Genomic DNA, 72089 nt, shown 5'->3' with positions numbered 1-72089 from the left:
TGTGTGATGTTGAATGTGCTATTAATCTATAAGTGGTAATTGTTTTTCTTTCCATTTTCATGTCATCCATCTTGCAGTTCAGTTTTAGGAGAGAGTTAGAGATTTAATTTTGAAACAAATAAAATATGTATCTTATATAAATCCAAGAGGAGTTATCACTAACTTGCCCACTTCAGCTTGAGAATTTTAATATCGCTAAAAATTTATAAAAATTTTAACAAATAGCCAATAAGCTATAGGCTAATGTGGCAGATGATTTATATTCTCATTACCCTTATTAATTAGATTTTATTTTTGAAATTTAAAAAATTCAATTTATTATTCAAATTCCTAATTATTAAGATCTTAGCTCTCTCTCTCTCTCTCTCTCTCTCTCTCTCTCTCTCTCTCTCTCTCTCTTTCGTCAACTTTTTAGCCATGAAAAAAGTAAAAACAACATCATTGTTAATTTTCGGTAATAACTGTTAATATATTTTATGAGTTTTCAAAACAATACAAAAATAGTCGATAATAACTGTTAATAGGTTTTTGGTTATATAATATTTACTAACAGGTATTACCGACTATTAACTACACTGTTGTTAATTTTGACCTCTTTTCATATCTAAAAATGAGAGAGAGAGAGAGAGAGAGAGAGAGAGAGAGAGAGAGGGAGAGATGTTAAGCGTAATATTTGTTTTTATTCAATTTAATTTTCGCAAGGAATGAGGGGAAAAATAAAAGTAATGTTGTCCTATTACATCAGGTAATAGATTAGGCTGACTAATTACCAAGTATTACTAAATGTTGGCTATTTCACAATTTTATATTTAAAAAGGACTCAGTAGCTAATTAACCTATTTGAAACTTGATTTTTCCAAATAGCCAAAGTTGCGTTAACTTTTCATTCTAGCCATTAACCACAGATTAATGATGATGAATTAACACAAATACCCTTACTTCATAATTTGGGCACATGTCACAAATTTAACACTGACTGAATTTAAAATTTTAAAATGGACATTTTGTGTGTTGACCAAGGATTGAAGTGTCGGTTGCCCATTTCGTGTCGTTGGTCTCAAAAATTCGAAATTGCGATGAAAATAATATGAAAATTTGAAAAAAATTGTGGTGACCGACGAAAATTGCGATAAAACACAAAAATTGTGACGGAAATAATGTTGCATAATTTTAAATATAAAAAATAAGTTCCATACACATATAAGAAGTTCTAAACATCATAAATAAGTTACAATATCAAACACACATATAATACTCAACCATAATATGTTCAATTGTAAAGTCAAACACATAAGAAACACACATAATAAATTGAAAAATATCAAAGTCAAACACACATAATAAGTTCTAAACACATTATAATTTCACGAACTCCCCAAATGTGAAATTAACTAACAATTTATCATTTTTCATATTTTCAAATACTTATTTACAAATACATATATTAAATTATAATTTCCTACAGTTAACTTCCACTTAACATCAATTTAAAATTTGTAACCTCTCCAAAAAATTAAAACAACTATATGTTCGCCATGAAACAAGTACAAACAACATCCAATAAAAATGAAAAAACATTATAAAATTACAATTTATAAGCTGAAAGAGACAAATTTACACAAATAAACGCAATTTTCATGCAATATCCCGAAATATTGTTGAATTTGCACTAGTTTGATCGGCTTTTGGACGAAGCGATTGAAATTGTGGTGTGAAATGCTTCGAAAATTGTGACGAAAATGATACTTTTTGTGTCTTATACCATGAGATAAACGACATTAATGGACACAACGACATGAAAATCTTAACATAATTACGATGCAATACCCGCGATACAAAATGACGAAATGCACATATGGTTGTAACCGCGTCAAACCTCTCAAAATACCGCAATTTCGGCGCAATTTTCACGCAAATTTCCAAAATTTTAAACCCTCTTGTAAACCAAATCCAATGTAATCGTGCGAAATAAACAATTAAAATTAATACAAAGTATAAGTAATTGATATAGCAACTGACACACATATGAAGAATACCCTACACATATCCATTGACGAGTCTGACTTGAAATATGGTATTACAATTAATGTTTGTAAATTTCAATAAATAATGGTTCATTTAAGAAATAAAATTAAAATTTTTATTAACTTTTAACTTAATTATGTACCTTAAATGATATTACTTATTTAAGATGAAGGAGGATTTTCTTTTAAAAAAAATGAAAAATAAATGGAGATATTTTTTTTTATATAAAATGAAAAATAAATAGAAGATCCTATTGAAGATATTATGTGCATTTCATATATATTTTTTTAATTATAAAGTCAATTAAAAATTATAAAAGTGGTTATATTTGATTCAATACATTTTTTTTAGGTATAAACATGTTATTAATCTGAAGATACATGTGATATTTCAATTAAACAAGAGAAATACATATGATATTTAATGAGCCGTTTTTCTCTATAATAATCTGTTCGCAAAAAAAAAAAAAAAAGACGTTTCCTCGTAAACATTTATGGAAGTCTTTATTTAATACCAGTGACCAAAACACAGTCAGACGGAATCCCCGCAAATTTATGAATCATAACCAGAAGACCTCAAATCATCCATTCCGGTTGACCGATAATTGTGAAGAAAAAAAAAACATTTGTTCATAGATTTTTCTTTCTGGACTACACATGACATCGTGCATAGCGTCGTATGTTTCAAGATTGAAATTGAACATCAATAGTGGATAAAGAATCCACCATTTCTTTCTTTGTTATTCTCCGTTTGACAATGAGATATCGGTTGGGCAACAAGTATTCTGATTCGCATGGGATTTTTTTTTTTTTGAGGTGGAAATTAGTTAACTGATCTAGGCCTCCCATAATCGAATAATGTTATAGAAACGAATAGTTTCGAATGTTGATGTGAACAAGTCCCTATAAAAGCACAAGAAAAATACTCTCCTTCCACAAAGAAAAAAACAAACAACTTAGTATTACTAGAGAAAAATGGCTCAAATGGCAAAACAAGAGTTTGAAGTGGAAATCAAGTCCTCAGCTGAAAGGTTCCACAAGGCCTACTCTTACCAACAAAAAATGATACCAAAGATGTGCCCTGAAATAGTCAAAGATATTCAACTTGTCAAGGGTGACGGGCGATCTCCTGGTTCCGTTTTTAAATGGACTTATGTTACATCTGGTGAGTCCATATTATTTTCTATTTCTATCTCCAATTCAGAAACATAATGCAAAATTTACAAATATATATATATATATATATATCAATGACGTTATATTAAAAAAAAGACAATTAAACTAATAGTACAATAGTTTACTCTCCTTTTAATAAATAACCAAATTTTTATTTTATTAAGAAAATAATCCATCATACCGAAGTAAATTAAATTAACTGTTTTATTAATTTAATTTACTTCAATCCGATAGATTATTTTTTAATAAAATAAAATTTGACTGAAATTTTAAAAAAAATTAAAAGATTGTCTAGTTGCAACAAATTCTTCGAAGAAAAATATATATGCTTATGCACTTTTTAATACTTTATATTATTAGTTATGTGTATATTTCTTATAGAGTCTCATTGTTTCTTCATATTTGTAAGCATCTAAAAAGCAAAAGAAATTATTTAACAAAATGAATTTAGCTCCCCACAAATTGATCGGATCTTGTTAAAATAAAGACTGGGAAAATTTTATTTTAATTCAACATAAAGAGTATGAATAATATATGAACGTGGTGTAGTTATATCTTCTTCCTAGCTAATAACGACGATTACCATTATAGTTTCCATTGACGTGGTAGAAAAACATATAAAATGCCACTAAAGAAAATACAACTTTTGAACAGGTGATAAACCAGGTGAGGTGTCTTTTCTTTTAACTGAAGCCATTGATGATGAGAACAACTCGATCACAATCAGAGTTATCGATGGGAGTGTGAACAAGACGTACAGCTTTTACAAGTTCACAAACCAGATGATCAAGAAACCCAACGGCTCGTCGCTGAAATGCACTCAGGAGTATCAGAAGGTCAGCGAGGATTTTCCGGACCCTTATTTGTACTCGGAATTCGGGACTGTGCTATTCAAAGCTATAGACGCTTACCTCGTCAACAACGCGTAGTGATGAATGGTGGATTAGGGCATGGCTGGTTTTCCCGGCATGCGTCACTACTATCGATGTATGCATATCTATGTATTGTGTACGTGTGACGAATAATAATAAAAGCTATATATGGAAATGTTAAAGAAGGGTAGCCATATGAATCTATGATTATGAAAGTATTAAAGAGAAGGGAATCTACAAATAATAATATGATTATTTATTGACAAACTTGTCAATAAATAACTGTGTTTATTGACAAATATGTTGATAAAAAAAATGGTTTTATTGATAAACTTAGTCATAATTTTTTAATTAGAAATAATTAATGGATTTTGGTAATAAAAACGTTTTAAATAGTTATATTTTTGGAACTATACTAAAAGATCGAAGGTGTATAACCGTTGTTGCAGAGGCTACATAATTTTGAAAAAAATTTAAGGCCCACTTTGTTATGTCTTCAGAGTAGTTAAAATTACACGAGCCACCTAATTTTTAAAGCTTTTGGAGAGTATCTTCCTTCCGAATGTCCCATTAACCTACCATGCTCTGGTTTTTGTTTTTACAGTTTTATTAGACATATTGTTTATTTTTAGGATTTACATATCTTTCATTTCAGCTTTTATTAGTTGTTTAAAATTTTGTTAAGAATATCGGAAAATTTATCTAAAAATAAAAATAAAGTATTCATGGAAATAGCCTACAATTGAAAGTATTTAGGGAATTACTATCTTTAATCGGGATATTTGTGAAATGTCACCTTAAATAAAAAGCCTATAGAATAAAAACAATAAAAATTAGAAGATAAGGGGAAGGGAAATGGCCGGATGTAGTAGTGTTTTCAATGATTTGGACCAAAATATAGGGTAGCATGTTTTTGGACACTTTTAGTAGTATTTTGAGGAGAGATAATAGTTTGATACCGAGTTTGCCCTTTAATTTGTAATTTTGTTCATTCAAGCCCCCAAACCAAAACTTGCTCAATAATACGGTCTTGTTTATTGTGCCATGTACAGCTCTCTCTCTCTCTCTCTCTCTCCTCTCTATTTCTCTGCGTGTGAAGGACGTTTCATCTTCCTTTCATCATCCTCCATGAGCTGCGTGTCTATGAAGTGAAGCTCATCTCTCCGGCCACCTCATCCTCGTCTAAAAGTAAGCTTCTTTCGGTCAACGTCATCGTCGTCTTCTCTCCTCTCTTTTTGTTTCTGAGTTTTCGTTCATCCTCGTCGGGTTTCTGAGTTTCTGGGTTTCGGAGAACATGTTTGTTCAACGTCATCTTCGTGCATCTTAAAAGAAAGCTTTTTTTCGTCGGTCATCTTTGTTTTCGTGTGCTTGTTGTCTGGGTTTTAGGTCTTTGTCGTTCTGGGTTTGTTGGTGCCATTACCCGCCGTCTCTGTGTTGTTTGTTTCTGGGTTTGTTTGTGTGTTGTTCTTTGTGTTTTTGGACGTTTGAGTTTTTTTCGCGTTCTTGAATTGTAGACATACATGTCTACAGTCTCTGAAATTGTAGACTGTCCCTGTTATACGTCGTTATTGTAATTGTAGATATACATGTCTACAATTCTTGTAAATGTGGACATATCGGTGTACACCTTCAGCTGTTGTAAACTAATACGTTTATTACAACTGAAGTTGTAGACCTATATGTCTACAATTACAAGAATTGTAGACATGTATATCTACAATTGGGTAGTTATAGATATACATGTATACAAATAGTCTCATCGTAGACATTTAATTTTTTTCATACACGATAATAACAATCAGATATGCGTTTTTGCTATGCAGGAATGTTAGTTGTAACAATTGTAGATATTATAGATCTACAGTTACTACAACTGTAGACGTCGATATCTACAATTGTTGTTAACTGTAGACTTATAAGTCTACCGTTTATTACAGTTTTTATTACAATTATACATATCAAGGGGAATTGGCGGCATAAATCATCAAAATCTTTCTCTGGACTCAATGAGAAAAATAATTTGAAATCCCTAAATAAGAAAAGGACCCCAAATTGCTTCTTATTTCTCTCGTCTGCTTAACTTCAAGTCGCGATCTTGCAGTCATGGGAGAGCTTTGCTACTGTGGCATTCCTGTTCGTGAGTGCGCTTCGTGGACAATTTTGAATCCTGGAAGGAGGTTCCACGGTTGCATCACAAAAAAGGTAATCTCTCGAATCACGATTGTGAATCGCGTCTTTGTTTTCGCCAAAAAGTCACCTCTTTGTGTTTGTTTTCTCAGGAAGATGGTGGGTGCGGGTATTTCAAATGGATAGACCCAGAAATGTGCTATAGATCGAAGCAAATCATTCCCGGTTTGCTGAGGAGGAAAAACATGTTAGAATCCGAGAATGCGGGACTTCGAATTCAAATTTTCAAGCTGAAGATGGCTCTGTTCGTTGTCATTGTCATTGTTGTAGTTTTTTACATGCTCTGAATAAGTTTGGTTAGTCAGATAATAGCTGCTCGAATCAGATTTTAAGGTATCTGTTTTAAGGGTTTTGTAATGATGTAATGAAGATTATTTCAATGCAATGCAATGACAATTTTTGGTTTGAACTGATATTTTTGAAGTGTTATGGTGGTGATGAATTTACAATGTTATATTTCAGTGAGACAGGGTTAATGATAGAATTGAATTATTATAGTTGTATGTCTTTTTTACGTCTTGAATGCATTACATGATAGAAGTTGTTCAAATTGTAGACATCATTGTCTACAATTAAACTGATTGTAGACATTTATGTCTACAATTGTGGTGATTGTAGACATTTAATGTCTACAATCAGTTCAAATTGTAGATATGTATGTCTACAATCATCACAATTGTAGACATCACTGTACACATCTGTAGACACAGCCATAACAAAACAAGAGCATACTGAAGCCATACAGTCATAATATAAAAAAAACAAAAACATACGAAAATATATAGCGATGTTTAGGCATTCAAACTTCAAATTGTCATACAAAACCATACAAAAATATTAAACATAGTTTTAAAAGTAACTTCATAGTTTGAGATTGGAGTTCATGTAAACATAAAAATCCCAACCCAAAGATGTCGGAAACTCGTCGTCAGATTCGTAGCCGGTCGCAAGTTTCACAGCCACATGGTCTCCTCAAACTTGTCCAATGCGCCGAAGAACATGAAGTTGTGGTCCACAATCTCTTCTTCGGGGACAAATCTTACAAATCCCTGCATATGTCAAGAAAAAAACATAAAACTCTACAAACAGTCCTCATATCACCAGAACTATATCTACACAAACATGTAATTGTAGACATTTATAATTATAGTCACTAGACATAAACATCTACAATTCTAGTGACTATAGCTATATATGTCTACAACATAAATTATAACCTATGAAATCTTCAACACACAGAAAATGCAAATAAAAGAATTCTACAATCACATAAATAATAACCCAAATTCAGCTTTGCATGCCATCAAAAAGTTACCCAAAATGCTCAAAGTGAAGAAATGTACCTCATTTATAGTTGATTTTCGTTTTCGGAGCTCAAATGGCGATGTCTCATCTTAATTTGATGCCGGCAATTTAGTGACTAGTTTTGGTTTCTTCACTCGACGAGACGTTGTTGGCTTCTTGGCGGAAGACTTTTTCGCTGGAGAGACTTTTCTTCAGCGGCGTCGGACCTTTCTTCGCCGTCCTCGAATTCTTCCGAACCGGCGCGCATTTTTTGGCCGTCATTTTCTGCAATCTAGCGTTTGAAAAAAGGTGATTCGTAGAGATTTGAAAGAATAATGAAGATTATAAACGAACCTGAGATATTTAGGAGAGATTAGCAACGAATCTGGAGATTTCGACGACGTGGATGAGGATTTCCGCGATTTCGGCGAAGTGGGTGAGGGTTTTAGAGAGAGAAAGAGTCGGAGGAGAGATGAGAGAGCGTGAACCAAGAAGATGAAAATGAGTTTCATTTGAGTTTTGAAATATTAACTGACGCTATTGTTTAATGAGGTATTTTTAAAACAAAAAATAAAGACAAGGGCAAATATGTACTTGCTCACTTAAGCAACTACTAAAAGTGTCCAAAACAAGAAACTCTATATTTTGGTCCAAACTATTGAAAACACTACTACATCCGGCCAAACTCTATGCAGATAACAGTATCTTTATGCTCATAAGGGGCGGACCCACGTTCAGCGTAGGAGTAGCCTGAGCCATCCCAAATTTTGAAATGTTTTTCATAATACTTCTTTTTAATATCTGGTTATTTCTTAAATATCTAAAATTTTATAAAATTCTATAACTACCTTATTTCTTTTATAAACTTTCATAGCTACCATATTATTATATAAGTATAATAATGAGGTTTATTGTTGAAAATTAGCCTAACGATTTAAATCAGTTAATAAAATAAATCCAGTACTATTTTTGTAGTAGTGTACGTGAATAATAATAATAATAATAATAATAAAAAAACTATAGAATCATGGAATTATATTAATGTATGATGGTACAAATTTAAGTACAGGTGGTGTTAGCTAATTAAATAGCATTTGCAAAAATACGTAGACAATTTGTAATAATTTTAGTTTAAATATATAACAAAAAAAATATAGAGCATTTAAATCATCTATAAAAAATAATTCTTTCAATCGGTGATGATAAATTACACTAACTATTTTGTTTGAACATTTTGAGTGTAGATTTTACCAGTCCTCTTACAAGTTATATGCGATGATTAGTTAAGGCACACTTTTCATTTTTTTATTAAGTGTTTAATTAATCGTTTCGATTAAATTATCAGACAACGAGATAAAATTTTAATCCTAAATTGGTGTCTAAATTTTTTTGGACCATTAAAACTATTTGAAAAATAGAGATTGAATCGTACAAATATAAGAAAAAAAAATTAAATAAGATTAAATCGTACTCTTAGATCCGTCTGGTTCAATTTAGTCAAAATGCAGACTGTTTTGGATATATATTTGTTTACTTTATAAATTTAAATAGATAAATATATTTTCATAAATGTTCGATTTAAAAATCAGACTCAGACTTTACATACACATTTATATATTCACTATAAAAATGCAATAATTTTTATTAGACAATTTACACATTGTTTATAAACATGATGTTTTATATTATTTATATATATTTGGCCCCTGACTCATAAGAACACTAACTTCACAAAACTTATCCATAGTTTTTTTTCCAGTTAAAGTCCTAAAGTTTTTATTCACATAAAAGGCTAAATAAAATTGTAAACAACAAATAAATATAGAAATTTGTAACATACTAAGCCATTACAAACATCACGTTTGTGATACAGCCAACGTTTGAAAACTTATTAAGAAATAGCCAACAGATAAGGTGACACCTGAATAAACCATTTAAATTTTCCATTTTGTCCTTTCAGCTTTTTTTTTTCTACAGTGATTCGTCACTTTCTCTCTCATATAATTTTTTTTCCCATCAAAACTTCAAAAATCCACATATTCCTCATATGAACTCGAAATTGAGTGATTCCAAATCCTACGGATTCGTAGCGAGGAGGGCTTCAAAAATAGACTCATTGTGTTGTTGGATGAAAAATCTTGTCTACTACTGTAGAATTTCTTCGGAGTTCACCATTGGTACATTAATTGTCATTAGTTGTCCAATTTTTAAGTTATTTACATTTTTTTGTTAATTATAACATGTTTAATATAAGGATATTTAAGTCAAATATAATTTTCATTGGTTATTTTTCTAAACGTTTGCAAACGTTGGCTACATAACAATTTTATAGATACAAATCTACAACACCCATAAATATATAATCTGTAAACATTAAGGAAAATAGCGATCTATAATGCCTTAAGTTACTTGTGGCATCAGATTCGATCACGAAACTATATGTTACATTTGTGTATCATTTATTTATATTTATGTGAATCTCAAGAATTCGTCGTATGAAAATTGAATGAAATTGAACAAATCGACGTATAAACAAAGAAGAACTGAACGTAAATAAAGAACGAGTCAAAAAGGTGATTTTAGTGTTAATCAAAGAATACAACTGAGGTCAAGCTCGACTTACTGGAAGGACGAGCTCAAAAATATTTCGCGTATAATTTGACTATAACAATGATAATGCACGTGATACATTTTTGGCTAAAATTAGTCATTTATAGCTGAAAGTCACGTCAATCTCGAGGACACATGGTCAGACTAAAAGGCCTTGAGGAGCTACGTGAGTACTGTTGACTTGAGCTGGTGAAGACGATAAGATCAGGCAAAGAGCACTTCTTCCAGGGTGAGTATGTGGTCAACTTAGACTTATTCTTGGTGTGAAGTTGAATTCGTAAGAACGAGGTGGCCCTGGATTTGTAATGAGGTCGTCATTCTTGTTGTCAGGTGGGTCGGGCTGGAATAAACGTGCAATATTTATTATACACTTGGACTTGGGCCCAACTAAATTTAAGTGGGGAGGTTGGATCCTACACTCACAGTTACCAATTACTAGAAGACTCAACTTTTATTTTTCATAAATCAGGTAAAAAAATAATTAAAACAATACAAAAATTATTTATACCTTTAATTTTTTTCAATGCCAAATGTAACAAGCCAACTCTTAAATAAAAAATCTAAATAAAAAGGCGCTCTAATTTACTAGCCTTTTAAAAACTTATAATTGTAAAATAGCCAACATTTTAGTAATATTCGATAATTAACCAATCTTTGATGCAATAAGACAGAATTACCCTTATTTTTTTCCTCTCATTCTTTGTCAAAAATAAATTAAATGAAAATAATTTATCTATACCTAAATACTCTCTCTCTCTCTATCTCTATCTCTATCTCTCTCTCTTGTTACATTTTTAGCCATGACGAAGGTAAAAAAACAACAACATCGCATTTAATAGTCAGTAATAACTGGTAATAGGCTTCTGGTATAAACCTATTCACAGTTATATAACTATCTGATGCGACACAGTCGCACCTGAAAGTTTCAACATATTTTCAGGTGCGACTAGTCGCATCGGATTGTCAAAATCAAAAGACAATTTGAGCGAATTTTTTCGGCTTCTGATTGACTATCCGATGCGACTAGTCGCATCTAAAAGTTATTTAGATGCGACTAGTCGCATCTGACAGTCTTGCGCATCAGAAAATCAATTTTGCAGTAGTGTATTACCGATTATTTAAAGCAAAAACTTATTAATAGTTATTAACGATTATTAATTGCGCTTTTAATGTTTTTGACCTTTGTCCATGGCTAAAAAATGTGAGGAGAGAGAGAGAGAGAGAGAGAGAGAGAGAGAGAGAGAGAGAGAGAGAGAGAGAGAGAGAGAGAGAGAGAGAGAGATAACTAATAATTAGTGATTTTGAATAATAAATTAGATTGTATTAATTTCGAAAATAAATTATATTAACTAATTAATAAAGGTAAAAATGGTATAAACAATGTATCACATAAGTAGAATGGCTAAAAAAAAAAAAAAAAATCTGAAACGTATGATAAAATGAAACTCTTAGGTTTGAATAGGCTTAGTCAGTTACAAATCTCTAAATAAAATAATTACTAAATGTATAATGAGATTGTTGTTCAACTACTTGGGTTAACAGCAAGTTGAATGACTACTTATACATACAAGATCAATAAAGCAAGCAAATAAAGCAAGTAGTTAAGCAGTAATGGACATAGAGAATAGGTTGCCCAGTCACCAGTAAATCATAACCCTAAGTAGGTTTTGTTAAACCCTAAATCATAACTTCGTAGCTAAGTCGATGTCTGACTAACCGTGTTAAACCTTAAATCATACCCTAAGTAGGTTTTGTTCGAATCGATAAATAAAAATTATGTGAATCATTAGACCAGGTAATAAAGTTCGTTTGTATCTCCAATAACATGGGAACAAAAAACATAAAGATATTTTTAGTTCAATCGCACCGGAAAGAACATGTGACAATAGTAACTCTGAATTCTTGAACAAGTAATTGCACGAAATTTGTTGAAGTTGGAAAACCGAAATCAATAGTCACGAAAAGTTCGATTTATTATATTATTCGGGAGCCTCGAATTCACGTTGATGATACGCAGATTCAAGAACAGATAACAAAAAGATTGGAAAGAAAGTAAGAAACAGATGAGAACAAGGTGTTTTTTTTTTATTGATTGAATTTGGTGTAGTACAATGGAATTTTGAAACCTGTATGGGATGCTAGATAAAAAAAAGTTACCTCCAAATCATTACTTGTACATGCTATTTTTAGGTAAATAAGGACATTCAAATTCTAAGATCTTCCCATTGGGGAAGGACGTGGTTGTAGCCGTTGTAATTGCTTCTCCTCTTCTCGCTCCACGTTCTTCACTTTGACTGAATTTGCGGGATTGACTTGACTCCGCTCTTCTGCATCCTAATCGGGTTTCCTTGGCCATTTCGTGGACTTCGTTGCTTGGTCAAAAGTCTTGAACAAATATATGATTTGTCAAAAACTAAAACAAGCCACAGAACAAGTACACTCACGTCGTTTCCTCTGGTTCAACTGATTCCTTTTCTCTTCCAAAGAATAGAGCGAAACACTAAGTCTAAGCTTAAAAGAAACTTTACTTTGGCTCCATTTACTAAAGCCCATTAGTTTTTTTTTTAATAAATAATGGGATATTTATCTTTAAAAAATATATTGAGAAAATTACAAAAATACCTGTTTAAAAAAGGGTCCATTAGAAAATAACCAACTTAAATATTTGACATTGCTAAATAGCCAACGATTAGTAAATCTTAGATAAATACCCACTTTCATATATTAACAGACGTAAATCTTAGGTAAATAGTCACTTCTATATATTAGGCAATGTCATCATTTACGGTTATTACCTAAAATTTACCAAACGTCGGCTATTTAGCAATATCAAACGTTGAAGTTGACTATTTTCCTAATTTTCTCAATAGCGACTATTTTGTATCTTTCAAATACAGTGTTTTTTCAAACAGTGAAAAATTACCATTTCTTATAAATGAAATTTTGAATAGCAAATAAAATTTAAGAGCCCAAAATAGTAAATATTTAAAAAAAAAATTGTAGTCATGAAAAAAATCAAGAAAATTGACTGTTTTAAAATTAAAAACAGCTATTTTGGATTACAAATTTTAAGCACAATATTTTTGCGCTAAAAAATAAAAATAACTACCAAAAGCAATGACCACAAAAACAAAAGTATTTGGAAATGCAAAGAGGTTCAGTTAAACATTTCAAGACATATCATTGTTCTAAATTTGTCCCATGAGTTATGAATTCATCCTTGGGGACCCTGGTCATTAACAAGTCTATAAGAAGTGTTTCACTTTAAAATTGAGATAATTACAAATATATCATTTAGCTTGTGACATTAAGACTTCGAGCTTCAAATGACTTCCGCTTCTACTCCTGAAATGTCAATATCTTTGTTCAAGATATGCAGAAGATCTTTAAAATGTTTCAAACCATATCACGCCATATATCATAATGTGACTGAATGAATGGCATGTTCATAAAAATCAAGAGCGAGATCTTATATCTCCAACTTATATATATATATACACACACACACACACACACACACACACACACATACATATCCAGTCCTCGTATGTGTTTACAATGCATGTTTCTAACTTTTCGCTACTTAGTGCATGAAAATGTTTGTTATCATTGCAGTGCGTTTTTAACTTTTAGGGACTTATTAATGCATGAAAATGCTTAATATGATTTTTTTTTTAATTGTATATCCCCTCCTCAAAAAGAACACATAAGAATGAGGGGAATGGATTCCTGTGAATTAACAATTGTTTTGGCTTTATGGAATTTAGTATAAAAAAAGATTCGATTTTTTTGCAGTTGCAATGGCTTAGCTTAATAATACCATGAAAAGTCCACAATGGACATGAACGACTTCGAATATTGTCAACCCTGGACATAAAACTGCCGTTTTAGTAGTGAGCCAGCTTTCATTGCCAATTTCTGAAACTATTTACTAATCTTAGAAATTACTATAATTAAATTTAATAAACAAAAAAACGAAGGAAACCAAAGCCTGTGGATTTCTGTACACAAAAAAAGCGTAGCCTTAAGATGATAACTAACAAATATAGAGGAAGTCCTATAACTTCTCTTCAGCACACAATATGCTTAATTGTAACTAAGGAGATAGAAACAAAATTCTAAACATCTCACACAGACACTCACACGGAATTAATATAATAAATATATAAATAAACACCTAAAAAAAGGCGAACTGAAAAAAGAAGACAGTAATTTCTGGTCTGTGATGAACCAGCACCAAATTGCAAAATCCAAGCTATTGATTCCCAAAAATCTATGTAACCCTCCCTATAATTAGACACCTTCTTTCAAAAAAACAGCCACGAAAAAACAAACAAACTAATCTACCATTAAAAAAGAATAAACCTTATTTGTGGTCTCAATAGATTAAAAAAAGAAGAGAGAACCAGAAACCAATTTCCCACAATAGGTTTCTTAAAGTGCAAAAAAGAGAGAATTTTGCACAGCCTTCCAAAACCCATTTATAAAACACCTTCGATTTCGAAACCTCTCTCTCTTGGCCATCAAATCCGTTTAGGCCGATACAAAGGTGGCGAAGCCGTGCTACTCATAATGCGGGCCTCAGGCTGCTTTTCCCTCCTCTTGATATCGACCATTTCCCTTTTTGCCCTCCTCTCACCGCTCTCTCTCGCCCTCTCGGACGCCGAGGCCTCCCTCATCACCCACCGCCAGCTACTCCACCTCCGCGAGCATGAAGACCTGCCCTTTGACTTCGAGTTCAACATCGAGTTGACCGCCAGCGTCAAGTTCCAGAACCCGAGGCTCAAGCGCGCCTACGTGGCGCTCCAGGCGTGGAAGAAGGCCATCTACTCCGACCCGCTCAACGTGACGGCTGATTGGGTCGGGTCCGATGTCTGCTCCTACAACGGCGTGTTCTGTGCCCCGGCTCTCGACGAGCCGACCGTCGAGGTCGTGGCCGGGGTCGACTTGAACCACGGAGACATTGCCGGGTATCTCCCGGCCGAGCTCGGGCTTCTGGCGGAGCTGGCGCTCTTCCACATCAACACGAATAGGTTTTGCGGGGTCGTCCCGAAGAGCTTCTCTAGGCTCACGCTCCTCCACGAGCTCGACCTCAGCAACAACCGGTTCGTGGGCAAGTTCCCGGAGGTTGTTCTAGCGATCCCGAATCTTAAGTACCTTGATCTTAGGTACAACGATTTCGAAGGGAAGTTGCCTCAGGGGCTGTTTAACATGGAGCTCGACGCCTTGTTCTTGAACAACAACCGGTTCACGTCGACGATCCCGGAGAACCTCGGGAATTCGCCCGTCTCGGTTTTGGTCATCTCGAACAACCATTTCTACGGATGCCTTCCGAAGAGCATTGGGAAGATGGGGAACACTTTGAATGAGATCATTGTTTCCAACAATAATCTCTCGGGGTGTTTGCCCGTTGAGATTGGCAACCTCGGGAACTTGACAGTTTTCGACGTCAGCTCCAATTCGTTCAGCGGGACCTTGCCTAAGACCTTCAGGTCCCTCGGAAAATTGGAGCAGTTGAATCTTGCGCGGAATACTCTGACTGGGTTCGTTGGAGTGAGCATTTGCGAGCTGCCGACCTTGATGAACTTGACGTTCTCCGACAACTACTTCAACGGCGAGGCCCCGGAGTGCTTGGCTGCTAAACACAAGGAACGCGTATTTGACGATGAATACAATTGCGTACCTGACCGGCCGAAGCAGAAGACGGCGAAGCAATGCCATCCGGTTGTTAGCAAGCCAATCGACTGTTGCAAGGCGAGGTGCGGATGGCCTTCCACCCCGGTTGAGAAGCCGACACCATCTCCCGTTCCCACACCAAAGACCCCATCGCCCGAACCCGTGTCCACACCTCCTAAGCCTCAACCGAAACCAGAAACCCCAAAGTTGCCAAAGCCCTCACCAGCTGAACCAGTTGCGGCACCTCCCCAACCACATCCGACTCCGACTCCGACTCCGACGCCTCCAAAGGTAGAGTCTCAATCACCACCACCACAACAACCTTCCAAGCCAAAGCCAACTATCCCACCACAAGGAAATCTTTCTCCTCCGGATCCGACTAACCAATCCCCAGTTCCCGGGCCATCACACCCACCACCGCCACCAATTATCTCCTCACCACCACCAATTGTCCATTCCCCCCCGCCCCCAGTTAGCTCCCCACCACCCATTGTCCATTCTCCACCACCACCAGTTATTCACTCTCCTCCGCCCCCGGTCCACTCGACACCACCCCCAGTATCAGATCCCTCAAACAAATCACCAATCGGAGGCCCGGCCCATCCACCACCAACAATTAACCCTCCACCTACCCCTTTACCACCAATGTCATCGATTCATTATTCATCCCCGCCCCCACCACCATTGGTTCCTTCTCCACCCATCAAACAAATTTTCCCATCACCGCCCGATCCCCATGATGAATCACCGGTACCAGGACCAGTCCATTCTCCTCCGCCACCAGTCTCCTCACCTCCACCACCCGTCCATTCTTCCCCGCCACCAATCTCCTCACCTCCACCACCCGTCCATTCTCCCCCGCCACCAATCTTCTCACCTCCACCACCAGTTCACTCTCCTCCACCACCGGTTTACTCTCCCCCGCCGCCTGTTCACTCACCACCACCACCAGTTCACTCTCCTCCACCACCGGTTTACTCTCCCCCGCCGCCCCCGCCGCCTGTTCACTCACCACCACCACCAGTTCACTCGCCTCCACCACCAGTTCACTCACCACCACCACCTGTTCACTCTCCTCCACCACCAGTTTTCTCGCCTCCACCACCGATTTACTCTCCTCCTCCCCCACCTATCCACTCTCCTCCGCCTCCAGTTCATTCTCCTCCGCCACCTGTCTACTTTCCTCCGCCACCGGTTCACTCGCCCCCACCACCTGTCCACTCGCCTCCACCGCCGGTCCACTCACCTCCGCCGCCACCAGTTCACTCTCCACCACCGCCAGTCCACTCGCCCCCTCCCCCAGTACGATCTCCTCCACCACCGGTTTACTCTCCACCACCGCCCGTCCACTCTCCACCGCCACCGGTCCATTCAGCGCCTCCACCCCCCGAGGATGACTTGATCCTCCCACCAATCTTCGGGTCCCAGTACGCGTCGCCACCTCCACCAATATTCCAGGGCTACTAATTGTCAGCGCAATGATTATTAAACACTCTGTATTGTCTTTATAATTTATTTCTGTGTACAAGTTTCGCAATCCTGCAGTATACGCCCACTTTTGTTAGCTGGTAGAGTTTGTTATTTAAGTAATATGGAATTATAAATTTCCCCCAATTCCTTTCATGCGACAAAGGATTCCATCGACTGATATTATGTACTTGTGTGTTTAACATCGATGCCATCAATCTTCATTCAAGTCTTATCAGCTCAATATTTATGTGTTTTATGATGATAAGAAATTCTGACTCTCTGTTCAACCTTTAAATTTCTTTTTTCCCCTTTTTTATTTGGCAGGAGAGTTAGAAGATGAATAGTAAATTATAATTTACAGTCCACAACCTACACAAACTAGTAAAGAAAAACATAATCTGGACTTGCTCATGAATACACACAATTGAATATCAAGACCTTCCCGAGATATATTTCCTTTGAACTTTCAAACTATCACTTGCATAAACAGCTGAGAAATCATAACCTTAGAAAGAAATAAAAATAAGCAATACCCATATCATATATTATAGCAGCACTGAAAAGGCTAAGAACAAAGAGTGGAACCAATAGCCTCTTGCTTTACAAGCATTTCACATGACTACACCGAATCTATACACAATTCTCCAAGACCCTTCTCGATGATTATTTACATTTAAAAGCAAAAAAAAACTCAGCACGTTGGATCTAAGTACACAATAAGCCTAACCTTCACCGAGCCTAAGAGCCAGCCACGGAAGCAGCCTCGATAGCCCTCTGAAGCTCGGCCTCTAAATCGCTCGGCTTCTTCACCTCTCTCTTTGCACTCTTATCTTCTTTCCCGCTCTTCTTCCTTTTCTTCCACCCCTCGAAATCGCCGGAACTCTCTCCCGGAGTAGCTTTAGGCCCCACGGAACCCATGCTGGGCTTCGGCGGTGGTGAATCGTTCCGGGGAGGAACTCCGAGCCTCTTCATCTCCGCCAAGCTCCACTTCATCTCCCGATTCTCCCTCTGTATGACCTCTAAGTCTCTGCTCATCCACGCACATAGCCCTTTCAACTTCTCCGACTCGGAATCCCCAGAAACACTCTCGATGATCACCTTGTTCCCGGCCTCGGGCTCAGGCTCAGGCTCAGGCTCGACCCTCTCGATCCCGATCTTGTTCACCGTCAAGTACGGCATTTTCGTGCCACCCAAATCAGACGGCAAATTCACGCCCCACCTCATGTTCACCACCAGATTCTTCCTCACCGGAAAAACCGTTCTCGCCATCAACGCAATGCCCGTGAATAACCCGCTTCCCTCGGCCTCTTTCGGACCCGAAAACCCATCGACGCCATTGCCGCAGGGTTCCAGCTTCACGTCCTGCCAAATCGACGACGACCCATCACGCAAACAACCGTTTTCGACCGACGCAGAACCCAAATTCAGCGCCCTTATGGGTTCAGAGTCAGACCCGGTTCCTTGGTTCGAAAGGGCGGTCTTTTTCAGCGCGAAGTTGCCGAATTGGGGCTTGAAGTGGAGAGAGAAAGCAGGGTTCTGAGAGGAGAGAGAGAAGTGAGCTTTGAAGACGAGAGGCGAGCGATCGGGAGAGCCGAAGAATCCGAGACCCGATTTGAGAGAGAGGGAGATCGGAGGTTGGGTTTGGGCGGTCGCTTTGGAGGTGGGAGCGTAAGAGAGCTTGAGGGAAGGGCCTGAAGAGAAGTTTGAGGAGAGAGAGAATGAGAGGTCGGAGGAGAGGGAGTTAGTGGAGATTGAGGTCAGGAATGGGTGGTTAAGTATGGAGATTGGGATTTTCGCAGTGATGAGAGGGTTGAGATTGTCATTGTTGTTGTGGTGTTGGTCGTCACGGTGCTTGAGGGAAAGCTTCATGATCCAGGCTCTTTTGATTGTTTATTGATTTTGAGGGTTTGTTCGCCGTTTGCTATGAAAATTTCAATTATGTCAGTGTCTCTCGTCTCGTGAAATTCTGGGAGTTTCTTCGTCAGATATGGATTTTAGGAAACAAATCCATTTTTTAAAAAGGCTTCTTGATGGTATATAAGAAGAGAAATTTCATTTTCTAGACTCAAAAGTTATGGAAATATCTCAATTAGACCCGCTAGTTAAAAAATATCCAAAATTGGACTTTTGTACCAATTTTGGACGAAAATACCCTTAATTCAAAAATAAACCCTCTCTCCATCTCTTTTCATCTCTTTCATTCTCACTCTCATTTTCTCTCCACACCAAAGAACACCAAATCCGACGTGAGCCCCATTCCGACGCCCAACCACACCAAATCCGACGAGTTCCAACGCCCACCACACCAAATTCGACCGAATTGGAGGTTAATTTTTTTTTTTAAGGTTGATTTGAATGAAATTTAGAGGTGAATGATTTTTTTTTAAAAAAAAAAACTGGGAATTTCCGATGAAGATCATCGGAATCCATCGGATTCGGTCGGATCCGACCGAATCCGATGGATTCCGATGGTCTTCATCGGAAATTTCCGATGGATTCCGACGAAGACCATCGGAATCCATCGGATTCGGTCGGAATCCGATGGATTCCGATGATCTTCATCGGAAATTCCTAGTTTTAAAAAAAAAAAAAAAAAATCACCTCCAAAGATGGATTCCGACACGTTCCGACGAGTTCCGATGGATTCCGACACGTTCTGACGAGTTTCCGAAACCCTCAAAAACTATGGAATTTTTTTCAAAAACGATGCGAAACCCTCAAAATCGAAGCTAAACATATACCCAAATCGACCACCGAGAGTTCTAATCCTAGCGCAACCAATTCGAAAGTGACAAGAATTGTGATGAAGATGATTTGAAAATGAGAGAAGAATATGAGTTATTTTGAATTAAGGGTATTTTCGTCCAAAATTGGTACAAAAGTCCAATTTTAGATATTTTTTAACTAGCGGGTCTAATTGAGATATTTACATAACTTTTGGGTCTAGAAAATGAAATTTCTCTATAAGAATTAGGGAATAGGGATAGATATTTCTCAAGCGTCCCATAAAATATATAAATCCATTTTGTAAGAAGGCTTATCGATGGTATATATAAATAGGGAATTAGGGATAGATATTTCTCAAGCGTCCCATAAATATATTCTTTCAGTACTAATACTATGTTATAATAAATGATAAATTTCATTTTCTAGACTTAAATTTATTCAAAATATCTTTGTTGGATCTCTTATGTTCATAATATTTAAAATTGGATTTTTGTCTATTTTTTTTTTTTTTTTTTACAAAAAAAAAATACCTTTGAATGAAATTTAAAGACCATATTCAACTTTTTTTTTTTTTTTTTTTTTCATTTGACCACTTGTCTTGACTAATTATTGGATTCTCTCTAAAATCATGGATTAAAGTTTTAAAAAATGGGTAAATTCTCTTGTTTTACATTTTGAATCATTTTAGATTAGTTTGAAATGATATTTTGACTTATGTTAGATTTAATGTTAAATAGTATGAGAATTTTCGAAATTTTTTTACGGTTTGCGATGGTTAGAGATAATATTTTTTTGTTTTTGCGACAATATTCATAGAAGGGTTGCGACAGTTAGAGATGGTTTGAAACAGTTTGAGATAGTCTTCACGACGAATAAAGATGGTTAGAGACAATTTGTGATTGAATTTTTCAGTTTATGAATATTCATAGAAAAGTTGCGATGGTTAGAGATGGTTTGTGATAGTTTGAGATAGTCCTTGCGACGAGTAGAGATGGTTAGAGATATTTGCGACGGGTAGAGATGGTTTGCGACTAATAGAGATGCCTAAGATGATTTTTCTATTTTTGTGATTAATAATCTATTTTTTCAGTGTTTATCTTATTTAACGGGACCTGGATGAAAAAAAGATCACAAGTGGTTGTTTACAGATGCTGTGACATTCGCGTTTGATGTTTCCAAAGACGTTAGCTATGTTTAATTGGTGGATACGCTATACGAGATGATTGAAGTTGATAGATTTACGTTTGACTTGAAGATTGAAGTTCCTCATGCAATGGGGACTATTCCAATGACTCCTGCCATAGTCAAGAACGACGTTCATGTTGCCTATTATATGAAGCACAAACATCGAAAGAGATTTCCATTATGTGTAAGCTTGATGAAGAAAGATATTGCAGCTTTGGGAATTTCATATCACGATGCAAGTAGAGATTATGAGATGATGATTGCCGCGTTGGGTTCTAACCCAAGCGTAGCTAAAGAGAACAAAAGAACGATCACATCATTGACTCGCTTGGAGCACAACTATGATGAACATGATGATGTGCACAGTGGAAACGAAAATGATAGACAAGATGTTGAACATGATGATGTGCACATTGAAGACGGAAATGATAGACGAGTGATGAATCTGATGAAGTGAACAGTGGTGATGAAGACGTTGAAGATGTCGGATGCACTGATGATGAGAAATATGATTTTGTTGGAACCGAGGAATATAAAGAATACGTGGAAAACTTTGTAGTACATTCACCACCACGTAGTCAATTGTCATGATTGCCTTATCGGAGAGCAACAATAGTGGAGTTCAAGCCTTTTTCATGGAAGGCTCCAGAGTTCAAAGAGGATGAGATCTTGGAAGAAGGATCTAGTCAATATCCATCGTCCTCTACAGGTATTTATTAGGACCTGACACATTCATTGTTATATTTTCAATCTTATTCAATTAACATTTGAAAAATATATTTGCTGACAAGAAAGAGTTGAAGAATGAGCTCTGCATACATGATCTGAAGAATAATTTTGAATTTAGAGTGAAATCTTCATCGAAAAAGCGTTGGTATATCCTTTGTAAAAATGTGATGTGTACTTGGAAGCTCATGGGAGTGAAGCTTGGGTGGTCTGAAATGTGGCAGATTTTTGCATACGTGAGTAGACATTCTTGTTCGTATGTAGTTCAAACAGATGGACATCGCGGAGCTGCATCGTGGATCATTGGTCATGCACTGGAAGATAAATTTGTAAGCATAATTTATACAATTATAAAAGCCAATATCTTAGAACCAGATGATTTTCACAGATCATTAAGGATTGAGGAAAACCTATCTCGATCTATGACAAGAGTGACAGTGACGTCAACGGGTAATCGCCGAAATTAGTTTCTCCTTCGTGACCCTTTGGACTTGAGAGCTTTCTTTTGATGGCTCGGGAAATCTACGTAATAGGTTGAGAAAAGACCAATCTCTAGGGTTAGTTTTATATAGATCTACCATCAATGTATATAGGAAAATTACCTTTTATTTATTTATCAATAGAATTTATCTTATTTATTATTATATTAATATTGTATATACATGTGAGCCATACTTATTCTTACGTACATAAGTTGTGGGCTTCAGATTATAAGTCCAACATTCTCCCACTTGGCCCATGTGTCATTTCATACCATATAGATTAATAATAAAACATAAGTGCGCATAGTATAAGATAAATTCATCATAATATTGGTTATATCATAAAGTCATAATCAAGTATGAAAACTAATAAGGATCATAGCGGTTGTACGTCAATTTGTCGGTATAGTCCATTGCATGTATCACAATACCAGTTTTACACTTAACATGACACATAATAAGGTATTCATAATGGTCCGACAATAATGTCTTTGTCAGAGATAAAACGAATCTTGATCATATAATCATTCATGTATATCCTAATCATAAAAGAAAACAAGATTCATTACTTCATATCGTAAAAAAAATAAACGAGCTCAAAGTGTCAACCACATAAAACCATAAAACATAAAAAAAAAAAACATCAACGATGACATCAAATGATCCCCATTCTTTCGACATGTTCAGTAAATGCATTTGCGGACAATCCTTTCGTCAATGGATCTGTTGTTGTCAATGGTGCCCATAAGAAGAGTAGTAATGTCTATTTATGTACATGTGATGTCATATAGTCTTACGAAGACTCTTGCTTGTAACTGCTGAATAATCAATAAAAGTTGAAACGTTTATTCATTCTTCCTTGTCTGTTTGAAGCTTTATGATAATCTATAGTCTTTAGTCCTTAAACAAACCTAACAACACATGAAGAGACAAATGTAGATTTGCATGAACAAACTCATCATGGTTTGCTTAAAACAATATATTTGCAATCTAAGGATCAAAAGACTATTGATCTCAGTACGATTGTTAGGAGTATCTATGATGTGTGGTTATGGGACATTGAGAGTTGGAGAGTCTATAGTTCTTCTAGGTATTTTCTGAAGGTACTGAATTGACCAGTGCACTTCTAGAGACATAATAAGAACACACTATTTAACCTCTTATGTCTCGAAGTCACTACATATGAATTGCATCATGCTTACCTAAATCCCGAAATGAGACATGTCATTTCATAGCTTACGTATTCTCATTTGATAAAGTCAGAGTTCGGATTCACTATGTGATTCCGGACCTATTGGTGAAGTACTAAGTTATGAAGATTTCATGAGTAACTTTGTGAAGATCTCATAGATATGGAATTCATGTACAAGATTGCTGAAATACAATGTATATCACCTCATGCTTTGTTCCTTGGAATGTGAATAAATGAACTGGTCAGTGTCCAAATTGAGTCATGACTCTTTTGGATGAATCAATGTGACTTGTTAGCTCCTCGTCAATACATTGTTTCTAACTTATTCACAAGCGACAAAGGAGTTGAGGAAATAACAGCTAGAAGGGTAAAATGGTAATTTTGTAAATCCCGACTAGCTGATGATATTCATAAAGGGTAATATAGATAATATTCAGTGGATCCACTCATCACAATTAAGTTGAATTCTTGAGTAGAAAATAAATTCATTTGAACAGAGAGATTCTCATTATCAACTCTTTAGTGGAGTCAATTGACATTAAGCTAAACTTGGAAAAAGTTTGTGAACTTTTGAGTCCAAGTAGTTTAGCTCAAGCTTTGTTCATTTGGATCCATGAGGTCACTGTCACAAATCATATCAAGTAGGAATAGTTAAACTAGAAGCTAAGTCAAAACAAGAACAAGACAAGTTTTACGAAAATTGTCTAAATAGTATTTTTGTCCTTTTGGACATAGGACGAAATGAATGTCAATAAATTTTTTGACATTGTCATATGATTGATGGAATTGATCTAGGGTTTAAGAAAAAGTTAAACGCTTCGGTAAGCGGTGAAATTTTAAAAAATTTCTTTTAACTAGTAAAACGATTTTACTAACCCAAACAAAGAGCAAGCACATGTAAATAAAAACCAATATGAGCATTAAAGATTACTAACCTTTTTAGAAGCTTGAACGTTGAGAAACTTTTGGAAAAGGTTGCAACGTTCGTCTCCCCTCGCAGCACGTCTCTCTTCCTTCCTCGGCAACTCGAGCAACCACGAAAGTTTCTATCACTAAATCACTCGAGAGAAAAAGGAATTAGTGTGTGGGCACTTTTAAACACTACGACTTAAGAACAAGTCTTGAAGTCGAAGAGCTAAAACACTAGGTCAAATTAAAGATTACTAACCTTTTTAGAAGCTTGAACGTTGAGAAACTTTTGGAAAAGGTTGCAACGTTCGTCTCCCCTCGCAGCACGTCTCTCTTCCTTCCTCGGCAACTCGAGCAACCACGAAAGTTTCTATCACTAAATCACTCGAGAGAAAAAGGAATTAGTGTGTGGGCACTTTTAAACACTACGACTTAAGAACAAGTCTTGAAGTCGAAGAGCTAAAACACTAGGTCAAATGAGGACCTAGGTGCCAAAAACAAAAATGAAATTGAATAGAGAGAGAGAGAGAGAGAGAGAGAGAGAGAGAGAGAGAGAGGAGTCGGCCAAGCTAGAGAGAGAAGCTCTCAAATCTCTAAAACTTGGATGAATGAAATGTGAAGAATGAGGCTCCTATTTATAGGAGAGGTCTCACCTTCAATAAGGTAGTTTCCTCTTCTATAGAATATCACATATTCATGAGCCAATTTCATCTTTTCCTTCATGAGATACACGGCCAAACAAGCCTTCTAGAAGCCTTGATTTGTTTCCTATTTTGTTCCTTCTGTAGGTTGACCGAAATTCCCTTATGCATGAATAGGAAATTTGTTTCCTCTTTTTCTTTTGGCAAGTATCTTGATACATTTATGCACAAAATATTCTCTCTTTCTCTTGGGTAGTGGGCGCCTAAAACACTTCTAGAAAGGGCTTCTAGAAGCTTTTCCATTTGTTCATGACAACATGAAAAAGGCCTATTAAGAATTTTCAATAAAATTCTTATGAAATGAAATTAATCCACAAGGCCCAATAAAACTAATATTGGCCGAGTGATGCATGTCATCAAATGACCATGTCAAAAAATTTATTGACATTCATTTCATCCTATGTCTCAAAAGACAAAAATACCATTTTGACAATTTTCGTAAAACGTGTCTCGTTCTTGTTTTGACTTAGCTTCTAGTTTAACTATTCCTACTCGATGTGATTCGTGATAGTGACTTCATGGATCAAAATGAACAAAGCTTGAGCTAAAAACTTGGACTCAAAAGTTCACAAACCTTTTCCAAGTTTAGCTTAATGTCAACTGACTCCACTAAAGAGTTGGCACTGAAAATCTCTCGGTTCAAATGAATTTATTTTCTACTCAAGAATTCAACCAAATTATGATGAGCGGATCCACTGAATATTATCTATGTTTACCCTTCATGAATATCATCAGCTAGTTGGGATTTACGAAATTACCATTTTACCCTTCTAGCTGTTATTTCCTCAACTCCTTTGTCGCTTGTGAATAAGTTAGAAACAATGTATTGACGAGAAGCTAACAAGTCACATTGTTTCATCCAAAAGAGTCAAGACTCAATTTGGACACTGGCCAATTCATTTATTCACACTCCAAGGAACAAAGCATGAGGTTATATACATTGCATGAGACATGCCATTTGATAGCTTACGTATTCTCATTTGAGAATGTCAGAGTTCGGATTCACTATGTGATTCCGAACATGACATATTGGTGAAGTACTAAGTTATGAAGATGTCATGAGTAACTTTGTGAAGATCTCATAGATATGGAATTCATGTACAAGATTGCTGAAATGCAATGTATATCACCTCATGCGTTGTTCCTTGGAATGTGAATAAATGAATTGGCTAGTGTCCAAATTGATTCATGACTCTTTTGGATGAATCAATGTGACTTGTTAGCTCATCGTCAATACATTGTTTCTAACTTATTCACAAGCGACAAAGGAGTTGAGGAAATAACAACTAGAAGAGTAAAATGGTAATTTTGTAAATACCGACTAGCTTGATATTCATGAAGGGTAAACATAGATAATATTCAGTGGATCCACTCATCACAATTAAGTTGAATTCTTGAGTAGAAAATAAATTCATTTGAACCGAGAGATTCTCAGTGTCAACTCTTTAGTGGAGTCAGTTGACATTAAGCTAAACTTGGAAAAGGTTTGTGAACTTTTGAGTCCAAGTATTTTAGCTCAAGCTTTGTTCATTTGGATCCATGAGGTTACTATCACAAATCATATCGAGTAGGAATAGTTAAACTAGAAGCTAAGTCAAAACAAGAACGAGACAAATTTTACGATAATTGTCTAAAGGGTATTTTTGTCCTTTTGGACATAGGACGAAATGAATGTCAATAATTTTTTTTGACATTGTCATATGATGACAAATGAAATAAATTTCACTCGACCAAGATTAAGGTAATTGGGCCTTGAAGATTAATTTCATTTCGTGGAATTTTATTTGAAAATTCTTAATGGGCCTTTCTTATGTTGTCATGAACAAATGAAGAAACATCTATAAACATGTTCTAGAGCCTTTAATTTCGTCCAAACCAAAGAAAGAGAAGTTAATTTTGTGCATTGATGTATGAAGATACTTGTCAAAAGAAAAAGATGAAACAAATTTCCTCTAGGAGGGAATCAAATGGGCGGCCAAGGCAAGAGAAGGAACAAAAAATGAAACAAATCCAAGGCCTTCTAGAAGGCATTATGGCCGTGTGACTCTTAGGGAAAAAGGGCAATATTTGCTCATGAATATGTGATATTCTATAGAAGAGGAAACTACCTTGTTGAAGGTTATTCCTCTCCTAAATAGAGCCCTCATTCCTCTCATTTTATTCATTCCACATAAGTTAGAGATTGATAGACTCTCTCTCTAGAACTTGTGGCCGCCCCATTCTCGCTCTCTCTCTCTCTCTCTCTAAGTTTCTTTGGTTTTTGTTTTGGCACCTAGGTCCACATTTGACCTAGTGTTTTAGCTCTTTGACTCTTAGACTTGTTCTTGAGTCGTCATGTTTAAAAGTGCCCATACACTAATTCATTTCTTTCTCGAGTGATTCTTGTGATAGAAACTTTCGTGGTTGCTCGAGTTCCCGAGGAAAGAAGAAAGACGAGCTGCGTGGGGAGACGAACGTTTCAACCTTCCTAAGGCTTCTCAACGTTCAAGCTTCACAAAAGGTTAGTAAACAAATAATGCTCTTTAATAGTTTTAATTTAAATGTACTTGCTCTTTGTCTAGGTTAGTAAAATTGTTTTACTTGTTTTAAAGAAATTTTTTAAATTCCGCCGCTTGATCAAAGCGTTAAATCTTTACTTAACCCTAGATCAATTCCAACACTTAAGGTACCATTGTCGGGAAGCTTGTTCAAGCCCTATATTGACTTCTTCAATTTAGACACCATATGTTTCTTTCCGTCAAACACAAAACCTTTAGGCTGATCCATGAACATTTTTTCATATAAATTCCCATTTAAGTAGGCAGTTTTTGTTAGGAAACGAGGGGGTATCGGGCACAAATGATTGCTCCGGCACAACTCATCGGTGAAGCACGTAGGATATCAGACACAAACAATCGTTCGGATACCACGTAGGATACCACTTATTTTTCTCTTCTCATGAACCTCTATTTATAATAGTGCAAGTGATATATTCCTAGTGAATCAAAGCTTAGCCCTGTATCTCATCTCATGAATCCTACTTTCTCTCTTGGTCATCTGATCAATATCTATGAGATTTTATTTTGTGTTTAAATAAAGAATATTTAATTATAAGAGAATAAAGGAAATATCTTATTTTCTTTTAAATATTATTCTCTCCTAATATTCATGGGAGAAAATAAATGACAATATCTTATTTCCTTTTAAATATTATTCTCTCCTAATATTCATGAGAAAGAATAAATGGCAATATCTTATTTTCTTATAAATATTTTCTCTCTCCTTTATTTAAACAACTAAAGAGAAAATATTGGTAACTACCAATATGGCATGGACGAATTTAATGGCACACGGCCAAGGGGTTAGCGCAAATCCCAATGCCCGAAACCCTAAAATTCGTCCACCTCATATGTGCAAGGTCCAATTCCTTAAAACCTGATTAATTATTTATTTATTTGGTCCAACAATAAACAAATAAGAAATTGATTAATTATTTACTTGATCAAACAATAAATAATTAATACTAGCATAAATACTTATTTAATTCTGCAAATACCCATATTTTAGAATTGATGCTGTCAATCACAATTACAGCTTGTGAGATTATAATAATGAAACACATTATTATTAGAGGTTCTTTATTCGTCTTATCGAAGCCGAATCGGGGAATATGGACCTAGTAATAGAAGCTTAATAAATCCGATGAAAAGACAAAAAAGTCCCTTATCTTTTCCACACCGATTTGTCTAATCTTGGTCAGACTCTACCTAGGTACGCCAAGACTGAACTCTCCTTTATATTAGAATTATATTTACTCATCGTGACGAGTGTCCACTGATCTAGTCAATACGTGATCAAGATCCTCCAGGTTCAACCTGTATCGAGAGAGGTCAATTAATCATTTATACATTTCTTGATACATATAAACCTTAAGCGCTGTTGCTTCTCCAGAGATAGATTATTCCTAATGTACATACTTCGGAAGTGTCGGTAATCTATCGGTTCTGGAATCAACTCTTAGGTGAGTGAACATTTACATTCTTTCAGGAATGCTGGATTTCCTATTTGTCAACCATTTCCCACTCGAATCATGCTCCAAAACTCCCAAGACATAAGCAATGATTAACATGATTAGCGAATGAATCAAAGAGCGCGGTAACACGATCCAGTGTCCATGATCACTTCAGGATTTAGATCAAGTCTCAGAGTGACCATCATAGCGACCCCGGTTAGTGTGTTGTAATGGTACTTAAACGACACATCTAGAACTAAAGTATGTCCGAGTCGTGCACTTACCACAAGTGCAGAATGCTCGCACATCGTGATCAATATTCACTAGTGTTTCGCATATATGACTTTAGATATAGCTATCGAGACATGTATCAGTCATCGACCATGTTTTAGCACACCGCCCCAAACTCAGATGCACAACACGTGACTCACTTTAATACGGAGGGTACGGATGATAGTTGCTATTGATTCTGATATTCCGAGCTCAACTCACTAATCATATGATGCTAATAAAGTAAATCATTATTCTATTTAATAATCATTTATGATTTATTATCTCTCGTGGGCAAGAATTCCTAACAGTTTTCACATACATTTGATGGAGCTTTAAATCATAATGAGAACCATAGTCATAACAATCCTCAGAGAGTTCTTTTTAGAGATAGGTGGAAAGGTTCTTTGTAATCAACAACATCTTTCTGAGTAAAACTGTTGGCAACGAGTCAAGTCTTGTGTCTTTCGATATTGCCATTTGAGTCAAGCTTGGTCTTGAAGACCCACTTGCACCGACTCGTTTACAACCTTCAGGCAATTCAACAAGTTCCCAAACTTCGGTGTAATCCGTTGATTTTAGCTATTCTCTCATGGCGTCAAACCACTTAGTAGAACTCTCACTTTCTATGGCTTGTGAAAATGAAACTAGATCATTGTAAAGTCCTAAGTCTTATTCCGACTCTTCTTAATGCGACTTCTTGTGGTTCATCTAGGATAGATTCATTTGAACTCTTCTTGTGATACATGATCTCGTACATTAGAACTCTAGTTTTGCCTTGAATCTACGATGGTTAATTTTTGTAAATATGTTCTCAATTCACTCTTGAATCAATAAATTTGATGTTCTTTATTTGCAATCTCAGAGTATAACTCAACTTTGGTTTTCAGATATGATTCTAATGACCATACAGTACAATGAATTTCATAGTAACAAAAAAAAAAACAATAGCCACCAAAACATAGATATTTACATTGCTTAATATGTTATCGATTCATTATTTAAATAACAAATCCAAAGCCACTCATCTTCTTTTATCCCCAAAGACTCCAAAATTTTCAAGCTTCGTATGTCCCTGATAACCAATCCCAATATGTCTCTCTAGGGGCGGACTCAAAAGATCAAATTGAGGTTGGCCATATATATATATATATATATTATATATATATTATATTATATATATATATATTATATATATATATTATATATATATATTATATATATATATATTATATATATATATATAGTATATCTCTTAAAAAAATAGTATATCTCTTAAAAAATCAAAATAGAGGACGTCTTGATTCTATATCACGGAAATCATCTATGATCGAATCAGTTCTAAATGTTTCAACAATTTCTATCTCAATATTCACGAGCAAACAATCGGATAAGAAATCATCTTCCATCTTATTACGAAATACAGTCTTAACGATATTCATTGTTGAAAAAGAACGCTCAAGCTGGAAGGGTGAGAATAAGAGTTATCACTTTATACAACCATTGACATAAATCAGAAATCGTTGTCAAAGCTTTGAAAACTAAAAGTTGTCGAAGTACATCAAAATATTGAAGTTCCATGTGCAACAATGTCATCTCATATTCTGCAAAATCATTTGAGTAAAACTTCTGTACTAGTTTGCATATATCATCACCCCTGAGTGATTCACGGATCTAAAGATGAGCTGAGCACAATCAATTCCACTGTGTTATCATTGAGTCTGCTGTTTAATTATTGCAATTGAGTGTCTATGACCGTATACAAAATATCAACTTTATAATAACGATCCATTGTGATTGCATCTTGTTGATGAGTCATAACTCTCCTCAAAGTATGCAGAGCATTGAAATCAGGCACATCTATATTCACACTTCCACAAAAAGATCTCACCTTTTCAACTAAATTACTTCATCCATCATCTCTAAGCTTATGAAGGAGTAACCTAGTACATAAAACAAGAGACATGGCATTTAAAATAAAAAAAATTAGTCGAACTAAGCCACCTGAAAACGTTGAAATTGTAATCTAGCCAACGTTTCGTCCAAATTTTCACTCTAGCCAAAAATGATGACGTGTCTTAATTATGTAAGATGTTAATTACTATAATATCCTCTACTAGAATTTGCTTACAAAACTTGTAGCCCACGTTTGATCAATCAAAATTTTCAAAGTTAATGCACGTGCATATATTTAGAATTTTAAAAAAAATTCTATATTTGGCAAAGTTTGTTATTGAGCGTTTTCTTATTTCTTTCTAATTTTTTTGTTAATCTCCGTTGCTTTGTTAATTTCTGTTAATTATGGTAAATTTACTTATGTGCGGGTAGAGGTCGTTGGTGTTACCAATTGATATTTCTTTCTTTTCCTTTAATACGCATTTAATACGGTGTTATTCACAAAGCCGATCAAATTTTCAATACGAATTTTCGAAGTTAATACACGTGTATATATTTAGAATTTTTTAAAAAAAATTCTATATTTGGCAAAGTTGGTTATTGACCGTTTATTTCTTTCTAATTTTTTGTTACTCTCCGCTGCTTTGTTAATTTCAGTTAATGTCCGTTTATTTTACGCACGATAAACTTCGGCTGGCTGAAACGTTGGCTAGTATTTGGTTTCTATGATTTATGTTACATAAGGATATTTTCGATATTTACTAACCGTTTATTTCTGTAAATGTCTAGATTACAAAATTTACCAAACGTTGGCTACATCCTTAAAACCATGTTTGAAATTGGCTACGTTGCTAGATTACCCTTTAAAATATCTTGCGATTGAAGTTGCAAAGCATTACAAAGTATGCTAGTAATCTCTAGAATGTCTCTTGTCAAATGCATAATGAATACAAAGTAAAAAGAAGTCATGGTCTCATAATCTGAATTTGCTTCACCCCACTGGTTATGAGTAGTTCCATCAGCAATGATGTTCAATAAAACTTCGCATGTTGCACTAAACATCTTGATCAAACTAGAAATTGACTTGAAGTGAAAAGTCCAATGAGTGTCACATGTTCTTTGCAAAGAGCCTATTTGATTAAGGCCTTTTCCACTTTCAAGCACCTCAATATCAAGTAAATAAGCAATATTTGAAGCATGATCATCTTTAAGTTGGTCATTGCGCTTACATGATGCACTAACGATGTTGACGATAAAGTTAAGCTTGGTGAAGAAGTGACTCACATGATTAATTTCCTTGGATGCCGTAACTAATGATAATTGCAAGCAATTAGCAAAACAATGAACATAATATGCACATGGGCATTGATTTGAAATTAACGCTCGCAAACCATTCCATTCTCCACGCATGTTACTTGCACCATCATAACCTTGCCCTCGAATACTTGCACCATCATAACCTTGCACCATCACGAATGTGGTCTGGTAAAATCCTTGATATCTCTCATCTTAAAATTTTTGGTTGTTGTGCTCATGAGCATCAGAAAGAGAGTAAACTAGATCCTAGGGCTGTGAAGTGTATTTTTCTTGGATATCATTCTGGCACTAAAGGATATAGGTTATGGATTATGAGTGAAACAGGTTTTAAGGTCATTAATAGAAGAGATGTTATTTTAATGAAAATGACTTTCCTTGTCTTGATAATTATGGCTCTTTCTCAAGCTCTGTATCTAGTTCCACTAACCCTGTAGGTACAGTAACAAATGACATTACTACTCTACAAGGAAATTGGTTATCTGATTTGGTGGAGCACAATTCGTCTTCTCATCAGAGTTATGAAGATGAAGTTGAAGACATATTCAAGGTTCCTCAAACCCCAAACTGGCTTTTAGACTCCCTCAAGCTATCAACTAGTCAGGGATAGAAAAAGAAGAGAACACAAGCCTGTAGACAGATATGGGTTTTCAGCTTATACAGAACTGCTTACTTATGCCTTCATGGCAACTGTTGAGATCTGCAAGACAATGCGAGAGACCTTCACACAAGCCATGAAGTGCAAAGAGTCCAAGCAGTGGAGACTTGCTATGAACGAAGAAATTGAGTCGCTTCACAAGAATCAGACTTGGGAAGTAGTGAAGAGACCAAAGGACAAGTCCACTATGGATTGTAAGTGGATCTTCAAGGTGAAAAAGGAGCTATTTATAGTGAACCAGTAAGGTACAAGGCACGGCTAGTGGCAAAGGGGTTCACTCAAAAGGAAGAGATTGATTACAATGAGATTTTCTCACCAGTGGTCAAATACAAGACCATTAGAGTGATGTTATCTCTTGTAACTCAGTTTGACTTCGAGCTAGAACAAATGGACGTCAAGACAACGTTTCTACATGGAGATTTGGATGAGGTCATCTACATGGAACAACCAGAAGGGTACGAGTGTCAGAGCAAAAAGGATATGGTGTATCTTCTCAAGAAGTCACTGTATGGACTCAAACAGTCTCCTAGGCAGTTGTATATTAGTTTTGACACTTTTAACACTACTCAAGGATTCTGTATGAACTTCTATGATCCTTGCTTGTACTTCAGAGGGTGTACTCCATTGGATTCAGAATATACGTTACTGTAAGTGGATGATATGTTACTCATCAGTAAGGAGAAATACAGAGTTGATAAGATGAATAAGCTGTTGAAGTCAGAATTCGACATGAAGGATCTTGGTGCAGCGTGTAAAATCCTAGGAATGAGGATTGAGCGAGACAGAGGTGAAGGAAGGCTGTTTCTAAATCAACAAGGGTATCTTGAGAAGCTAATTCAGATATTTGGAGTTGTGCCAAGTGTAACATTCTACCTCTTGGAAATCAAGTTCAACTTTCAAAGTCTCATAGTCATACATATAAAGAAGGGGTTGAGTTTATGGTTGATAAGCCTTACTAAAATGTTGTAGGTTCAATCATGTACGCTATGACATGTACGCGTCCAAATTTGGCCTTTGTTATTAGTTCTCTTAGCTATTGCATGGCTAATCCAAGAAAGTTTCATTAGTTTGCTATTAAGGGATTGCTAAAGTACATAACAAGGTCAACTCGAACTGGTTTAATGTAATGTGGAAGGCCGGGTGAAGAGGTGAGTCTACATGGCTTTGTTGACTCATATTATGCAGAAGATAAGAACACAAGAAGGTCTACATCAGCCTATTACTTTCTTGTATGCAAAAACTGCGTGATTGGAGGTCACAGTTGCAATCAGTTGTTACTCTGTCAACTGCTGAGGCCGAGTATATCGGAGCAATAGAAGATGTGAAAGAAGGAATTTGGCTGCAAGGGATGCTCAGAGAGTTGAACTTCTTCACCGAGAAAGCTACCATATTCTCAGACAGTTAAAGTGCTATACACTTATGCAGAAATCCAGTGTTTCATGATCGAACAAAACACGTGGAGATCAAGTATCACTTCATTAGAGAAAATGTGGGACAAGGAGTGGTGAACATTCAGAAAATTGGAACTGAAGACAATCCAGCTGACTGTGGGACTAAGGTTCTTCCGTTGAGCAAGTTCAAGCATTGCTTGAAGTTGCTTGGTGTCCAAGCAAGAAGATAGAAGACAAAGTGATGATCCTCTCGGAGTTATGTGCTATAGTTGGTGGTCAAGGAACAACTAAGATGGATTTTGTTGATATTAGTTATGCCTTAACCACGGTTAAGGGTTAGTTAGTATCTGTTTATGTAAGCTATCTTGATCATGGTTTATAAATGGTTAAGTTAGTTAGGCCGAGAAAGGTTAAATAGGGTACTGTGCTTAATGTATGATAGACATACATACACAAGGAAAAGAAAGAGAGAGAAAACAATTGAGAGATTGAGCGAGAGAATTGGGGATAAGATTCTTGGGTAGTTCATCTTCTTCTTCGTCTCTGTTCTTTAGGTTTGGGAGGTCTCGGCTTGTGAGATCACCAAGGGGGGTGTTTGTAACGGTGTTTGATCATAGTACAAATAAAAAAAATTGTTTTTAAGCGAACTAACAATTAAACAAACCCGATTTTATTTACGATTTTTTGCACACTCTTACCGCAGAGTTATTACTAGATATTGGTAATATTTTTTGAACATTGCATGTGGTTATCCGAGTTGCTTCATAGATAACCACCCACTTAATTTTTATTAATCTATCCATTGAAAATTTCAAATTATAAAGCTTACTACTTAGTTTACAACTTTCACATTTCGTGTTTGGGGCACAGTATTAGAGATCAAATATGTTTGTATGTGTCGTTTATGTCTATTAAACGATAAGCACGATATGTTGTTTTTCTTTTATTTCTTTCATTGTATTTTCCTTTATTTCCTTAATGTCTCATGGCTATATAAAGCCTTATACTTGTACTTTTCTCATTAGATTGGAATAAACATTTTCACTCTCAATCATTCAAGATGAGAGTTAGTTTCTCACCGATTCTCAAATCCAATTTCCATCTATCCTAACCTAGAAATGTAATATGGTATCAGAGCGAATTTCCGCATTCGATTTTCTAGGTTAGAGAAATCCACTTCGTAATCCCGATTCCTCGACGATCGGAATAGATCTCCGACGACAAGCTCGGTGGAATTTCACGAAGGTCGATTTCCTTTTTCCTCCGAATTGTCACATTATTGAACGCCTTTTCTTCTCGATTTCAAGTTCTTCTCCTCATCGCTCCATCGATGGAAAAGCTTCATCGACGGAGACGCATTGGACATTCGGAGGGATTTTTATCAAGATTCATCACCGGTGATTTCAAGCCGTGTCATTCATCAAGAATCTTCTTCCGGCGAGTCCCGCCGTGTCGACATTCAAGAGGCTTCTCCGGCGAATCCCGCCGTGTCAAAGCTTCAAGTTCTTCTTCCGGCGATTTTCCGCCGTGTCAAGGCTTCAAGAAAGCTGATTTCCGATCCCCAATTCCTTCTCCTTAACGATTTCAAGCTCTTCGTGAGGCTAAAGCTCATGCCTTTCTCGGTCATGTCGCCGTGGATCCGCGGGTACGAGAAGGAAGTTTCGGGATTCTTGGTCGCGTGGTATTTCGTTGATTTAGTCGTGGGTTTGATCTTCGCCTTCGACGCTTGGATCGCGATCGTCGACATGTTCAAGACCGGCTCCAAGCGCAAGGAAGCCGCCGAGGCTGAACAGACATGATTTGAGGATTTTAGAGAGGTTGCTGAGAGAGTACATCAGGCTCGACACCCCGAAGAACTTCTGCGACCTCCACATCGTGATCATGAAGAAGAAAGGTCTGAGCTTGCCTCAGGAGGAAGAAATGTCGCTCCAAGACAAGCTCTGAGTGCCGATGATGAAAAGAAGAAAGAATTCCAAGAAGAAGAACGAAGAGCTGAGAGAGAAAGAAACTCCATCGATGTCTTTCAACAAATCCAAGAACCGGAAAGAAGGTTGGGGCATGGGTTTCCTTCTGGTGTTTATCTCAGAAGATTCGAATTCGACCGCCATTAACATCGACAGCAACAAGCTCTTCTCTCACAGCTCCTCTCTCCAGCGCACTAATTCGAGCCCTCTTCTCACCAAAGCCCGGTCAATGATCTCAATATGCGCTCTGCTCGTCTTCGTCATGCTCTTGCTTTTCACTCTCTCCACCTTCGAGCCCAACTCTCGCACCCAAGCCCCGATCGGATTTGTCTCCCGAAGATTCCTGGCCAAGGTTCGGAGCCCTAAAATGTGGAGGCGAAGCAACACTCTCAGCCACAGCTTGAAGAGCGAGTCTTGCTCTCAGTCTCAGAGAGCTCTGCAGGGTTTGGGGACTCTTTCACGTGGCTGAGGAACGAAAGAAGACGAGCTCAGGCTCTTCCTGAGAGCCCTCCACAGGTCGGGTCTCGCCGCGAAATTCGACGTCGTTTTGCTCTTCCCTTCTCCGTTTCACCAGTTAAAGTTCGTCGTTTTGAGTAGGAAAGAAAGATCTGGAGAACAAGGTTGAAAGCTATGTTTGGGTGTGATGAAGAAAAATGCTGAAAGCTATGTTTTGCAATTATGTTCTTCTTAGCGCACTCAAACTGTTCGACAAATGCCTCTAAATTTTTTTTTTCTCAAAACGAGATCGATTCTTCACAAAGTCGATTCATTTCTTCATTCATACGATCGAGGTCTTCACCGAGTTGTCTTCTCCGATATCAAGTTCAATCCAAAATGAAATTTTGAGAAAGTTCATCTTGCGGGGGTGTATTAGAGATCAAATATATTTGTATGTGTCGTTTATGTCTATTAAACGATAATCACGATATGTTGTTTTTTTTTTATTTCTTTAATTGTATTTTCCTTTATTTCTTTAATGTCTCATGGCTATATAAAGCATTAAACTTGTATTGGAATAAACATTTTCACTCTCAATGAATTGAGATTCAAGCAAGGTTCGACATCCCGGGGGTTCCGGTCGGGATCCCCTGAACCGGAGGGGACCGGGACGGGACTTGCAGAAACCGGTCCCGTGAACTGAACCCGGTCGAATCCCGACCAGATCCCGCGAATCCCGGTGTTTCTGGTGTACGTCCCGCCGGATCCCGCTCAATGGAAGCCATTTTTGTCTAGATCCCGGGGAACCCGAGAGGTATCATCCGAGTTTTTCATTTTTTAGGATTTTTTTTCAATTTTTTCTTATGAATTGATGATTATTGTGATGATATTGTTGAATTTTAATTAATTTTAAGATTAGTTGATTATTGTCATGATAAAGTTGAATTAAAATGTTGATTACAATTAATTTGATGATTATTGTGATGGTTATGTTGATTTTTGTCATATGAATTGATGATTATTGTGATGATATTGTATTTTGTTTAAGAACTCAGTTTATGTTTGTTATGAACCTTTGTTTGAAGTATGAACTATGAAAACTATTTTTATTATTGTAAAATATTTGTCTGAATCCCCCTCGGGTTCCTACATTTTTTGTCGGGTTCCTCTTCGGTAAACGGGTTCCTACCGGTATCGGTTTTCTTTTTTTTCCTGAATCCCCCGCGGGTTCCTCTTCGGTAAGCGGTATCCCCTAAAATTGGGGTCCCGGTACTGTAACGGTAACAGTACGGCGAACCTTGAATCATGAGAGTTAGCTTCTCTCCGATTCTCAAATCCAATTTCTATCTATCCTAACCATACACAGCAGAATCACAAGTCTAGGGTTTTAGCCGGATTTAGTTGCCTAAATCTGTCTATCGTTTTCCCGGTTTCTCTTTGATCGTAGTACACAATGAGCCGATCGGGTCAACCTCCGGATCTCAAAAAGTAAGCTGTTAATGCGATTTCTCGGATAACATTCACAGGACACGTGTCGAGGTGTCGAGCTTGTGACGTGTCTCGTTTTTGGGTTACGTGCGTCGAATCTCCTATGGCTCCGAGAGCATCGTAACGAGTCAAAATATCTTGAGCGTTGCGACTGCGAGGATGCCTTCGGGAATTCGAGGAGGGCGGTGTGGTTTGCCTTGGAATTCGTCTCTTCGTCCCTGTTCTTCGTGTTATCACAATCCGATCCTTTTTGTTTTTGCCTGTAAAATATATATATATATATATATATATATATATATATAGATAGAGAGAGAGAGAGAGAGAGAGAGAGAGAGTCATGTCTGCCTTCGAGGTTTTCATTTTGCCTTTGTTCGCGTCCTTGACCCCCGGAGTTTGCGTTTTCCGGGCGTCCATATCTTGCTTGGGTGCGTAAAGTCATGATCTTTTCATCGCGATCTCTTGCGAACTCGCTTGCCAGTAAATAAAGACTGTCCTCGAGGCGTGCCATGCGGTCATCCCGTTCGATGAAGACGACACCAGGGGCGGGATCTCTCACATCGGTGGTACTCTGGTGTGGTGGAGGCGTGATTCTTGTTGCCGGGATGACGCTTGGCGGCGATATGTCTTGGGTTTGGTCATTTCTAGCTTGAGTTCGGGCCCGCGTATGAAGTGCTACGCTTTCTTCCCGTTGTGGGGCATTATTTCCGGAAGCGGCGGCGAGGTTGGACATCTCGCGGGAGATTTCCTTGTGTCGCCTCTTGAATTTAGGATTCCTAGACGGACATTAACTTTCCTGCTGCGAAGAAAAGAATTGCTGGCGGGAATGTCGTGGTTGTTTTTCGAGATCCCCTCCTTCTAGCGCCAAAATGTTAATGCGATTTCTCGGATAACATTCACGGGACACGTGTCGAGGTGTCGAGCTTGTGACGTGTCTCGTTTTTGGGTTACGAGCGTCGAATCTCCTATGGCTCCGGGAGCATCGTAACGAGTTAAAATATCTTGAGCGTTGCGACTACGAGGATGCCTTCGGGAATTCGAGGAGGGCGGTGTGGTTTGCCTTGGAATTCGTATCTTCGTCCCTGTTCTTCGTGTTATCACAATCCGATCCTTTTTGTTTTTGCCTGTAAAATATATATATATATATATATATATATATAGAGAGAGAGAGAGAGAGAGGAAACGAGCTAGAGGGGGCGCGGAGAACTTATATCCGTCGCTCCAACCTCATATTTACCTCTATTAATCGAGCTAGAGGGGGTGCGGAAAATTTATTTCCGTCGCTCCGACCTCACTTTTACCTCTAATTTCTTATAAATGTGAATCCTGAATTTGCATTAGGCTTGTAATTTTCTTTTTTCTTTTCTATCTTTTTCCTTTTCTCTTCCTTTTTTCTTTTCTTTTCTTTTTTCTTTTCTTTTTTCTTCCGTCCTGCCTCTCTTCCTTCTTTGTTCTGATGGTGTAGTATTTATAGGCTACAAGATTTCATTCCCATTTGCTTTGAGACATTTTATTATTTTTTTTATGTATTTCTTTCTAAACAATCATCATGAGGAAGCTTGTGATATTGGGTTTACTTTTGTGCAGCGTTGTTCAATGTTTTGTAGGGGCAAGTAAGTGGGATATGTGAGGAGTATGAGTATATAAGAATTTTGTGTAAAAATGAATTGATTTCATGGGGCCCAAGCCAATTAAACACATGGGATGTAAGAGATTTGGTGAAGCTTACGTATCCCATTTGAAGTATTTTTTTTATCAACTTGTACTTGGACCATATAACAACACCCCCAAGTCTTAGGTACGGATATCAACCGTTCATGAGACTTTCCAGTTTCCACAATGCAATATTGGCTTTGTTGAGTGAGACCTTTTTCTCTTCTTTTTTTTATTATTATTTTTATCCATCGTCACATCACTTCTTCTCTCTTCTTTTTAGTTTGCTTTTTTTACATCACTTCCTACTCTGCTTGGTTTTGTGGAAGCAAAAACCAGAGAAAAAGTTAGAGAATAAAATTCCCATCTCCGTCAATGGCTTCCAACCATCCAAAGGCCAGCGGTTCCGTTCCTCCCGATGACGTTGGTCAACGTAGTTCCATTGAAGCTCTATCATCGTCATCTCAAAATTTCTTTGCTCACGAAATCTTTGCTTCGCTTGAAGAGAATATCGACAACTTCTCCCTCTCTCTGAGTGGTGACATCGACTTTCGCGAGTTCCTGTTGGAAGGCTTCAACATGAGCAGGGACGAGTCGACGGTCTCTCCTCTGATCAGGGACTCATCCTTCGGTGCCGTTCCTGATCGTGACTCGCGGGCTCGTGATTAAACCCTAAACCCTAAACCCTAAACCCTAAATCGGGGGCGATCGTGAGCCCGAAGCTCCAATCAGGGGAAGCCGTCCCGAACCGGGTAACTCAAAACTTTGTGTTGCAGGGGGTACTGGGCCTGAGCTGGAGGAGAAGGACGTGGGTTTGAAGAGGAGGAGGGATGACGTTTTGCTTGCAGCCGAGCCCCGTAGCGGTTCTTCCTCGAAAAGGCGGAAGGTGGTTCATCGCCGATCGTCCTCTACTTTGATGGCGCCTTCGACTCGGGAGTTGCACCCGATAGCTTCCAAGGTTGTGGAGCAAATTAGGCTGATTTCCCCGCCGGAGATAGCTAAAGTGGATCGAATGCCCGGAGACTCTCTCATCGACGCACTTGCTCGGGATCTTTGTCGGGTCAGATTCATGCACGTGGCTCTCATTTTGCGTGCTATTATTCTTTTCATAATATATTTATACATATATTTTCAGTGTTGCATCTCGGTGTTTGCTACTCAGCGTAACTTTGGTGACTTGTTGAGGGGGTCGAGGGCGATGGCGGCGGCTGTCCGTGCTGCTAGGGAGGACGGCGACGCCCGTGTGAAGGCTGCAAGAGAGGACGGCGATGCCCGGGAGAGGACCGCAAGACACTCGGGTATCGCATTGATCAACAAGTTTAGGGCGGAGGCCGAGACGTCTTCGTCAAAACTTCGTGATCAAAGGATCGAGCTCAGTCGTCTACGGCCCGCGTTGGATGCCACTCGAAGGGAACGAGACACTCTTCGGACAGAGCGGGATCACTTAGTTGACGAGAGGGCGCTTCGTGCTTCAGTTGCCCACTTCCCTGATGAGGAAGTCCCTCCGGCGGATGCAGAGCGACTGTCGGCGTTAGATGACTGTAGTGACGAGGATGATGACTCGTTTACGGAAGCTTGAGTTTATCATCGCTTTTTGTTTGTATAGTGGTTAAAATCTTCCCGAACTTGTATTTTGTGCTTCTTGGCAAACAGTCATTTTTCGATATTTTTCTTTTGACGGCATGGCCTGCCGTACGTTTTTCTTGACTCGCCATCCTTTCGCGGGCCCCAGTTCTGGGTTCATTTTTCGACAAATGAACGTTTTCCCACCTTGCATCAACAGTTGTATGTATTATTAAACTTCCGGATCATTTTGTGACTTTTTTATCTTTATGTCTAGCGTTTATGTTGGTTGTTTGCATATTTGTCTCCGCGTAAGGTTTCAATGTGCGTACAAGATTTTGACGCCACTCGATTTTCTTTTTTACGAGAAGACCTCGACTCTCCGAGCTCTACATTTTTTTATTATTTTTTTTTATTTTTTTATTTTTTTTTTGCGAAAGAGATATCGACTCCGCGAGCTCAACTTTTTATGAAAAGAAACTCAGCTTGGCTCCCCGAGCTCTTATTATTATTATTATTATTATTATTATTATTATTTTTTATGAGAGAGATCGACATTTTTTATGAAAAGAAACTCAGCTTGGCTCCCCGAGCTCTATTTTTTTTATGAGAGAGATATCGGCTCCGCGAACTCTCTTATTTTTTTTTTGTTATGACAAGAACTACCCTCCGAGCTCCACTTTATTTTTTGTGAGAGAGATATCGACTCCGCGAGCCCTCTTTTTTTATGAGAAGTGTAGAAAATCAGTTCGTCAGCTCGTCTTAGTTCGTCTGCTCGTCTCAGTTCGTCAGCTCGTTTCATCATCATCACGTCAGCTCGTCTCACCATCAGTTCGTCAGCTCATCTCACCATCAGTTCGTCAGCTCGTCTCACCATCAGTTCGTCAGCTCATCTCACCATCAGTTCGTCAGATCGTCTCAGTTCGTCTCACCATCATCACGTCGGCTTGTCTCACCATCAGTTCGTCAGCTCATCTCACCATCAGTTCGTCAGCTCGTCTCACCATCAGTTCGTTAGCTCATCTCACCATCAATTCGTCAACTCGTCTCACCATCAGTTCGTCAGCTCATCTCACCATCAGTTCGTCAGCTCGTCTCAGTTCGTCTTACCATCATCACGTCAGCTTGGCTCACCATCAGTTCGTCAGCTCATCTCACCATCAGTTCGTCAGCTCATCTCACCATCAGTTCGTCAGCTCGTCTCACCATCAGTTCGTCAGCTCGTCTCAGTTTGCCAGCTCGTCTCATCATCATCACATCAGCTCGTCTCACCATCTTGGAACCAGCCGGTTCCTTGGAACTCATCTCACTTAGGGAAAAGTGTTACATTTATTTTTCATTCTATTTCCCATGTCTTGTTCTCTGTGTATACTTATTATTTTCTATTTCCTAGAAGTAGTTATTACGTACATTTATTACACTGATCATGTATCTAGTCTAGTCTAATGTATCCACCATATCTATAAATAGGTGATACAATTTCATATCAATAACAAGAAGAATATTTCTCAGATTCGAATCTCTCTCTCTCTCTCTCTAAATTTCAACAAGAAGGACTCAGCTCCCCGAGCTCTAATTTTTTTTTTATGAGAGAGATATCGGCTCCGCGAGCTCTCTTATTTTTTTTTATGACAAGAACTCGGCTCCCCAAGCTCTACTTTTTTTTTATGAGAGGGACTCGGCTCCCCGAGCTCTACTTTTTTTTTTAGGAGAGAGATATCGGCTCATCGAGCTCTCTTATTTTTTTTTTTTACAAGAACTCGACTCCCCGAGCTCCACTTTATTTTTTGTGAGAGAGATATCGACTCTGCGAGCTCTCTTTTTTTTATGAGAAGGACTCGGCTCCCCGAGCTCTACTTTTTTTTATGAGAGAGATATCGACTCCGCGAGCTCTCTTATTTTTTTTTTATGACAAGAACTCGGCTCCCCAAGCTCCACTTTATTTTTTGTGAGAGAGATATCGGCTCCGCGAGCTCTCTTATTTTATATAATTTAATGAGGCTATGTAAATTCAAAAATCTGTTTTTAGAAAATAATCACGATGTTCGATTTCATTTTTAATACATTCTTGGGCTCTACAGCCACTTTTGGAAAGTAAATACAACGAGATAAATCGAAAGTTTTGGCGGCGGTGCTTGCAATCTTGAGAAAGATGGATATTTTGGCGCCATTGTCTATTGGAAATATTGGCGGAGGTGCTCTGCATTTCATGGGTGTTTAATCTCTGTTCCGTTCATTTCTTCTAGGCGATATGTTCCGTCGCGTATCACTTGCCGGACTCGATATGGCCCCTCCCAGTTTGGCCCAAGTACTCCAGCTCCGTACACCTGCGTGTTCTGGAATACCTTCCTTAAGACAAGGCTTCCTTCAACAAAGCGTCTGGCCTTGACTTTCGAGTTGTAGTGCTTCTCAATGATTCTCTTTTGGGCGGCCATGCGGGTGAACGCTTCGACCCTCTTTTCTTCAATTACGTCAAACTCCATTCTGAGCGCCTCATTGTTGTTTTCCTCATCAAAGGGTCCCATTCGAAAAGTTGGAGTTCCGATCTCGACAGGGATGACAGCTTCAACTCCGTAGCTGAGTGAGAATGGGGTTTCACCTGTCGCAGTTCGAGCTGTTGTTCGATAGGCCCAAAGGACGAGGGGAAGCTCGTCGGCCCATGCACCCTTTTTTTCCTCTAGCTTCTTTTTAATGTCTCCTTGATAGTCTTGTTTACCGCTTCAACTTGGCCATTCGCCTGTGGGTGGCGTGGTGATGAGAACGTCTTGTTGATCTTTAGTTGTTTGCATATCTCCCTGACCTTTTTGTTATCAAACTGACAGCCGTTGTCGGTGATTATGGAGGCAGGGATACCATGGCGACAGATGATCGATCGCCACATAAAGTTGGTTGTGTTGGCTTCTGTGATTTTTGCCAAAGGCTCTGCTTCTACCCATTTGGTAAAGTAATCTATTGCCACGATCGCGTAGACTCGTTGTCCTGATGCCATGGGTAGTTTTCCGATTATGTCCACACCCCACTTGGCAAACGGTCGAGCAACGAGGATCGGGCACAATGGTGTTGGGGGTCGTCTTGGGATGTGCGAGAACCGCTGACATTTGTCACATTTTCTAGCAAGATCGAATGCATCTTTCTTAAGTGTGGGCCAGAAGTAACCTTGTTTCAGGGTTTTTAGCGTCAGAGATTGTCCTGCGGAATGGTTTCCGCAAATTCCTTCGTGGATTTCCCTTAAGACGTAATTGGCCTCGTCCTCGTCTAAGCACCGAAGGAGTGGCTGTGAAAATCCTCTTTTGTATAGTGTGGTTCCTTGCAGAACGTACCTTTGTGCTTGGTATTTAATTCTCTTAGCTTCTGCTCGATCGACTGGAAGAATTTCATTCCGAAGATAGTCTACGACGTGCGTCATCCAGTTTGGCTTTGGATCGCCTTTAATCCTGTTAACTTCCTCCTTCTTGATTGATGGGTGCATCAAGGTTTCTACAGGTATTTTCCCGAGATTTTCGTTGTCAGCTCCAGATGCCATCCGAGCCAGAGCATCTGCTTCAGCATTTGAGTCACGGGGGACTTGGGTGATCTCGTACCATGAGACACTCTTTAATCGAAGTTTGGCTTCTTCGAGATACGCGACCATGTTTTCCTTTTTGCTTGGTACTCGCCTTTGATCTGGTTGACGATAAGCAGAGAATCGCAGTAAATTTTAAGGTTAACTACCCCGAGCTTTCGAGCTATCTCGAGCCCAGCCAATAAGGCCTCGTATTCGGCCTCGTTGTTTGAGGCTTTGAATTGAAAATGGATTGCGTATTTCAATTTTTCTCCTTCTGGGTTGACAAATACGATTCCGGCTCCGGATCCGCGGATGTTAGATGCTCCGTCCACGTGGAGGCACCACATAGGCCCGTCCGGGGTAGTTTTCCTTTTCTTTGATGCCTCTGGATTTTCAGCGTCTCTTTCACATTGGTGGAGGTTCACGTCATACGTGAATTCAGCTATAAAGTTGGCGACAGCTTGTCCCTTGATTGCAACCCTTGGCTGGAACTCTACCCCGTATTCTCCCAGTTCTTGACACCATATTGCCATCCTTGTTGAGGTCCCTTTTTGCAAGGCTTTCTTGATTGGGTATTTCGTCCTTACCATGATTTGGTGCGCTTGAAAATATGGTCGAAGTTTTCTTGCCGCCACTGTTAAAGCAAAGGCTAACTTCTCTATCTCTGGATATCGAGTTTCTGCATCTAGGAGAGCCTTGCTTATGTAGTATATAGGCCATTGCATCCTTTCTTCTTCTCGGACGAGGACCCCGCTTACTGCTCTAGCAGACACCGAGAGATACAGGAACAGGGTATCGCCGTCCCTTGACTTTGCTAGGAGTGGCGGCGTGGCAAAATAAGTCTTTGGGTCTTGAAACGCTGTCTCGCATTCGTTGCTCCAGATGAAGTTATTTCCTCCTTTGATGGCCTAGAAAAAGGGTTGGCAACGGTCTGTTGCCTTGGAAACAAAACGACTTAGTGCGGTTATACGTCCAGTGATGAGGCTTTGGACTTCTTTTGCCTTCGTGGGGGATCTCATATCCAATAGGGCCTGGATCTTATCAGGATTAGCCTCTATTCCTCGCTGGTTGACTATGAATCCCAAGAATTTTCCAGATTCAACCCCAAACGCGCATTTGTTTAGATTCAGCTTCATCTTGTATTTTCGGAGGAGTACGAATGTTTCCTTTAGATCGTTGACATGGTCTGGCGCCTTAAGACTCTTGACGAGCATGTCGTCGACGTAGACTTCCATAGTCTTTCCGATTTGTTTTGTGAACATTTGGTTTACTAAGCGTTGATATGTGGCTCCAGCATTTTTTAACCCAAATGGCATCACCTTGTAGCAAAAAAGTCCTCGGTCAGTGGTGAATGTGGTCTTGAGTTCATCCAGTTTATGCATTCTTATTTGGTTGTATCCGGAATTTGCGTCCATGAAACTCATGAGTTCGTGCCCAACAGTAGAATCGACCAACTAGTCGATTTTTGGTAGGGGAAAACAGTCTTTTGGGCACGCCTTGTTGAGGTCGGTATAGTCAATGCATATTCGCCACTTCCCATTGGGTTTCTTCACCATGACCACATTTGAGACCCATTTGGGGAACTTGGCTTCGTGGATGAAATTGGCATCGATTAGTTTTTCTACTTCTTCGTTGATCGCGAGGTATCTTTCGGGGTTGAAGGATCTTCGTTTTTGGATTTTTCCCGTTTCTCCAGGAAGCACATTGAGACGGTGTGCAATGATCTCTGGGTCGATTCCGGGCATGTCTGTGTGTGTCCATGCAAATACATCTTTGTGCTCTCTAAGGAACGCCCCCAGCTGATCTCTTAAATCAGTAGATAGGTGTGCTCTAATCTTGACAACTTGTTCGGGCTTGTCGTCGTTGAGTATTACAAGGGAGAGGTCGCTTGATGCTTCCACCTTCTTAGTGTCAACTTCTTCCCTTGGGTCAAGGTCTTCAAACGTCTGGGCCTTGTGGATCTCGTTTGGAAGATCTTCTTTGATCTGGTACACAGTCTCTATCATTTCATCACATTCCTTAGTGATACCGAATTTTCTGTCGCGTGATCCCTGGACGTAGCACATTCTTGAATCAGCTTGATTTCCTTTCATTACCCCTATTCCCGACGGTGTCGGAAACTTCATGAGAAGATGGTATGTCGAGGTGATCGCGCGAAGTTTGTTGAGTATAGGTCGACCGATGATGATGTTGTGGGCGGAAGGACGATCCACAATTAGGAAGTCAATCAGTCGCGTGGTTTGAGCTTCTCCATCCGTTCCAAAAGTAACTGGGAGAGTGATGGACCCTTCCGTATAGACTCGCTCCCCGGCGAACCCGAAGAGTGGAGTTTTGACTGGGGTCGAGTGGATCTCACCGAGGTTCATCCGTTCAAGAGCTGTTTTGAACAGGATGTCGGCCGAGCTTCCATTGTCAACGAGGATCCTCTTTACCATGTTGTTAGCCACTTGCGCTTTCACGACAATCGCATCATTGTGTGGGTGCATTACTCTGAGAGCTTCTTCTTCAGTGAAGTGAATTGTCTCGTACAGAGTGGTTGGCCATTTACTTTCGGTAAGGTTGATGTGATGGGCGTGGGCTTCTCCGGTTGCTGCCCGTGCATAACTCTTCCGCTCATTTGCGGTGTCCCCTGTTTTGGGTCCCCCAAATATGGTCATCACAATGTTAAGCGGGGCATTTTCCGTGATCCCTTGGGCGCCGCGATTGTCGTTGTCGGTGGCGGGCCTTTTTCCGCGATCATGTTGTTTTGTTTGAGCGGCGTGTCTTCCTTCAGTGGCTCTTGGATTAGCGACCATCATTAGGACGAAGTCTTTTAATTTCCCGTCTTGAATGAGGTCTTCAATTTGCCTCTTGAGTTGTATGCAGTCGGCGGTGAGATGATCATGATCCTTGTGGAATTCGCAATACTTCTTTTTGTCTCTCATGGATGGGTCCTTATACATGGGCTGCGGGTTTGTGAACATGTTCTTGTGTAACAAAAAAATTCTGTCTGGTGTGGTCGTAAGTGGAGTAAAGTCCGCGTTTCTTTGGAATTTTTCGACAAGCAGGGGTCGTGTGTTTGACGTAGGGCGAGCGTTTGAGACTGCGACTGTTGTAGCGCGGTTCTTTTTCCTACGCGATTCGCTGTCGAATTCGTCGTCTTCTCTCCGGCGGCTCCCCCTCTCACCAATCTTTCGACTGTCGAGATATTCGTCAACAGAGATGTGTTGAGTGGCGCGAGTGATAAGTTCTGACATGGTCGTCGGTCGTTGCTTTACTAGCGATATAAGGAAGTTTCCAGTCCTAAGTCCGTCGATGAATGCGAAAATAGAATCGTTGTCATCGTAATCGTCTACCTTGTTCGATTCTTCGATAAACCTATTCAAGTAGTGTTGAAGGGTTTCGTGGTTTCCTTGCTTGATGGTTAAGAGATATGACTTTTCTTTCCTTCGAATGCGTGATGCGGCGAAACGTGTGATAAATTTTTCTTGGAGGTCTTCGAAGGATTGGATCGATCCCCGCTTAAGCCTTTGAAACCACTCGAATGCGGTTCCAGTGAATGCGAGATAGAATGCTTGGCACGTTGTTGATGGTGACTGTCCTGCCATCTTCATGTTTATTTGATATTGGTGGATATGGTAGAGCGGATCGGTGCTTCCATCGTAAAGTGTCATGTTAGGTGATCGAAAATTTCCTACGACGTCTTCGGCAAGTACATTAGCAACAAATGGCGAGGCTATGCCTTCAATCATGTTTCTCACGATCGGGGTCCTGGTCTGTGTTGCCTGCAACTCCCGGATTTCCTCTCTTAACATGTTGAACATGTTGGTTACTTCATTACTTCCAGCATGTGTAGTGGCAGGCGCAAATCTGGTAGTGCGTTCTCTCTCGTTCGATGCTTGATCGATTAGAGTGATATGTGCTGCAGGTGGGGTTGCCGTAATTGGTGGGGCGACCTCTTGTGCTCCGCGTGTTTCGGGGGCAGCTTGGCGCCTCGGGATCTCCCACCGAGCGTTGAGGTGGCGTCTGTTGGAATCGATCTAGGGTTTAAGAAAAAGATTAAACGCTTCGCAAAGCGGCGGAATTTTAAAAATTTTCTTTTTAAGTAAAACTAGTTTTTACTAACCTAGACAAGAGCATATGCATGTAAATAAAAAACTAATATGAGCTTTAAAAGTTACTAACCTTTTTGATGCTTGAACGTTGATGAGCCTTTGGAAGGTTGGCAACGTTCGTCTCCCCTCGCAGCACGTCTCTCTTTTCTTTCCTCGGCACCTCGAGCAACCACGAAAGTTTCTATCACTAAATCACTCGAAAAGAAGGAATTAGTGAGTGGGCACTTTTAAACACTACGACTTGAGAACGAGTCTCGAAGTCGCAGAGCTAAAGACTAGGTCGAGTGAGGACCTAGGTGCCAAGACAAGAGAAAACCGAAAATAAACTAGAGAGAGAGAGAAGAGGACTTCGGCCAAGTTCTAGAGAGAGAGTCTCTCAAATCTCTTAAACTTGGATGAATGAATTGTGAGGAAATGGGGCTCCTATTTATAGGAGAGGTCTCACCTTCAATAAGGTAGTTTCCTCTTCTATAGAATATCACATATTCATGAGCAAAAATCCTTCATTTCCCATTCCTTGTTGGGCGCCCAAGGCTGCCTCCTAGAGGCAAGGATTTGTTTCCTTTTTTGTTCCTTGGCTTTCCCTTTTCTCACTTGGCCGAATTTCCCATTGCATGTGTGGGAAATTTGTTTCCTCTTTTTCTTTTGGCAAGTATCTAAATACATTTATGCACAAAATAAACTCTCTTTCCTTGGGTATTATGGGCGCCCATTTCACTTCTAGAAGGAGCTTCTAGAAGCTTCTTCATTTATTCATGAGAACATGAAAAAGGCCCATTAAGAGTTTTCAATAAAATTCTTATGAAATGAAATTAATTCACAAGGCCCAATTAATCATATTATGGCCGAGTGACATTAAGTCATCAAATAAACTTGTCAAAATTTATTGACATCCATTTCATCCTTATGTCTCAAAAGACAAAAATACCCTTTTAACTATTTTCGTTCTTGTTTTGGCTTAGCTTCCAGTTTAACTATTCCTATCGATGTGATTCGTGACAGTGACCTCATGGACCCAAATGAACAAAGCTTTAGCTAAACACTTGGACTCAAAAGTTCACAAACCTTTTCCAAGTTTAGCTTAATGCCAACTGACTCCACTAAAGAGCTGACACTGAAAATCTCTCGGTTCAAATGAATTTATTTTCTACTCAAGAATTCGACCTAATTATGATGAGCGGATCCACTGAATATTATCTATGTTTACCCTTCATGAATGTCATCAGCTAGTCGGGATTTACTAAATTACCATTTTACCCTTCTAGCTGTTATTTCCTCAACTCCTTTGTCGCTTGTGAATAAGTTAGAAACAATGTATTGACGAGGAGCTAACAAGTCACATTGTTTCATCCAAAAGAGTCAAGACTCAATTTGGACACTGGCCAGTTCATTTATTCACACTCCAAGGAACAAAGCATGAGGTGACATACATTGCATTTCAGCAATCTTGTACATGAATTCCATATCTATGAGAACTTCACAAAGTTACTCATGACAGACTCACAACTTAGTACTTCACCAATAGGCCTTGTTCGGAATCACATAGTGAGTCCGAACTTTGACTTTCTCAAATGAGAATACTAAGGTGTGAAATGGCATGTCTCATTTCAGGATTAAGGTAAGCATGATGCAATTCATACATAGTGACTTCGAGACATAAGAGGTTAAATGGTTTGTTCTTATCTTGTCTCTAGAAGTGCACTGGTCAATTCAGTACCTTCGGAAGATACCTAGAAGAACTATAGAGTTCCTAACTCTCAATGCCTCATAACCAGACATCATAGATTCTTCTAACAATCATACTGAGGTCAATAGTCCTTTGACCCTAAGATTGCGAATATATCGTTTTAAGCAAACTACGAAGAGTTTGTTCATGCAAATCTACATTTGTCTCTTCGTAAGTTGTTAAGTTTGTTTATGGACTAAAAGACTATGGTTTTATCATAAAGCTTCAGACAAGGAAGATTGAATGAACGTTTCAACTTTATTAATGAATGAATAGGCAATTACAAGCAAGAGTCTTCATGAGACTTTATTACATCAAATGTTCAAAATAAAGACTACAACTCTTCTTGTGGGCACTATTGACAACAAACTCCCACTTGACTCAAAGAAGGTGTGTGTAGTCCTTCATGCCTAATCCCTCACGATGTTGGTCGAAGACCTTGTTCGCTAGGGCCTTGGTGAATGGATCTGCGAGGTTGTCCACCGTTGAGATCTTCTTCACTTCCACGTCTCCGCGCTGCACGATCTCTCGAATCAAATGGTATTTCCTCTCAATATGCTTAGAGCGCTTATGGCTTCTAGGTTCCTTTGAGTTAGCGACAGCCCCACTATTATCACAATAAAGGGTCATGGGCTCGTCGACGTTTGGAACAATTTCCAAATACTTAAGGAATTTTCTAAGCCATACAGCCTCTTTGGATGCTTCACAAGCAGCCACATATTCTGCTTCCATTGTGGAGTCAGCAATGCAAGATTGCTTAATACTTCTCCACACAACAGCTCCACCATTAAGGATGAACACAGATCCCGAAGTGGATTTCCTGGAATCCTTATCCGCTTGAAAATCGGAGTCGGTATATCCCGTCATAGTCAGGTCAGTACCTGAGTATGTAAGCATCAAGTTCCTAGTTCTTCGAAGATACTTAAGAACATGCTTAACAGCAATCCAGTGCTCGGGTCCAGGGTTGGATTGGAAACGACTAACTACGCCAACGGCGAAACATATATCAGGTCGGGTGCAAAGCATAGCATACATGAGGCTTCCTACGGCAGAGGCGTAAGGAATTTTCCTCATGTCTTCAATCTCTTGTGCAGTCTTGGGAGACTGGTCCTTAGAGAGTGAAACTCCATGCCTAAAGGGTGTTTGACCCCTCTTGCAGTCTTGCATCGAGAAGCGATCCATCACCTTATCAATATAAGATGCTTGAGAGAGCGACAGGGTCCGGTTTTTCCTATCTCGAAAGATTTGGATTCCCAGAATGTATGCAGCTTCTCCTAGATCCTTCATATCGAATTGCTTTGCCAGCCAGACCTTAACCTCGGATAACTTACCCACGTCATTACCAATGAGTAGTATATCATCGACATATAGTACCAGAAACACAACTTTGCCTTCGTGTATTAACTTGTAAACACAAGGCTCATCTATTGACTGTTCAAAGCCGAAGCTCTTTACAGTTTCATCGAATCTAATATTCCATGACCTAGATGCTTGCTTTAGTCCATAAATGGATTTAAGCAACTCACAAACCTTGGTCTCTTGACCTTTATCCACGAAACCGTCTGGTTGAGCCATGTAAATGCGCTCGTCAAGATTGCCATTCAGAAAAGCTGTCTTGACATCCATTTGCCAGATCTCATAGTCGAGAGCTGCAGCTATGGATAGGAGTATGCGGATGGATTTAAGCATCGCGACTGGCGAGAAGGTTTCTTCATAGTCAATCCCTTCTTGTTGGGTATAACCCTTTGCCACAAGTCGTGCTTTGAACGTCTCAACGTTCCCATCAGGACCCCTTTTCTTCTTGTATATCCACTTACACCCTACGGGTTTAATCCCTTCAGGAAGGTCTACAAGTTTCTAGACTTTGTTGACATACATCGAGTGCATCTCAACTTTCATGGCGTCAAGCCAAAGGTTTGATTCAGAACAAGCCATTGCTTGGCTATAGGAAACAGGATCATCCATGTCAGAGACGGCTACAAGAGAGTCTCCATAAGACATGTACCTGTCAGGCTTTTGAGTAGCCCTCCCACTACGTCGAAGTACTACTTGACGAGATTCTGATGAGTTAGGTTGTGTTTCAGTTGGGGTAAGAACAGTTCTTACAGATGAGGTAGAAGCTTCCTCACCCAACTTTTCTTCAAGCACAATTTTGCTTCTAGGTTTCGCATCCTTCATAAAGTCCTCCTCGAGGAAACGAGCATTCGTGGTAACGAAAGTCTTATCGTCCTCGGGACTATAGAAAGTAAAACCTTTGGTTTCCTTCGGATATCCTACAAACAGGCACAATTCTGACCTACTAGCCAACTTGCTAGTCTTTTGCCTTAGCACGTGTGCAGGGCAACCCCAAATTCGGATGCGGCCAAGATTCACTTTACGGCCAGTCCATCGTTCATAAGGAGTACCAGGAACCGTTTTGGACGGAACTTGGTTCAGAATATAAGCGGCTGTTTCGAGGGCATATCCCCAAAAGGAAAGCGGGAGTGATGAGTAACTCATCATTGATCTAACCATCTCCATAAGAGTTCGGTTTCTTCTCTCTGACACTCCGTTTTGTTGAGGTGTGCCAGGCGCGGTAAGCTGAGAAGCGATACCTTCTTCTTTAAGAAAGTCATCGAACTCTCCAGACATATACTCACCACCTCGATCAGATCGAAGGGTTTTGATCACTTTGCCAGTTTGCTTTTCCACTAAAGCCCTAAAGACCTTAAATACGTTAAAGGTCTCGGATTTGTGTTTAAGCAAATAGACAAACCCATATCTTGAGTAATCATCAGTGAAGGTAACGAAGTATTCGTATCCTCCACGTGCCTGTTGGTTGAGCGGACCACATACATCAGAATGTATTAGTTCCAGCAACTCAGTGGCTCTTCGACCCTTATCGGAGAAAGGTCGCTTAGTCATTTTTCCTTCTATGCAGGATTCACAAGTAGGCAGTGAACCTATTGCAGAGGCTTGGAGTGGACCATCCCTCACAAGTCTCTTAATCCTATCTAGACTGATATGACCAAGTCTTAAGTGCCAGAGGTATGTTGATTTAGTTAGATCGGAGGATTCAGAAAGTTTGATCCTCTTTGGCTCCCTAATTAGATCGTTATCTATTTCGGTGTCTAAGAGAGAAGGTTGAGTGGGATAGATGTAAAAAAGACCATTCTTCATACATGCATCAGTGACGAAAGAATTAGAAAAAGAAATACGAATTCCATTCTTTATAAACTTTAAATAATAATCTTGCTCGAAAAGTTGAGCAACAGATACTAGGTTCTTCCCAAAGGTAGGAACAAAATAAACATTATTCAAGTTTAAAGTGCGGTCTTCAAAAGACAGCGTCACGGATCCCACAGCCTTTGCAGACACCAGGCTCCCATCACCCCATTTGAAACAGAACTCGCCTTCCTCTAAGCTTTTGGTTTTCTTGAAACCATTCAAGGAACAGCAAATATGGTTAGTAGCAGTAGAGTCAAGAATCCACGTTGATACATTATCGGCTACTAAGCATGCTTCGGTAACTAGTACAATACTATGTTCCTTTGCTTTGAGATAGGCGGGACAGTTCTTTTTATCGGCCTTGTAAGGTCTCTTCACAGTTCCAGAGGCGGAGGCATTTTGCTCAGTAGCATGTGCCTCTCCTTGATTCCTCTTTCTCTTAGTGAGACCTAAAGCAGTGTGAAGTTCCTCCATAAGCTTGGTAACAGTGTACTCTAGCTTGTTAATGGAGTAGTTCATCTTGGAGGTATCAAGAGATGCGGAGAGAGTTTCTAAGATCACATCTATGACATTCTTCCCATCAATCTCAGATCCTAGGATTTCCATTTTATTTAGATAACTAATGATCAATATCATAAAGTCTCTAACAGGAGTCCTATCCTTCATTCGACAGTTCATAAATTGTCGGACTGCTTTTTGCCTTGCTTGACGCATTTGCCCTCCAAACATCTCATGGAGATTGGTGAGCATGTCGGCGGCAGTCTCGATGTCACGATGTTGCTCTTTCAGCATATTGTTCATAGATGCCAAGATATAGCACCTCACAATCTCATCGGATCGAAGCCAGGCCGCCAAGGCGTCATTGTCCTCTTGAGTTGAATCATCATTCGTCAGAGGAGGACACGGGGTGGTGAGTACCCATTTGTGCTTGTTAACGGTAGGTATAATGTCGAGGTTACGTTTCGAATCTACGTAGTTTTCGTTTTCGAGTTTGATCGAGGAAAGAAAGATTGAGAGATGTTTCAGAGACATATTGCCTATATAAGTTGAAACAAGTTTATGATTAGTCTTTGGTTTAGGATTTAAGTTTGTTTAAGACTTTATAAAATCCAAAGGTGTTATGAACGAAATGACACTTTACTCCTTCGAGGGAAGGCCGCAACGAGTCTCCTTTCATAAGTAAATGACTCATCATTAATGCATAGCCAAGATGTCAATACATCAATTTTGACTAGCCACCTTGTAAATTGGTTTGATCACTCACATCCTTTCGCAGGGCCTCGAGGGAGGATTACTAGGGATTGAGTCTAAGTGTGTAACCAACCACTTAGTCCAAAAGATTGACTTTGAAAAACAATCCGCCGAGGGGAGGTCTTGTCATCATCGTCTCACTCTCGGACGTAGCTCATTGAGCAATGATCAGAGCAAAGCGCCCTTGAGTACTCTCATTTAAGAGAGGGCCACGAGGGTGACTCTTAGTCCGGCGACACTTGCACTTTTCATTAGTGTTGGGGATCGTGGGTTACAAACAACAAGTATAACCCTCCCACTTAGTTTTTGGAGTTGGTTCATCGACTCTTTTAAGTTCGGAAACAGATTTCCTAGTTAGAGAGCGACGGAGCGGACAACTAGAAGAGAATCCTAGATCGACATGTTCAGAGCAGTATTAGTGCATAAAGGCACAAGGGACATACTCGATCTTTTCCTATTTTCTATTTCGGGAAAGTGCGTGAGGGAAGTGTGAACTTCAACTCACTCGAACACTTGAAAGTTTGAGATTACACATCTTTTTATTTTTCGGTTTTGTCTACAAAGAGACCTCCCACTCAAAATTTCAAGAGCATATAGATTTTGAACATATGTGATATAGATATAGTTTTGAAAACATTTTGAAAATTTATTTGATTTGGATGACAAAATATTTTCAAGTTTGAAAGTGAAAACGGTTTTTCAAAATTCAAACTAGTTTTGTAAAAATTCAATTTCAATTAATCTTTCAAAAATCAAAACTTTTAATCTTTACACATCATGTTTATAATCATATAAAAAACATTTTTGCTCAAGAAAATTTTCTCATTAGAGTTCTATAACTCATGGTAGTGGGGTTTGAAAATCCGGATTTCTAAAAAACTGGAGTTTCAGACAGCCGCGCACCTCGGAGTAAAATCGCCATATCTGGCGGCTCCGATGTCCTTTTCAGCCGAAACCGGTGGCATTGGACAGAGGACAGACAGAGCTTTAATTTGATTCAAGAATCATTAAATTTAGATTTCTGAGCAGAGAGTTATGCCGCTTTTAATGCGGGTTTACATTCCAGCTCGAAGAAAAAGAAATAAATTAAAGCTTCGTCCTTTTAGGTGCGAAAAAGAATCAAGTGTAACGGAACGTTTTAAGATATTGTTTAAAGCTTTTATTTGTGTTTTATTAGCAGGGTAATAACATAAAAATAAAAGAAATAACAACATGCATAAAACGATTCAAGTAAATAAACGAAACTAGCAAGAAAACAAAACTAGTCACAAAAATTACTCGAAAATTCTCAAACCTTTAAAACACGTTTTTCAATATAAAAAATTAAAAACTTTTAGAACTGATTCTAATGTGTTTTAACATCATCCCAAACTCATAGAAAAACAACATGGTTTTTAATTTAAAGGCATGAGCAATAAATTAAAAAAAATCTAAGATTACAATTCTAACTTGTCACAAAATTAGTAAACTTTCGAAAACGATTTTCAAGCTCATAATTTTAAAACATGCACATGCATTCCTTTGACCATAGCTCTGATACCATTTGTTGGAATCGATCTAGGGTTTAAGAAAAAGATTAAACGCTTCGCAAAGCGGCGGAATTTTAAAAATTTTCTTTTTAAGTAAAACTAGTTTTTACTAACCTAGACAAGAGCATATGCATGTAAATAAAAAACTAATATGAGCTTTAAAAGTTACTAACCTTTTTGATGCTTGAACGTTGATGAGCCTTTGGAAGGTTGGCAACGTTCGTCTCCCCTCGCAGCACGTCTCTCTTTTCTTTCCTCGGCACCTCGAGCAACCACGAAAGTTTCTATCACTAAATCACTCGAAAAGAAGGAATTAGTGAGTGGGCACTTTTAAACACTACGACTTGAGAACGAGTCTCGAAGTCGCAGAGCTAAAGACTAGGTCGAGTGAGGACCTAGGTGCCAAGACAAGAGAAAACCGAAAATAAACTAGAGAGAGAGAGAAGAGGACTTCGGCCAAGTTCTAGAGAGAGAGTCTCTCAAATCTCTTAAACTTGGATGAATGAATTGTGAGGAAATGGGGCTCCTATTTATAGGAGAGGTCTCACCTTCAATAAGGTAGTTTCCTCTTCTATAGAATATCACATATTCATGAGCAAAAATCCTTCATTTCCCATTCCTTGTTGGGCGCCCAAGGCTGCCTCCTAGAGGCAAGGATTTGTTTCCTTTTTTGTTCCTTGGCTTTCCCTTTTCTCACTTGGCCGAATTTCCCATTGCATGTGTGGGAAATTTGTTTCCTCTTTTTCTTTTGGCAAGTATCTAAATACATTTATGCACAAAATAAACTCTCTTTCCTTGGGTATTATGGGCGCCCATTTCACTTCTAGAAGGAGCTTCTAGAAGCTTCTTCATTTATTCATGAGAACATGAAAAAGGCCCATTAAGAGTTTTCAATAAAATTCTTATGAAATGAAATTAATTCACAAGGCCCAATTAATCATATTATGGCCGAGTGACATTAAGTCATCAAATAAACTTGTCAAAATTTATTGACATCCATTTCATCCTTATGTCTCAAAAGACAAAAATACCCTTTTAACTATTTTCGTTCTTGTTTTGGCTTAGCTTCCAGTTTAACTATTCCTATCGATGTGATTCGTGACAGTGACCTCATGGACCCAAATGAACAAAGCTTTAGCTAAACACTTGGACTCAAAAGTTCACAAACCTTTTCCAAGTTTAGCTTAATGCCAACTGACTCCACTAAAGAGCTGACACTGAAAATCTCTCGGTTCAAATGAATTTATTTTCTACTCAAGAATTCGACCTAATTATGATGAGCGGATCCACTGAATATTATCTATGTTTACCCTTCATGAATGTCATCAGCTAGTCGGGATTTACTAAATTACCATTTTACCCTTCTAGCTGTTATTTCCTCAACTCCTTTGTCGCTTGTGAATAAGTTAGAAACAATGTATTGACGAGGAGCTAACAAGTCACATTGTTTCATCCAAAAGAGTCAAGACTCAATTTGGACACTGGCCAGTTCATTTATTCACACTCCAAGGAACAAAGCATGAGGTGACATACATTGCATTTCAGCAATCTTGTACATGAATTCCATATCTATGAGAACTTCACAAAGTTACTCATGACAGACTCACAACTTAGTACTTCACCAATAGGCCTTGTTCGGAATCACATAGTGAGTCCGAACTTTGACTTTCTCAAATGAGAATACTAAGGTGTGAAATGGCATGTCTCATTTCAGGATTAAGGTAAGCATGATGCAATTCATACATAGTGACTTCGAGACATAAGAGGTTAAATGGTTTGTTCTTATCTTGTCTCTAGAAGTGCACTGGTCAATTCAGTACCTTCGGAAGATACCTAGAAGAACTATAGAGTTCCTAACTCTCAATGCCTCATAACCAGACATCATAGATTCTTCTAACAATCATACTGAGGTCAATAGTCCTTTGACCCTAAGATTGCGAATATATCGTTTTAAGCAAACTACGAAGAGTTTGTTCATGCAAATCTACATTTGTCTCTTCGTAAGTTGTTAAGTTTGTTTATGGACTAAAAGACTATGGTTTTATCATAAAGCTTCAGACAAGGAAGATTGAATGAACGTTTCAACTTTATTAATGAATGAATAGGCAATTACAAGCAAGAGTCTTCATGAGACTTTATTACATCAAATGTTCAAAATAAAGACTACAACTCTTCTTGTGGGCACTATTGACAACAGCGTCGTAGATCGACGTTAGGCTCTAGACGTCCTGGCGACCTTGTACGCCGTGGTGGAGAAAATCTCTTGACGTCCCCGCTATCTGCTACCTCTTCTCCATGTCCCAATCGATCGAAAGCAGACCTTTGTGATTCGGCTTCGATCTCTGCGACGGAGCGGGCGGCCTGTGGGATATTTATGTGTTGTCTATCGATGCCTAAGTTCTGCGATGTACGTCGGGCTTGTTCCTGGGCGGTTCTCCGTTCCGCCTGGCGGTGGCTGCCAATGTCTCGGATACTTGGGTCAGGGTCGTCGTCTTGTCTGCCTTCGAGGTTTTCATTTTGCCTTTGTTCGCGTCCTTGACCCCCGGAGTTTGCGTTTTCCGGGCGTCCATATCTTGCTTGGGTGCGTAAAGTCATGATCCTTTCATCGCGATCTCTTGCGAACTCGCTTGCCAATAAATAAAGACTGTCCTCGAGGCGTGCCATGCGGTCATCCCGTTCGATGAAGACGACACCAGGGGCGGGATCTCTCACATCGGTGGTACTCTGGTGTGGTGGAGGCGTGATTCTTGTTGCCGGGATGACGCTTGGCGGCGATATGTCTTGGGTTTGGTCATTTCTAGCTTGAGTTCGGGCCCGCGTATGAAGTGCTACGCTTTCTTCCCGTTGTGGGGCATTATTTCCGGAAGCGGCGGCGAGGTTGGACATCTCGCGGGAGATTTCCTTGTGTCGCCTCTTGAATTTAGGATTCCTAGACGGACATTAACTTTCCTGCTGCGAAGAAAAGAATTGCTGGCGGGAATGTCGTGGTTGTTTTTCGAGATCCCCTCCTTCTAGCGCCAAAATGTTAATGCGATTTCTCGGATAACATTCACGGGACACGTGTCGAGGTGTCGAGCTTGTGACGTGTCTCGTTTTTGGGTTACGAGCGTCGAATCTCCTATGGCTCCGGGAGCATCGTAACGAGTTAAAATATCTTGAGCGTTGCGACTACGAGGATGCCTTCGGGAATTCGAGGAGGGCGGTGTGGTTTGCCTTGGAATTCGTCTCTTCGTCCCTGTTCTTCGTGTTATCACAATCCGATCCTTTTTGTTTTTGCCTGTAAAATATATATATATATATATATATATATATATATATATAGAGAGAGAGAGAGAGAGAGAGAGAGAGGAAACGAGCTAGGGGGCGCAGAGAACTTATATCCGTCGCTCCAACCTCATATTTACCTCTATTAATCGAGCTAGAGGGGGTGCGGAAAATTTATTTCCGTCGCTCCGACCTCACTTTTACCTCTAATTTCTTATAAATGTGAATCCTGAATTTGCATTAGGCTTGTAATTTTCTTTTTTTCTTTTCTATCTTTTTCCTTTTCTCTTCCTTTTTTCTTTTCTTTTCTTTTTTCTTTTCTTTTTACTTCCGTCCTGCCTCTCTTCCTTCTTTGTTCTGATGGTGTAGTATTTATAGGCTACAAGATTTCATTCCCATTTGCTTTGAGACATCTTTATTATTTTTTTATGTATTTCTTTCTAAACAATCATTATGAGGAATCTTGTGATATTGGGTTTACTTTTGTGCAGCGTTGTTCAATGTTTTGTAGGGGCAAGTAAGTGGGATATGTGAGAAGTATGAGTATATAAGAATTTTGTGTAAAAAGGAATTGATTTCATGGGGCCCAAACCAATTAAACACATGGGATGTAAGAGATTTGGTGAAGCTTACGTATCCCATTTGAAGTATTTTTTTTTATCAACTTGTACTTGGACCATATAACAACATAAGCTTTTGTTGTTGTTGTTGCTGATTTTTCTATTATTTCATTTTCATATTGGATCATCGGTTCTAAGTTCTAACAAGTTCATTTTTTGGCTTGCCTGAAACAGATACATGGACAAGAAACTCCAAAGTATGCGATTCTATCCTTTTTCGAGTTATCTGAATCCTCTTTATTCTTTTCCTATATTATTTCAAGTGTGTGCTTTATCAGTACTAAGAGGCAATAGTGAAAGAGCGATAGAAAATAAAAATTCCACGCTCTATTCACTAATTTTTGTTAGGTTTCTTGATTATTTCCGGAGTGGGATTCGTTATGGGTTTCATTTCATTTCATTTCGTACATAGTTGAACGAGATTTGTGTGAATTGAGAGGCTTACTGGATTTCACAAGATCATTGTTAGATAGGAGGCAGTAACAATTCAATCTGTAAATTCTTTCAAATATTAATTTTAATCGTTAGGACAATTTTAAATAAGTACTTTGAATTCACGAAGCACAAATCACGAATGAGTAAAATGGCTGACTCTGAGTTGTGTTTAGAATAATGGCAGTCAAGCTCAACGCTAATCGCACGGTGGTTGGAACGCTTCGGGGGTTTGATTAGTTGATGAATCTTGTTGTTGACAACACCGTAAAAGTCAATGGAAACGAGAGGAATGATATCGGCATGGTAGTGAGTGTCTAATCTTCTTCTTTTCAGCCTTGTCAATTCATATTTGGCGTCTTTTTGACAGTTGAAAATAATGTACGGAGGTCATCAGGGGAAATAGCGTGGTCACTGTCGAAGCTCTTGAACCAGTTAGAACGCAGTAAGGATCGGAACGGATCGGATATCTAGTTCAATATGGTACTGAATACTGATCGATTGTACCTTGAATTCGATTGAATGTCAGTGAATTAACATGCATATGATTTGCAAATGTGGTACTAGGATTCTCTTTCGTGTTGCATTTTTGGTTTTCATTATCCACCTGAAAAGCGTTCACTGTGAATTCAATACTGATGAAAGTTTTAGATGATTAGACTATGGCACACCTCAGTTGACTGGTATCAGTTTTAACCAGAATATGAATATCAATTTAATACCCAGCCCAAGAGTTATGTTGGGTTGCGTAGGTTTTATTAATTTGAAATGGTGAAACTTTCATGAAGTTCAGTTCTTATAATATGCGCTAAAATGCTTGTTAGACATGATCAGATATCCCTGGGCCAGATCTATATTTTTTAAAGTGATTCGGATGAGGTAATTCTGGAGATTACAGGAGAGCGCGAAGATTGTTCGTGGAAGCTGAGATTGGGTTGATTAGATTGTATAATCAAAATCGTTTGGATCAAACAGCGCTCGCTGCAACGTTCTTGCACATGTTGCATACCTCTCTCTCTCTCTCTCTCTCTCTCTCTCTCTCTCTCTCTGATGTTATTTTTCCCATGTCAGTTTGCTTTCTTTCCTTGTAGTTTGATTCTGTGTTTCTTATTTTGCTTAGTATTTCAAGAAGGAAAAAAAAATGAATCAACCAGTGTAAATTTGCAACGTGGTTAATTAAAGCCAAAGAGTTCCAAAATCAAAGTCATTGAAGGGACAGGTTAATACGAATAGTAAGTATAGTTAGCTAACAATGGCATATTTGCAGAAAAAAAAAATTGAAAAATATGAATAATCAATAAATCAAGAATTAGCATTAAACTGAAGTTTTCCCCTGGGATAGGCTTTTCCTCTCCCATTTCCCACAGAACTTTTCCTTTTCTCTCCAAGGGCTTGAGTGTGGCGCGGTGGGTATTGCTTTGTTCGTCTTACTTTGTTATCGTATGATCTTTTATTTGCGTATGCTAATTCATTTTAAGATCGAATCTAGATGTTGTTGATCTATACTACAATCATCTTTGTAGATCGTGTTGTTTTCCACTTACCGCGTCCTAATTCGATTCTCGAGCGGTTCAACATATTAAGATCGTTAATTGGAACCCTAGCCATGTCCCCCTTTGAAATCATGGATTCTTGGTGGTATTGAGTGATCTTAATGAGAGTTTTTTTATAGGCAGATTTAGTGTTTGTCTCCCTTGTATGTATTAGAGTATAGCAGCACTGACGTGCACAGCAAGGCAATTACGTGTACAGGAAGGAATTGGCTTGCTGGGCCTGCAAGGGAATCCTAAGTTAGTTGTTCTGTTAGATGACATCCAATTATGTATCGCCACATGGCACAAGGGTGTCAGGAGTTAGTTAGCTGAACAATGTAATATAAGATGTTATCTGTAAAACAGTTTTGAGTAATGAGAATATTCTTTGCATTCTCTCATTTCATTCTTTTCATGAATTCTCTCTAAATCTCTTCTATACACAATTCTATCATGGTATCAGAGCTTTCGTCGCCGGCCATGGACAATACCTCGTCGGCGACAATCGGATCCTCATCTGCTAAGTCAGGACCAATTTCCTGCGATTAGAGGTCACAAACTGCTTCGATTCATCAAGAGTTCTGAGAAGCCGCCTGAGTTTCTCTCTGATTCAGATCAGCGAATTAGAGTCGTGAATCCAGAGTTTCTTGAACACGAACAGCAAGATCAGTTGCTACTCTCATGGCTCCTTTCGTCGATGTCCGATAATCTCCTCACGCGAATGATTGGCTGCAACGAATCGCACAAGGTTTGGTCTAAACTAGAGCAATATTTTACAGTTACAACAAAGGCGAGAATCAAGCAGCTTCGTGGAGATCTTGCTGCGACAAAGAAAGGCTCGAAGTCGATGAATGATTATCTACTTCAAATCAAAACCACAATTGATCTCCTTGCATCGATCGGTGAAACGATCAAGGATGAAGATCACATTGATGCGATTTTTGATGGCCTAGGGTCAGATTACAACTCTTTTGTTACGTCAATTGAAACCAGAAAAGATACTTACAGTGTTGCAGAGGTTGAAGCCCTTCTCCTGAGTCAAGAACGAAGGATTGCCAAACAGAATAGTGATATTGACTCTGCTACCCAGCAAATGGCGAATTTGGCGTCGACAGATCAGTCTCAGCATAAAGCACAAAACTCTCGCCCAACGCAGAGTTTTTCCGGCAACAGCAGAGGTGGTCGTGGTGGTCGCAATGGCCGTGGACGTGGTCGTGGTTGGAACTCCAACAATCGCCCCCAATGTCAACTATGTGGTCGCACAGGACATCTCGCACCACAGTGCTGGCATCGATTCGATCAAAGCTTCAATGGAGTCTCTTCGACGTTTTCACAAACACCTGGTGTCCCATCAGCAGCTGGACGAGGACACACTCCACAAGCTTTCTTCAGCCATGTCCAACCGTCCACTACTCCTGGAGATGCTGTAACGTCGTCTCACACACCACAGATGTATCAATCTTACCTTGCACATGCTACGCCGGAGATGGTCTATGACCCAATGTGGTATCCAGACTCAGGTGCCACAGCTCACATCACTCCTGATGCGTCAAACATTGGCAACCACACGACGTACACAGGCTCTGACAAAGTGATTGTGGGTAATGGTACTGCTCTTCCCATCTCTGTAACTGGAAATAAACACTTGCTATCTCTAAAGTCAGATAAAGTGTTAAAGCTAGAGAACATACTACATGTGCCGTTGATTAAAAAGAACTTACTAAGTGTGTCTCCGTTCACAAATGACAATTCTGTTTTCTTTGAATTTCATCCAAATGTTTGCTATGTCAAGGATCGAGTCACCAAGCAAGTTCTTCTTGAAGGCAAGTTGAAGAATGGGCTCTATATACTTCCTTTTGGTGCATCAAACTCTCTGCAAGTACAGTCATCTCCTCTACATGCACATTGTGCTTATCCTGAGTCAGCTACCTCTAAAGTCTATACAGATGGTCAACAAGCTACTAGTGAGAACAACTCTCTGACTGTGTGGCATGATAGGCTTGGACATCCAGCCATTTTAGTTGTAAAATATGTATTGTCTAGCTGTAATAAACTCACTCAGAAGGTTAATAAAGATGACAAGTTTTTCTGTACTGCTTGTGCACAAGGGAAAATTCATAATTTGCCTTATCCACACTCTACCTCAGTTTACACTATGCCTCTTGAGTTGGTGCACTCAGATCTATGGGGACCGGCTCCCACAGAATCACTGAATGGATATCGCTTCTACATCCATTTCATTGATCACTACTCACGGTTTACCTGGGTGTACTTACTCCGTGCCAAGTCTGAGGCTTTCTCCTCATTCCTACACTTCAAAACTAAGGTTGAGCTGCAAACAGGTCATAAGATAAAGGCATTTCAAACAGACTGGGGAGGAGAATACAGAGCATTCACAAGCTATCTTGCTGAGCATGGAATTGATCATAGAGTCTCATGTCCACATGCTCATCAGCAAAATGGGCTTGCTGAACGTAAGCACAGGCAAGTTGTGGAGACAGGCCTCACACTGCTAGCTCGTGCATCCATGCCTATTGAACTATGGGATGAAGCCTTCCGTACTGCAGTGTACTTGATTAACAGGCTACCAACACCGGTTCTTCATGGCAAATGCCCTATGCAAGTGATGTACAAAGCCTCACCGGACTACACAACACTCCGAAGCTTTGGTTGCGCGTGCTTCCCAAACATGAGGCCATTCAACAGGTACAAACTAGACTTTCGGTCCAAGCTATGTGTGTTTCTGGGGTACAGTATAAATCACAAAGGTTACAAATGCCTTGGTTCGGATGGTAAAATTGTTATATCAAGAAATGTCTTGTTTGATGAGCATACCTTTCCCTATAAAACTCTATTCCAAAAATCAACCACTGAAACCACCATCCCCTATGTCCCAACACCATCAGTCATTCCAACCCTTCTCTCAGCCTTGCAGAAATCACCTACAGCCCCAACTCATATTGCTCCAGTTGTACCTTCACCCTCACCTCAACCTGGCCTTAACCTACAAGTTGTTCCTCCACTTCCTCAACTTGTACCTCAAACTACTTCTCCACAACCAACTCAAGCCACAACCACTCCTCACACTAACCCACAAATTGACCACACACTCACCCTCTCTAATGTTCATCCAATGAGAACCAGATCCAAGGCTGGCATTCACAAGCACAAAGCCTTCCTAGTGACCATGGAGGAACCTGAGTCTGTCACTGATGCATTAGCAGACCTGGATTGGACCATACCTATGAGAGCAGAGTATGAGGCACTGCTTCGAAATCAGACATGGTCTCTAGTTGATCTTCCCAGGGACAGGCGTGCAATTGGCTGTAAGTGGGTTTTTCGAGTGAAGGAAAATGTTGATGGCACTCTCAACAAACTCAAGGCTCGGCTGGTTGCGAAGGGGTTTCACCAAACTCTTGGCTTTGACTTCTCTGAGACTTTTAGTCCAGTCGTCAAGCCAACTACAGTCAGGATTATACTCACTCTCGCTCTGGCACAAGGCAGGCGTATTGCTCAGCTTGACGTTAACAACGCATTCCTGAACGGTGAACTCACGGAGGAAGTCTATATGATGCAGCCTCAGGGATTCGAAGTCTCTGGTACTGAAAACAAGGTGTGTCGTCTTCACAAAGCCATCTATGGCCTCAAACAAGCCCCTAGAGCGTGGTTTGAGACTTTTCATGCAGCATTTCGGACACTTGGATTTGAGAGTGCCAAGTCTGACAAGTCCTTGTTCATCAAGCAAACAGGATCAGACACAATGTATATCCTGGTTTATGTAGATGACATTTTGGTCACCGGAAGTCAAGAGTCTCAAATCAAAACAATCATCTCCAAGCTCAATGATATGTTTGCTCTCAAAGACCTCGGGGAGTTAGACTTCTTTTTGGGTATTCAAACCACCACAACAGCAGAAGGCTTGTTACTCACGCAAACGAAGTACATCAATGATTTGCTGAGAAGAACAAACATGCTGTCAGCAAAAGGTATGAATACACCTATGATGAGCAACCAGACACTATCCAGGCATGGAGGAAAACTGCTTGATGATCCACATCACTACAGAAGCGTAGTGGGAGCGCTTCAATATGTCACGATCACACGACCTGAGCTGGCTTACTTTGTGAATAGAGTTTGTCAGTTTATGCAAGCTCCAACTGAAATTCACTGGAAAGCAGTGAAACGAATTCTCAGGTACCTCAAGGGAACACCAAAACTTGGCATTCATCTCCGACGAAGTCCCACACTCAATCTAACGGCGTTTTGTGATGCTGATTGGGGTAGTGACCTAGACGATAGACGGTCAACTACTGGCTGGTGTGTCTACCTTGGGAATAATCTAATCACGTGGCAGTCAAAGAAGCAACACACAGTGTCTCGGTCGAGTGCTGAAGCAGAATACAGAAGCCTCGCGGGTGTAGTTGCTGAACTATCCTGGATCAAGTCCTTGCTCTCTGAATTGCGTGTTCATCAACCCCGAGCTCCCATAGTTTGGTGTGACAATCTCAGCACTGTGCTACTCTCGGCAAATCCCGTGTTACATGCGCGAACGAAACATGTTGAACTCGACCTCTTCTTTGTTCGTGAGAAAGTCATGCGCAAGGAGATTGAAGTGCGTCACATTCCAGCTTCCGCTCAAGTTGCAGATGTGCCAATCTCCAGCACTCTGTTCTTGTCTTGGCGAGACAAACTTAGAGTCGAAGATCTATCCGCGCTGAAATTGAAGGGGAGTATTAGAGTATAGCAGCACTGACGTGCACAGCAAGGCAATTACGTGTACAGGAAGGAATTGGCTTGCTGTGCCTGCAAGGGAATCCTAAGTTAGTTGTTCTGTTAGATGACATCCAATTATGTATCGCCACATGGCACAAGGGTGTTAGGAGTTAGTTAGCTGAACAATGTAATATAAGATGTTATCTGTAAAACAGTTTTGAGTAATGGGAATATTCTTTGCATTCTCTCATTTCATTTTTTTCATGAATTCTCTTAAATCTCTTCTATACACAATTCTATCAGTATGGATGATTTGATCTCGATTGCTTGTGAGTGTTCATCGATGGTAGATGTTTTTGTAGTATAATTATATGCTAGATATCTTGTGAGCTTATTAGCCTTATTAATGATTTGGCCAGTGGTTGGGGTCGATGTATCCTATTTCGGAGTCTTTCGTCAACTGGTGGTTGTAAAGACTGAACTTATAAATTAAATTTACATTAAATAAAAGGGTTGAAATTGGCAAAAGTAACTTAATGGTAATTGAAATAAAAACGGCAAATGAAGTAAAAACACAACAATGATAAACGAAATCAAAATCGCTTGAAGAAATTTTTGCTCAAGGAAATAAGAAGCAAAACAGAATTCATTGCAATTTTATGCATTAGATAATAAGGGGATAATATTTTAGTAAAATTGTTGATCAATATCGCCTAGTGAGGAATAAAAAAGTTGAATTTTTTAAACAAATAAGGGAATATAAATAATTTATATAATTTCTCCTATTTTTAGAAACAGAGATGAGACTTGTGAGAATTACCATATATCAAATTATAATAAACTAACCTTTCAAAAGAAAAAAATTCAATAAATTAAGTCTGCAATACTAATCCAGAGCATGATTTCTTTTTTTCTTTCCCACTTCTAGTTCTAGGTGAGCAACATGGTTTTGCTAAGATATAGGGACTGGTCTTTTTCTTCTTTTCCTATAAAATAAATGGTGCGGGTTGTAATGCAAGCAAGAAGAAATAATTAGGTATTAGTAATTTTTTGTTGGTAATCAAAGAAAATACAGATTACCTACATCATACATACACCCACTGATGCTTCTAATTGTTTGGTTAACTAACGCTTTTGGTGTGATTCCAATTTCCAATGGCATATCCATTAAAAGTAAACACACAAATAATCCAACATTCACTGGTCACGTCACGCTTCACCGACCAACATAGCTCTCTATAGCGTGCATGCCATGCACATGTGCATGTGTTACATGTGGTGGGGAAAAAACATCAAAAACAACAGCAATAATAGTATCCATTACATTTTTGCTAAAAATAAAAATAGTATCCATTACACACACACACACCCCTCTAAGCTTATTCCATCTTTTACTCACATGATGACACGTTCTTTAGCCAATAAGATCCCATGACGATTTTTAATAATGGCAATAGAAGAGTATTCTGCCCCTACTCCTCAGCAAAAAGAAAAAAAAAAAAAAACAAATACTAATAACAATATAAATAAAGAATGTTGAGAAAGTATAGGGTTATTGTTACATACAACTATTTAATATTTAATATATTTCTATAATTTTTATATTATAATAATATACTTTGTTTTTATTACTAATGTAAATACATGGTAATAAAAACAAAGTATATTATTATAATATATATGCTTATCACGTATATGTATATGTAATATTTATTATGTTCATCATCATCAATATTATTATATGTTATTATAAATATGTTCTTGGAGAAAGTATGTGGTTATTGTTACATACTACGTACTATCTAATACTTTGTTTTTATTCTTAATAATATTTTATTATAAGTTTACTATTTATGAAATAGATCTCTTCCATGTCTATAAATTCTTACCCATTTCATTTATTTTTATATCATCTTTTTCTTAGTTGTTTAAAATTTTATTTTATTTAGATTGAATATACTATTTTAACATTTTAACTTAAAAAACAAGAAACTAATATTATGTAAACAAAAGCGGAGCAATAAAATTAAATCTCGGTAGCTTCGACGATTCTTCAAGGTATGCTCCTTGCTTTAGATTTGAGATGGTCTCATATTGTGATTCAATCGGATTGTCTTAAAGTTGTTTCGGCTATCCGGAGTTGTGCGGTTCCCACTACGGAATTAGGTACGGTTATTAAGGATATCCATTTGCTCTCGTCTAGGTTTGATAGTTTGGTTTTTGTGTTTCACCCCGGTGGATGTAATAAGGTTGCCCATGTTCTTGCTAGTTATGCGCTTAATTTTGTTTCGGGCTCCCGGTGGTTGGGATCGGACCCTCCTTGTGTTTGTCAAGAGGTCGTGAACGACCTTCGTGGTATTAGCTCCGTTGTGTAACCACGGTATTCTTCCACTACTTAAGTGAGGGTTCTTAATATATTCTTTCCCGTGGTGCCGCCCACGGTTCAAAAAAAAAAAAACAAAAACAAAAGCGGAGCAATAAAATTAAAATTATATAAATACGCGTGTATGAAACTAGTTAATATTATAAAACCCAAGATCCGTCCGGATTTGTTGCCCATCTGTCATCTACTCATTCAATTTCCTGTTAAAAATAAATAATTTTTTTATATAATACATTTTAGGGAAAATATCAAGAATATCTATCGTGTTTAATCGAAATGCGAGATTTATCTATTCGATTTTTAGAAATATCAGATATATCTCTTCAGTTTAATATAAATGACATATACCTTCCCTAAAAAAATATTATATTACAAATATCACCTTTTTCGTTTAATTTTACAAAGAAATAATTTGAACTCCCCAAAATACCCTTAATGAAATAATTTTTTTTATTTTTTGTTCTATATACAAAAAAATTAAATTAAAAAAATTTCTTTAAAAAAAGTTAAGGATTTTTTTTATAAAGAAAGATTTTGATTTTTTTAAATAAAATAGTAAATAAATATTTATTCTATTAAAGGTATTTTGGGGAGTTCAAATGATTTGTTTGTAAAAAAAAACGAAAAGGGTGATATTTGTAATATAACATTTTTTAAGGGAGGTATATGTCATTTATATTAAACTTAAGGTATATGTGTGATATTTTTAGAAATCGAAGGGATAAATCTCTCCTTTCGATAAAACACGAGAGATACTCTTGAAATTTTTCGTACATTTTACAAACATATGATCATGGACAGCGGTTGATTCCCACAACAAAACCAAATCAGAGACAACGGCAGAGCAAGGTTTTATTTTTTTTCTTATTACAAATAAACGTGAGTGGAAAGTGTTCTGAGATATCCAGAGAGGCGGATAGTCATTAGGGTATTTTTTTTTTGTCCATAGATATATTTACAGTTTCACATTGCTATATAGCCAACATTTTCTAAATCTTAGGTAAATAGCCACGTCCATATATTTACACGGATAAATTGACGTAAATACCGCACCATTTTATTGTGAAATCCCAAAATACGGATATGTATATATAAGTATATGAAACGTTTGTGTGAAAGGATGACAATTTGACCCGTTACCCGCGTTCCGGCCCGTTACCCGATTTATTTGGGTCGAGTAATACCCGTTCTTTTTGGGTAAACGGGTAATACCCGTTAAGGTTTTATCCCATACCCGGTTACCCGGGACCCGACCCGTTAATTTTTAAATATTTAAAAAGATAATAAATTTTTATATGTTGCAATGAAGATGATAGCGTTGCAATGAAGATGACCAAATTTACAATGAAGATGATTAATTTGCAATGAAGACTTCTTTTGTATTTTTATTTATTTATTTTGAATTTTAATGTTCTTTATATTGTAGTAGCACTTTGATATTTTTCATCTAAATTTTATTATTTTTAAACTTTGTATTGTTGATGGATTTTTATTTTATAAACGGGTAAGCGGGTCTACCCGATCCGCTACCCTTTTTTTAAACCGGATAAACGGGTCACAGGTCCAATATTTTTAACCCGCTTACCCGGCGGGTATCCCCGTTACCCGGCCCGTCTCAAAATCCGGGTAAACGGGTCCGGGTAACGGGTAAAAATTATAGCGGGTACGGGTTTACAGAATAGGTGTACCCGACTTTATCCGTACCCGTTGTCAACCCTGGGTGATATATATATATATATATATATATATATATATATATATATATATATATATATATATATATACACGTTTCACAGCCTTGATTTAGCACTTATTTTGTTATTTATGTGTGTATATATATGTATAATGTTTTTATATATCTATATAATATAATAAGTCAGAATGACAACTTACTATTCATAGACTGTTCATTTCGTTTTTAACCAATCTTAAGTCGACACGTCACTTACA

General features: G+C 38.6%; 4 protein-coding genes, 1 long non-coding RNA gene and 1 pseudogene across 6 annotated transcripts; 4 read left to right on the top strand and 2 right to left on the bottom strand.

Moving 5' to 3' along the window:
* Window positions 1–2940: 2940 nt before the first annotated feature.
* On the top strand, window positions 2941–4274 carry LOC149404910 (MLP-like protein 423). Its single transcript, XM_089606531.1, has 2 exons — window positions 2941–3189; window positions 3855–4274. Exons 1-2 carry the CDS (start codon window positions 3000–3002, stop codon window positions 4127–4129), a joined length of 465 nt encoding a protein of 154 aa, XP_089462657.1. The 5' UTR covers window positions 2941–2999; the 3' UTR covers window positions 4130–4274.
* Window positions 4275–14719: 10445 nt separating this feature from the next.
* On the top strand, window positions 14720–17364 carry LOC149404909 (pollen-specific leucine-rich repeat extensin-like protein 4). The gene is made up of 3 exons (XM_089606522.1): window positions 14720–16063; window positions 16160–16362; window positions 16588–17364. Exons 1-3 carry the CDS (start codon window positions 14726–14728, stop codon window positions 17294–17296), a joined length of 2250 nt encoding a protein of 749 aa, XP_089462648.1. The 5' UTR covers window positions 14720–14725; the 3' UTR covers window positions 17297–17364.
* LOC149404908 (uncharacterized) lies at window positions 17236–19337 on the bottom strand. The gene is made up of 2 exons (XM_089606528.1): window positions 18027–19337; window positions 17236–17368 (listed from the first exon to the last, which is right to left on the bottom strand). Exon 1 carries the CDS (start codon window positions 19166–19168, stop codon window positions 18038–18040), a length of 1131 nt encoding a protein of 376 aa, XP_089462654.1. The 5' UTR covers window positions 19169–19337; the 3' UTR covers window positions 17236–17368; window positions 18027–18037.
* Window positions 19338–30765: 11428 nt separating this feature from the next.
* On the bottom strand, window positions 30766–32848 carry LOC149404907 (uncharacterized; annotated as a pseudogene).
* Window positions 32849–36741: 3893 nt separating this feature from the next.
* On the top strand, window positions 36742–37330 carry LOC149404906 (uncharacterized). Its single transcript, XM_089607723.1, has 2 exons — window positions 36742–37148; window positions 37185–37330. The coding sequence occupies exons 1-2, from the start codon at window positions 36758–36760 to the stop codon at window positions 37328–37330; spliced, it is 537 nt and encodes a 178-aa protein (XP_089463849.1). The 5' UTR covers window positions 36742–36757.
* A 1142-nt stretch (window positions 37331–38472) lies between these two features.
* LOC149404905 (uncharacterized) lies at window positions 38473–61983 on the top strand. Of its 2 annotated transcripts, XR_016295414.1 has the most exons (4): window positions 38473–38631; window positions 61254–61276; window positions 61688–61820; window positions 61909–61983. It is a non-coding gene; the product is annotated as an uncharacterized LOC149404905 (long non-coding RNA). The 2 variants fall into 2 exon arrangements; XR_016295412.1 differs by having other exon boundaries at window positions 61688–61977.
* Window positions 61984–72089: the final 10106 nt, after the last annotated feature.

This window comes from Urtica dioica, chromosome 2 (genome assembly GCF_054948205.1).
Source record: "Urtica dioica subsp. dioica isolate 48M chromosome 2, U.dioica_male_clone48M_v1_H2, whole genome shotgun sequence".
Taxonomy (NCBI): Eukaryota; Viridiplantae; Streptophyta; class Magnoliopsida; order Rosales; family Urticaceae; genus Urtica; species Urtica dioica.
The sequence above is the reverse complement of the archived record's forward strand: the minus strand, read 5'-3'. Positions and strand labels throughout refer to the sequence as shown.

Coding starts and splice junctions, on each gene's coding strand:
- LOC149404908 (XM_089606528.1), bottom strand. CDS start 19,168: ATGAAGCTTTCCCTCAAGCACCGTGACGACCAACACCACAACAACAAT.
- LOC149404909 (XM_089606522.1), top strand. CDS start 14,726: ATGCGGGCCTCAGGCTGCTTTTCCCTCCTCTTGATATCGACCATTTCC. Junction 16,064..16,159: donor AGCCCTCACCAGCTGAACCA/GTTGCGGCACCT, acceptor CAACCTTCCAAG/CCAAAGCCAACTATCCCACC. Junction 16,363..16,587: donor GTTATTCACTCTCCTCCGCC/CCCGGTCCACTC, acceptor ACCGGTACCAGG/ACCAGTCCATTCTCCTCCGC.
- LOC149404910 (XM_089606531.1), top strand. CDS start 3,000: ATGGCTCAAATGGCAAAACAAGAGTTTGAAGTGGAAATCAAGTCCTCA. Junction 3,190..3,854: donor ATGGACTTATGTTACATCTG/GTGAGTCCATAT, acceptor ACTTTTGAACAG/GTGATAAACCAGGTGAGGTG.
- LOC149404906 (XM_089607723.1), top strand. CDS start 36,758: ATGTCTTTCAACAAATCCAAGAACCGGAAAGAAGGTTGGGGCATGGGT. Junction 37,149..37,184: donor GTCTCAGAGAGCTCTGCAGG/GTTTGGGGACTC, acceptor GAGGAACGAAAG/AAGACGAGCTCAGGCTCTTC.